Source organism: Rutidosis leptorrhynchoides, chromosome 4 (genome assembly GCF_046630445.1).
Source record: "Rutidosis leptorrhynchoides isolate AG116_Rl617_1_P2 chromosome 4, CSIRO_AGI_Rlap_v1, whole genome shotgun sequence".
NCBI classification, from domain to species: domain Eukaryota; kingdom Viridiplantae; phylum Streptophyta; class Magnoliopsida; order Asterales; family Asteraceae; genus Rutidosis; species Rutidosis leptorrhynchoides.
Window position 1 is genome coordinate 75,885,914 of NC_092336.1, and position 72,089 is coordinate 75,958,002.

The 72,089-nt window shown below is 33.1% G+C and overlaps 6 protein-coding genes across 9 annotated transcripts in view; all 6 read right to left on the minus strand.

Moving 5' to 3' along the window:
- Positions 1-680, minus strand: part of LOC139840731 (beta-D-glucosyl crocetin beta-1,6-glucosyltransferase-like) — a 2,190-nt gene extending 1,510 nt beyond the window's left edge. The window contains exon 1 of the mRNA XM_071830980.1: positions 82-680. Coding sequence (XP_071687081.1) covers positions 82-680 — 599 coding nt within the window. The remainder of the gene's footprint in view (positions 1-81) is intronic.
- A 9,705-nt stretch (positions 681-10,385) lies between these two features.
- On the minus strand, positions 10,386-12,320 carry LOC139840732 (putative pentatricopeptide repeat-containing protein At3g23330). The gene has a single exon (XM_071830981.1). The coding sequence runs from the start codon at positions 12,318-12,320 to the stop codon at positions 10,386-10,388; it is 1,935 nt and encodes a 644-aa protein (XP_071687082.1).
- Positions 12,321-16,044: 3,724 nt separating this feature from the next.
- Positions 16,045-17,660, minus strand: LOC139839785 (uncharacterized protein At4g14342-like). Its single transcript, XM_071829941.1, has 5 exons — positions 17,564-17,660; positions 17,158-17,209; positions 16,625-16,710; positions 16,396-16,519; positions 16,045-16,298 (listed from the first exon to the last, which is right to left on the minus strand). Exons 2-5 carry the CDS (start codon positions 17,161-17,163, stop codon positions 16,251-16,253), a joined length of 264 nt encoding a protein of 87 aa, XP_071686042.1. The 5' UTR covers positions 17,164-17,209; positions 17,564-17,660; the 3' UTR covers positions 16,045-16,250.
- A 717-nt stretch (positions 17,661-18,377) lies between these two features.
- On the minus strand, positions 18,378-23,701 carry LOC139839784 (uncharacterized). 3 transcript variants are annotated; one of them, XM_071829938.1, is made up of 14 exons: positions 23,560-23,701; positions 22,875-23,242; positions 22,545-22,719; positions 22,300-22,383; positions 21,956-22,197; positions 21,660-21,879; positions 21,091-21,170; positions 20,919-21,003; positions 20,712-20,843; positions 20,517-20,630; positions 20,346-20,393; positions 19,546-19,630; positions 19,236-19,292; positions 18,378-18,850 (listed from the first exon to the last, which is right to left on the minus strand). In XM_071829938.1, exons 2-14 carry the CDS (start codon positions 23,090-23,092, stop codon positions 18,753-18,755), a joined length of 1,638 nt encoding a protein of 545 aa, XP_071686039.1. In that variant the 5' UTR covers positions 23,093-23,242; positions 23,560-23,701; the 3' UTR covers positions 18,378-18,752. The 3 variants fall into 3 exon arrangements, with proteins under 3 accessions (XP_071686039.1, XP_071686040.1, XP_071686041.1); XM_071829939.1 differs by having other exon boundaries at positions 22,875-23,245; XM_071829940.1 differs by having other exon boundaries at positions 22,875-23,264.
- Positions 23,702-27,765: 4,064 nt separating this feature from the next.
- Positions 27,766-30,369, minus strand: LOC139840733 (NEDD8-conjugating enzyme Ubc12-like). The gene is made up of 7 exons (XM_071830982.1): positions 30,319-30,369; positions 30,228-30,231; positions 29,781-29,885; positions 29,380-29,488; positions 29,113-29,191; positions 28,500-28,616; positions 27,766-28,148 (listed from the first exon to the last, which is right to left on the minus strand). The coding sequence occupies exons 1-7, from the start codon at positions 30,367-30,369 to the stop codon at positions 28,059-28,061; spliced, it is 555 nt and encodes a 184-aa protein (XP_071687083.1). The 3' UTR covers positions 27,766-28,058.
- Positions 30,370-32,195: 1,826 nt separating this feature from the next.
- On the minus strand, positions 32,196-36,599 carry LOC139839786 (probable methyltransferase PMT3). Of its 2 annotated transcripts, none has more exons than XM_071829943.1 (8): positions 36,433-36,599; positions 35,049-35,516; positions 34,741-34,905; positions 34,445-34,627; positions 33,731-34,325; positions 33,112-33,224; positions 32,811-33,031; positions 32,196-32,591 (listed from the first exon to the last, which is right to left on the minus strand). In XM_071829943.1, exons 2-8 carry the CDS (start codon positions 35,304-35,306, stop codon positions 32,273-32,275), a joined length of 1,854 nt encoding a protein of 617 aa, XP_071686044.1. In that variant the 5' UTR covers positions 35,307-35,516; positions 36,433-36,599; the 3' UTR covers positions 32,196-32,272. The 2 variants fall into 2 exon arrangements, with proteins under 2 accessions (XP_071686044.1, XP_071686045.1); XM_071829944.1 differs by having other exon boundaries at positions 35,049-35,524.
- Positions 36,600-72,089: the final 35,490 nt, after the last annotated feature.

The following is a 72,089-nucleotide window of genomic DNA, read 5'->3' on the forward strand; positions in this document are numbered from 1 at the left end:
TTATTTGTCATTCAAAAGTTACCAACAAACGCAATTAATATTGAACGGATATTCATTGATGAATTATTTAATTAAACTAACCTTAAGTTGCAACTATCTGTTGGGTTAACTCTTTCGAAGTCATCAGCTGTAATACCATTTATCACAGGAAGAACCTTATCGTTCTCGAATTCATGAATATGAATCCTATCAAAAGGGAACTCGCCCAAGGGAGCTACCATTTCTTTCAAATAAAAGGATGTAAATGCGGCACTAAATGTTACAAAATCAATAGTTGGGATCCCAACTGACCAAGCAACCTCTCCTACCCACATGACCGCGCAATCATGAATAACAAAATCAGGTTTGAGGCTGCAATATATGTCTAATAACTCGGGCTTCGACATCTTAAAGGCTTCTTTGAGGGTGTCCATGAGATGGGGAGGGAGGCCATTGGTAGTGTGGTAATGAGGTGGGAGGTTAGGCAGCGTTGGGAGGTTGATTTCGACAAGTTTGATGGATTCGGTGTAAGGTGTGGACAGTTTTTTTGTGACGGATAACAAATTGATGGGTGTAGAACAAAGGTAAATGAAAGTATTTCTTTTACTAAGTTTCTTGGCTAGCTGTAAGAATGGTGAGATGTGACCATGGGCTAACCAAGGTAGCATCAACACTTTTAAAACTCTTTTTGGTTCACCCATGTTGTTTATGTCTTGATACAACACTTTTATTTTTGAGTTATGTCATGAGGATTGAACATCCATATATATATATGGTGTATATGTATATACATCTCATGCGACATCACACCCATACGTAGCAGATACAAAGTTGTACATGTCATAATGAAAATGAAATATCAGGGAGTAGGTGGACAGACGCACATTGATTGATTGAAACATTTAAATTGTATCCGATGTGTACAATCAATTTGTAGCTTCATAAAAAGATTTGCAGAAAATCACATAAATGATTCTCATGGTGTACACCACTAAAACTATTTTAGAGTCATAAAGTACAACATTAAAAAAATATACTGTATACAAATATACATAATATATAAAAACAGATCAAATGATTTAGTGCATATACAAATTATACAGATCCGACGATCAGAATGAGTAGACCTACCAAATGATTTACTTTTAACAATGATTGCATTAAACCGTCCTTTCAAGAGCAAAATTCTGGTATGCCATACCACATGCTACGAACGTGATGGCAAATTTGTCACTTAACCCCACCCACGACCCACTTAAACAGAAAAAGCCATACCACATGTCGATATTGTAGATAACCCGATCGCCGATTGATTCCCGATTAATCATATTTAGGAGCAATCCGTTCCGATTTTCAAAAATCCGTTTAATTAAACGGTCAACGTCAATTGATGGATCAAAATCGAATTTGATAATCAAAGTCAGAGTAAAAAATGGTTAACATTTTAACATGAATTTAAACTGAAATTTTATAGTTTTGAAGTAGAATGAACAATTTTAAACAATTATGTTAAAAATTATCTTTATATTTATGATTTTTTTTATAGTTACACATATAATTTTTAAAATTTAATATTTAAATGTATACAGTACAATCCGATGTATCTCCGATTAATCGCCGAATTGCCGATTAATCTTTCTAAAGTCTCGACCGATTAATTCCCGAATAGCGAATTTTGCAACCTTGCCACATGCTATGCCAATTTCCAAACCATAAGGATCATTTATGTAAGATTAAGAATTAAAAAAAACGACAAAGAGTGGAAAATGAAAGGTACTGAGTTTAACAATTTAATTTGGTTTTTGTTAGGGAGATACAAACTGGTTTTGTTGGGCAACTTCATAGTCAACGAAGTATCACAGTAAAAGTTCGAAAGGGGTGGACCGGGTACTCTTTTATATTGATAAGACGATTTTTCTAACGATGGTCTTTAAGATTATCATTAAGATGTATAAGTGTATTGTATATAGCGATTAGTATTGATTTTTTGGCGACAGTTATTCAAATATACAATATATTTATGCACTTCTTAATAAGTTGTTTAAATAAGTTATTCAATCATGTAAAATTGATACTCCGTACAATTTAAACAAGAAGTTGGAGTAAGATTCTAATTTCTAATACATGATACGGAGATTGGAACGAGACTCAAGTTCAATCCTAATACTTTACAGTTTTAGGTTTACATTTTATAAATCCTGGTATTTCTAACCCTCAAAACAAACGCATGATAGGATTTCAAATCATGAGATTGCAATTCCGTAGATTGCAAATCCAGGGATTTCAATTCCCTGAACTAAACGACACCGAAGTTTGAATATTCAAGTAGTTTATTTGACCACAAAAGTGAAAAGTGTGCCTTCTTTTGGAGAAAATATCTCACTCTTGGGATGAATTAATCTCCATATGAATACTTTCAGTTCATGAAACCATCAAATCTGTTGCCATATCTATGTGCTACAAACAATCTTTGGTACAACTTAGTTGCAAAGTCACAATCCTATCTATGTGTTACAAACAAACAATCTTTGGTACAACTTAGTTGCAAAGTCACAATCCTATGTATGTCTTACAAACAATCTTTGGTACAACTTAATTGACAATCCACTCTGCAACCTCAATGATTCTTAAGTAGCTACAATGACTTATTATGCTACAGTACTAAATCATCATTTAGTTACTAAATCATCATTTAGTAAATGAGTAGTGTAGTGTTATCACCAACAAATTCTTTTGTACAGATAAAATGGTAAACATATAAGATTTTCCTCATCCGGGTTAGGAGTATTTTTTTTTTTTTTTTTTTTTTGAAAAGCAAGATGAATTATATTCGCACATAAGAGTACAAGAGTACAATGGTTGTCAATTTGACAACATAATACAACTTGAGACTACCATCTATACAAACTACAAAATTGCACGAACACGAAACTAACGATCTAATCAACCAACTAAATTGCAAAGGAAGCAATTACACCACCAACGGCTTTGTAAACCAATTATGCCAATCACAACCCAAGTGTTTATGTCTTCGCGAGATCCAATCAAATGAGAGTGCTTGAATTTCCATAAATAACGAAGGAACCGTCGCGCTCTTATTCTTGAATACTTTTGCATTCCGACATTTCCAAATCAAGTAACACGTAATCCAACACACCGCTTGCCAAACCATATGCTTACTATCACTAGCTGTCGAACCAAATGTACCTAGAAAAATATCGTCGAAGCCAAAGATAGCCGAACCATAACCCCACCAATTGAGAACTTTGAGCCAAACGTCGTTCGCGAATTGACAAGAGAAGAGGATGTGTTCCACCGACTCGATCCCCCCATCACAAACCGGACACCTCAAACTATGTAAATCAATACCTCTTTTATCTAATTTGACCCTTACCGGAATTCGACCCCTTCTAGTTCGCCAAATAAAGATCTCAATTTTTTTAGGGACCAAGCGATTTCGAAGCGACTCAATGGAGTGATTCCCCCTAGATAAAAAGCTGCCATCGATCAGTTTAGACATCTTCTTAACCGAAAATACCTTGCTTGCGTCTAACACCCATTGCCACCCATCAGATTTGTCACGCTCCAATGCGATGAAATGCAGCAACCCTCGAAGCTCTCTGAATTCTGCATCCGTACGCCCCGAGGGTTCACGGACCCATGTCCAGCCAGCTCCTGACCCGTCACCAAAACCCAATTTATCTTTTACACTTGCATCTTTGTTAACCTCAAGCCTGTAGAGTCTTCCGAATTTATTTTTAAGGCATTGATTATCGATCCAAATGTCGTCCCAAAACAAAGTGTTAGCCCCATCCCCGATTATGCGAGAGAATGAACTAGAGAAAGGAATCCCTAGATCGTCCACCCATTTTCCTGCATCACAAATAGAAATCCAAAGACTAGTGAATGATGGACGAGCAAGCCCGCCCTCAAGCACAAGTCCCCCGTTAGAACCATAGATGCTTCGAATCACGGTATACCACAAAGTGTTGGTTTCGGTTTTAAACCTCCACCACCACTTACAAAGAAGTGCAATATTTTTACATTTAAGAGACATGATATTTAACCCTCCTTCTTCGTAAGGAAGAAGGATTGAATCCCAATTAACCCACGCCATTTTTGAATTAGATCCCGACCCGCCCCAAAAGAAATTTCGCCTCACACTCTCTAAATGTTTAAGCACACAAGGCGGGGCCCGAAAGAGCGAGAAATAGTAAAGAGGCAAACTAGAAAGAACCGATTTAACAAGAGTTAGACGACCACCGAATGACACCGATTTAGCCCTCCATTCCGCTAGCCTATTGTTGAACTTCTCAATAACCGGGGACCAATCACTCAACTTCTTCATCTTACTACCCACAGGGAGACCCAAATACATGAAAGGCAATTTACCCGCTTGACAAGAGCACCAAGAAGCCATATCTTCCACAATAGAGTTACTAATCCCAACCCCATAAAGAAGGCTTTTGTTATAGTTAACCTTTAAACCCGAGGCTCTTTCGAAACATTCCAACAAATACATAAGATTACGAGCATTACGCTTACTCCATTCACCGAAGAAAATCGTGTCGTCCGCATATTGCAAATGAGAGACCACCACCTTTTCTAAACCGACCTCCACACCCTTGTACAAACCTTTATCCACCGCGACCTTTGTTAAAATATTGAGTCCTTCCGCCGCTATGATAAATAAGAAAGGTGATAGTGGGTCACCTTGTCTCACCCCTCTTTGCAAACGAAATTCCCGAGACGGAGAGCCGTTGACTAAAATGGAGATTGAAGCCGACTCTAAACACGAAAGGATCCATTTTCGCCATTTAGTCCCGAAACCCATACAACCCATGACCTCCAAGAGATATTTCCAATTAAGAGAATCGAAAGCCTTTTCGAAGTCAACTTTAAAGATCAAACCATGATTTTTATTACGCTTAAGATCATCAACTACTTCGTTCGCAACAAGGGAACTATCTAGAATGTATCTACCCCCGAGGAATGCACTTTGTTCCGGTCCAATAAGGCGTGGGACCACCCGTCTAAGTCTAAGGGAAAGCATTTTCGCGATAATCTTATAATAGCTACCGATGAGACTAATCGGACGGTAGTCGCCAAAGGAGAGAGGATCGGATTTTTTGGGGATAAGAGATACAAACGACGCGTTACAACCTTTAGAAAACTCCCCATTAACCCAAAACCAATTGACTGCCGCAATTAAGTCGCCTTTCACGATATCCCAATATTTTTTTAAAAATCCCAAGTTAAAACCATCCGGCCCGGGGGCTTTCGAGCTGCCACAACAATTAACCGACTCCCTAACTTCGGCCTCGGAAAATGGTAACTCAAGGTCCGTTGCTTCCTGCTCAGAAATCGACATGTAAGACAAACCATCTAAGCTTGGACGTTCATTACATACCTCGCTGAATAGTGTTTCAAAATGAGAGGCTGCTGCCTCTTTGATCGTGACCGGATCCACACACCATGCACCATTTACCGAAACACCTCGAATGTTGGATTTGTTGTAGTTTCTACGCAGCGAATTATGAAAATACTTGGAGTTTTCATCACCTTCTATCATCCACCGCACCCGCGCCTTTTGTTTCAACATCCCAGATTTTATTTTTTCTTTGTCTAACCATATCTTCCTCGACTTCATCCAATTCTCATATTCAACCGAATCAAGACTCCCCAATTCTGCCTTAAGTTCGAGGTTCGCAGCTTCACGTTTTGCATTTTCGATTTCGACATCCAAGTTACCGAAGTGGGATTGGCTCCAATTTTTGAGAGCCTCTTTCAATCTTTTCAATTTATTACGAAAAACACAATCTTTCCGGTTTCCCTCTAACGGGGCCGACCAAGATTCGGCGATGACTTGATCGACACCTTCCACATGAAACCAATCGTCGAAGACTTTAAATGGTTTGGGACCGAAATTAACTTCCCCATCCGAAAGCATAATAGGACAATGATCCGACATCATTCTGTCTAGAGCAATCACTTTCAAACCCGACCACAAGTCAAGAAAATCCCCCGAAACAAGAAATCTGTCCAATTTGCTCATCTTGACCCCGTCGTCGCTAACCCTAGTAAATTTCCTCCCACCCATCGGAATGTCCACAAGCATGTTTTGATTAATAAAGTCATTAAACATCTTAGCTCGGTTCTCAATGAATTCACAGTTTAATCTTTCAGAACTATCCCTAACCTCGTTGAAGTCTCCACAAATCACCCACGAAACCCCATTAATACTTAAGATGCTGTTAAGCGAGTCCCACATCTTCCTTTTACTAACATCATCATGCGGCCCGTATACATTTACGATAATCGTTTCTTTACCCGAATCCTTCCAAGAACCCCGAATGGCCACAAAATAATCGCTTATCTGTTCTCCGCTAACAGCAAATGCATTTTTATCCCAAATAATCAATTGTCCTCCCGACTTGCCAATCATTTCCTTTTGGATGTACCCACAGTCTTTAGAGCCCCAGAGACCGAATACCCAATTATCTCCTACACTATGACATTTGGTTTCCTGAAGAACGAAAATGGTAGGTTTCTCCGAAATACATAGTTTTCTAACATCCCCGAATTTGCTGTCTTTCCCTGACCCGAATCCCCGAATATTTAACGAAATAATCTTCATTTAAAACCATAAAAACGAAACAGAAAGAACAGAAGCTTACTGAGCGTTCTTGGTCCATTTTAGACCAAGATTCGTGCCAAATTCCTCAATGCCAATGCTACTTTCCGAGATTAAATGTCTTAATTCTTCATTCCTACTATTACGAGAATAAGAAGAAGATTTACCTTTTGCAGATGATTTTGGAACAACAGACCCCTTCGTCTTTTTTTCCCCAATGCACCCATCGGGACAATTGGCTGCTCCTTTTTTCCTCCTGTATACTTTATTAGCGTGCAAAAGTTTCGAAGAGGCCTTCCAATTACCAGCCGAAATCCTACAGTAATTAGATGAATCTGAACAATACGCCTTTTCTTTTTTATTAACCCTCAAATTCGCACTTTGAATACTCGCAGGTTTATCCGGAACCCCTGCATCGTCCAATTTTGATCCAGGCACTTCTATAGGCCCAACGTCACATGGATCTCCCTTTGGAACATGCCCACTTAATGGGCTTGAGCCCACTTCCTCATCTGTAGAAATATCAGTCTCACCCAAGTCTTCTACCCTAACCACATCATTTGGGTCCATTGGGCCGCTGGCCGGAATAGGCCCATTAGAATCGAAGGGTGTACTTGGGCCTGACAAACCAGTAGCCTGCTTCGCCTGGCATTGAATAGGCGTGCTGCTGTTTTTCTGGTTACGAGACACATAATCAATTATCTCCACATTCCCCAAAGAATTGGACATCTCCATGTTGGCGGCTACTGTAGATGTCTTCACTTTAACCAACATATCATCAGCACGCCTGTCATCATTATCATTTTTAAATCCAAAAAGTTGTTTGATACCCATGCTTGAAGACCCATCATCTTCCACCGGAGTACGGGAACGGCGGCGGTGAAGAGCTGATCGGAATTCTCCATCTTCCAATTCATCATCACTATCATCAGAGAAGGAATTGGATATATCGTCCGATCCCGACATATCTTCCCAATCAGACACGTTATTAATCTCAAGATCCAATTCAACTCTATCGAATGATTCTATTATATTAACAAACTTGCACAATGATCCTGCAACTAACTTCACCACCCCAAAGATATGTTCATCTTCTTTCGTATGAATCAGGACCTTCCCAGAAATTAGATTTTGTTTTCCATGGATGATATTACAATTTTTGAACTCGATGGCCTGCCCCCACCAATTAGCAATTGAATCAAAGGTGGAGATATTCCAGTATCTGAATGGAACACCAATGATATCCACCCACACAAGTCTACCAGGATTGAAATACCCACCATCCCAAGCTTTTAGAGATTTAAAACAATTATTAAACGGCCTATCAGACCCCTCAATAATGTTTTTTGCAGTGCTTGCATTGTCACAAATAAGAAAACGTATAACCCACCGATATATTTGAGATGTAATCCAGCAAACCCATTGGCCTCTCCCAAAGTGGTGATAAGATTGAGTGAACCAATGCTCTTAAGTTCTCCCAGTAAAACACGATCCTCCATATTATTGAAGGATAGATTATTCTCGACATCAACGGTTCTTGCCTTTTCTACCTCCTTTAGTAATTTTCTTTCCCAACTCTTTTTCAGGAGTTTAACCCGTAAATCATCCTTAAAACTGTCATCACGATATCTACGATTTTGAACAGGAGCACCGAAGATGGTATTCCTTCGCCTTGACCCATATACTTCATTCAAATCCGGGAAGTCTTCCCCCAGTGGTGGTTGGAATACATTACCTGCAGAAGTTGATTTGGGCCTCCACACCTGACCAATCAGCACCTTATCCCCCCTGACCGAAGGTCTGCTATTAGCATGCACATTAGGGTTTCTACTTGTAGCTTTGAAAACCCTAATAGGTCTTGAATCGAACTTGATGCACTCTAGTCGACGTAGAAGGAGTTCTACGTCTACCACCCCATGAAATCTAGCGAAGGCAAATTTGGATCCACACCGCAACCTTTTGCCTGCTAGATATATATCTCTGAGATCACCAAAAGGCTTGAAGGTCCTCCATAGATCGGAGATGCTCCAATGGTCACCGAAGTTGAAGAACATAAAGGATGTTAAACGATACCCGAAAAACCTTGAAACCGAATCCCTAGTGTTGCCCTCGCCTGCTCTCAGCCCGTTCGAACCAACCTTGTGTGCAACTCTCGAAACATTTGGATTCTCTCTCCTCACCCTTTCTCTCTCCTCACTCATTAGGAGTATTTTTACTCTAATGTACGTGAACCAGATTATCCCGTTATCATTTCCGACCCTTTCTCTGGTCACCCAAAGATATGATTCGAGTAAGGTTTGAACCCGAGACTCCTTGTAAGATTTTGACTCACTATTGATTGGGAAATGCTCAAAGGTTCTTGTTCAAATGCCAAATCCCTTGTTGTGTCAAGGGATATTCCCAGGTAGACAGTTTCTATGGGTCATATATCAAGTCTCCAACCGCTAGACTATCTTGAGACGAATTTATGTGTCCAATTCTAGTCTAGCTATATTTGCCTTATTTATTATTATTATTATTATTATTAATTATTATTTTTGTGGGTAAGCGAGGAAACCCTCCTATAAACGAGCACATTGGCTCCCCCATAGAAGGTAAAACCTCGGTTAATCAAGCCCTCCGAGCGCGAAACCTAGTACCGGGTGAATTGCGCATTATGCACACCCTCTAGTCATACTCCCTTTTTGAACAATTTGGCATAGCCAGGAATTGAACCCATGTGGTGTGCTTTATTGGGCAACTCGGTGGCCACTCAGGCAAGCCTATGTGGTTTATATTTGCCTTCTTACTCTACATACTTCTCATATTCACTGCATCTTTAAAACTTCTAACATAAGAAAAGGCATTTAATAATAACACATATGCACCAATGTTCTCAATGAAACAATATAATTTAATTAAACTTGAATGATTTTTAAAATTAGATTAAATAAATACAATTAAAAAAAAAATAGAAAATAAATCTAAAGTTTCTATCAGTAAAATTATCTTTGTTACTTATATATAGACATATAGTCTTACATAGTTATCTTCATTATTATGCCAAACTTGTTGAATGTTTAGAACTTCATGTATATTTTTATAACTTCATGTTTGAGTTTATTCTGTTAACTTCAAGTGATAATATTTGAATCATGAACTGAGCTGTTTATGTTAATGTTTGTGCAATCTTTTTAATACTAAAAGTCTAAAACAACATTACACTGTTGTCTTAATCAGAACATTATCAAAAATTGAAACATACCTTGTTAAATATGATCAAGTTTGGATGTGAGTTGTAGGACAGTAGCTTATTTGTACACAAAATTCAGAAGTATACCGTCTTTTGCAAAGCAATCTCACTCGAGTGATGAACCAATCTCCATATGAAACCTCTTCTGTCGTTAAAACAATCAAACCTGTTGTCATATCTATCCATTACGACAATCTTTGGTACAAGCGTAGTTGCAGAATTACAGTCCACATAAATCTGCATACCAACAACCAGTGGCGTGGATTTGTGATTTTTAGTGCACAAATATTGGATTTTTCGATTTTGCCCCAAGTGGATTTTTTTTTTTGCCCAAAAGTCTCCATATTTTGCCCCAAAGCCTCCATATTTTGCCCAAAAGTCTCCATATTTTGCCCACTAACCTCCATGTTTTGCCCAAAAAAAGTTGCTACGCTTTTAAAAAAAGTTACGCCCCCGGTGAGTAAAAATTTCCTGCTTCCGCCACTGCCAACAACAGTCTTAATGATACCTAATTAACTGCAATTACCGCATTATGTTGCCCTAAAAGAACATTAAAAAATTCACTGTTGTATCCGCAACAAATTCCTCATTTTTCATCTGTTCAAAAAGTATATCTAATGCGTTAGTTATACTATCATAATATGGGTGAGATTCGTCTCCAGCAACAAAACCATGAATTGTATTGCCAATTCTGATCCAGCTACAAGCTGGTTCCTTTCTATTTGCTTTCTTAAACAACATACTTTTCATATTCGTTGCATCCTTATACCTTCCGACAGAAGAATACGTATTCGATAACAACGTATACGCGCCAATATTCTCACTATCAAATTCACGTATACGCGTGACAACCTTTTCAGCCAATTCCACGTTTTTATGGACCCTACAAGCAGCTAGCAACGGTAACCAAACGCTAGCGTTATTATTTTCAGGCATTCGGCATATGAACCCAAAAGCTTCATCTAATTTCCCAGCCCGACCCAAAAGATCCACCATACAAGCGTAGTGCTCGAATTCAGGAGTTATATCATAACATTTTACCATTTTCTTAAAAAAATTTAAACCTTTATTTACCATTCCTGCATGGCTACAAGCAGTTAAAACAGCCACAAAAGTAACAGAATTCGGTTTGAACCCTTCAATCTCCATCTTCTTATATAAGGAAATTGCATCATGCGCATGCCCATGTAATGCACAACCCATTATCATTGCAGTCCATGTCACCAAATCATGTTGCTTCATATGATCAAAAATCCGTTTAGCAACTTTAATGTTCCCACATTTAGCATACATGTTAACAAGTGAGCTAGCTATAAACATATTATCATCAAAATGACTCCTAATTATGTACCCATGAAGTTGTTGTCCTAATGGTAGTGTTGTTAAGTGTGCACAAGCAGGAATAATACTCGAAAACGAAATCGGGACAGGTTTAATATCAACACTTAACATTTGTCTAAACAATCTCAAACCCTCATCAAACAAACCATTTTGCACACATGCTGCAATGATAGAACACCATGAAACATAGTCCTTTTTAGGCAGTGTAGAAAATAAACGATACGAATCTTCCAACATGTTACAACTTGCGTACATATCGGTCAATCCACTTGCAATGAACTCATTTTTATCAAGCCCATGTCTAACTGCATACCCATGGATCTCTTTTCCCTTACAAACATCCATATATTCTGCAACGATAGGAAGAACATTTGATAAAGTAAACGCATCAGGCTTCACATTATCATTACTCATCTCCCTAATCATCATCATAGCTTCAGCATACATGTTCATTTGAGCATACCCTAAAACAAGCGTGTTATAAGAAACAACGTCTCGTGTTGGCATTGATTCAAAAACTTTTCTCACACTTTGATTACTCGTTAAATTGAAAAGACTCGGTTTGTTTAAGCCTTGATCAACTTTGTTCGATAAATTATTGTTTCCATTTAATATACTCTCATTTTGATCAACTGTCATTCTGTCAGGACTTTCATCGAACATCTGTAGTGCATTAAACTTCTGCAACTTAGAATACATACTCAACAGTGCATTCCCTGTAAAAACATCGAATTCAAGTCCAACTCGGATAACACAACCATGAACAGATTCCCCAAACTTGAAATACATCAAATGGGTACATGATTTTAACACTGAAGGAAACACATTATGATCTGGGTACACTCCAAAATCCCTCATTTTAACAAAACAATTCAATGATTCTAAAAAGTAGGAGTTGGAAGTGTAGCATTTGATCATTGATTTCCATGCAAGAATTGAGGGAGATGAGAGTTCGTTGAAGAGGATTACGGATTCTGGTAAAAGATTGAGTTTTGAGTAAATTGAAAGAAGCTCAGAAGTGAAATCAGGAAAGCATTTGATGATTTGACCATGAATCTGTTTGATTTGGGATTTTGAGTTGATTTGCGTTGGGTGTTTTAGTAAGGTTTTGATAACTGTTTGTACGGATTCCATTTTCTGGAGATGTGTTTCAGAAATAGTTTACTGTAACAAAACGTTATACTGTCAGGTTTCTCGCCAGATTAAACCTTTTGCCAAAAAATGTTACTACTATATATCTTCGTATCACATAAGAAACTAATTATTATTAATACTACTCAAATTACAAAGTAAATTCTATCAACAAAAAAAAAAAAAAAAATTGATGTTACCAACTTGAATGGAACTTTTTTTTTTCTCGGAAAAATGGATACTATAAAACGAGTCCTTTTCTCGAATAAGGAAAAAAATGAACAAAGATACAAGCAATAAGCAACTTGGCTCAAGAAATTCTTGACCGAACCTAAACAAACAAACAAAACCAAACCAACCAAACTAAAGCATGATCCAAGCCGCTAACTACCAATTCCAAAACACACCACAACAAAACGATAATGTAAAACGTAACTAGCAAACAAACATTGCGTTACTCCGCAACCGATTTACCCTTGGAGCCCGGTGAGGATGTCGAACCATCAACCATGTTGCCTATGTCCAGGTTGAAAGAGTACGTCAACACCTTCGCCGAAGGATCCGATGAGCGTGCCCGAAGGACGGATCAAACCCCGTCTCGCTAACTAAAAAAAAAACCGATGTTACCTTCACCACTAGGAAGATTGTCAAATTCCTTCTCACAAAAAAACTTTTGAATATATTCACCAACATCAACATATTCAACATTATCCCGCAATCAAAACGAAATGCCCTTACCTTTCTTACCCCTTTCATGAATTTAACTTGCATATGTATCAGTGTCAACTAGACGGCTAAAATTCAGTACTTAATTGGGTCTAAAAACAGCAAACAGCTTGTTTAAAAATAAAAAATTAAAGAGGATATTTGATTTAAAAATCCATACCAACCAAGATGCCAAAATGAACATTAAAAACATATAGAAATAATTGTGCCGTTAGTCCCTCAATTATACACCAAAAAGCTAACAGCGTCCCTCAAGTTTTTTTTTTTTTTTGCTAACAACATCCTTCCATTATCACCTTTTATGATGCCGAGTCCCTCCGTCTGAATGCCGTTAAATAAGTCCGTTAAATCTTGACATGTGCCTTGCATGTGAGGGTAAAATCGTCTTTCTAGCCTCTGTATCTAATTCCTTTTCTCTTTTAATTATTTTTTATTTCCATATCTTTTTTATTTAATGATGACTAGATAGTTGTGTATATCTCTCTATCATCAAAAACATCTTAATCTTCAACATGATATTAGATCGTTGTTCACCTTCATCAAATCAACGGATCATTATCAAGTTATCACCACATCATCATCCACAAGTTAGATTCATAGATCAACAAAAACATATCGTAGTTCGTTCACATTCAAGTTCGTTGATGAACTTCATCTCCTTAACCGCAAAGCTTAAACCGATTTAGGCGTTTTTAATTTGGTGGTTATATATTCAAACGGAGCTCGGATGCATAATCTAGAACCAAAAATGAACACTCGATGATCTTCAGTTACAATTAACAGTTACGAATTCATCGATTTCCAGATCGTGTTCATCACTAACCGAAACATCGTAAATCGTAGGTGCACGGAACAATTCGGAATATATTTGCAAAAACTAAAATTACAAAGTCATTTAAAATCATTATGTGAAAAACTTCAGATCATATCATCATGATTTGAGATCGAATTTGAAGGTCAAACTTTGGAGTTAAAAGTCAACCACATGTTCATGAATCCAATTCGAGCAATCCTTGATGTTTATGGTTAAAGTAATGATTGGCAAAGGTTATGTGAAGGATTTACAATATTTTTTTAAGGATTCATCATCAAATACAGATTCAACTGAGATTTAAATGTTGAAGTTCAATTTTCTGGAAGAACAAATGGCCACAATGCACCACTTCTTGGTTCTGAGGCATAATAGAAATCCGATGGGCTGAAAAGCCCAACACGATGTTAAGTTTGGCCCACTAGTTGATGTGAATTTCGCTTCAGTTTCTAATGATATTACGGTATATATTCGATGGAACCATCTGTTTACATATCATTTTCAGTTTAAGATCAAATGTTTTTATTACATTTGTTTTTGGTCAACGAATATGTATTACGTAGTACCAAATAGGCTAGGGAATGAATTTATGTGAATAATATTAGGGTTTATGATTTTCGATGGTGAAGATGAATAGGGAAGATGAAGATGAAGATGAATGGGGAAAAGCACCAACCCTTCTCACATGTAACATCTCAAATCAAGAGGGCAAAAAGACGATTTTACCCTCACATGTATTGCACATGTTAAGACTTAACGGACTTATTTAACGGCATTCAGACGGAGGGACTCGGCATCATAAAAGGTGATAATGGAAGGATGCTGTTAGCAAAAATAAAACTTGAGGGACGCTGTTAGCTTTTTGGTGTATAATGGAGGGACCAACAGCACAATTATTTCAAATATATAACATGCCAACCCAAAAAATAATGAAATGATTGTGCCGTTGGTCCCTCCATTTTACTCCAAAAAGCTAACAGCGTCCCTCAAGTTTTTTTTGGCTTTCAGCGTCCCTCTATTATCACATTTTTTGATTACGCGTCCCTCCGTCAACTTTCTGTTAAAAAAGTCCGTTAAGTCATGCCATGTGACTTGCATGTGAGGGTACATTCGTCTTTTTACTCTTTCCTCATCTGAATTTGAAGCTTGTTCTTCTCAAAAATTACAAACCCTAATTTTCATATCTTTTCCCCAAAATTAATAACACCTCAAAACCAAACCTAATTAACAAGAAGACTTCATTATCAATACCAAGTTAACAAGAAATTCAAATTATATGTACACAAATAATCCATTACCTACCTTTTTTTCGGCAAAGATAGATCAGATGCAATAATTTTTGTCAAAGGCTTTCTTGTAAATAAATCCTTTATGCCCATTTAGTTTTAGTTGACGAAAGCAATTTATGTTTGCTTCGATGTTTCATACTACTGCCCAAACATTAAATTTGATATAATATAATGGGCAATCAGGCCTTTTTTGTACAAACTTAGATTTGCATTTAAACAAAATCGTTGAACTAACAAAATTAGATTTACATCAGGTTCAATCTTTGTACAAAAATTAAAAATCAAAATAGGGCTCATTAAAAATTACTTGAAATCACCACCTGCTATTTGCCTTTGTAGTTTGTAGATCTGAAAATCAAATTTAATGCCTCTAAACCACCACTGAGTTCAAGCATAATTAATTGCAAGTCACCACCGCAGTGTTCCGACGAAGATGAAGATGATAATGACGACGACAATCCATTGTACGGTGAGATCTGAAACATTTTGTAATTCGATCTGGAAACAATTGCGCTCAAGTGTATATTATTTATGTTTTTTTAGATGAATGAGGAGTATCAATTTGTGTACGAGGACTATCAATTTGTGTATAAGGAGGAGTATCAATTTGTTAGTGATTTTTGGCTTTAGATTTCTATGAAATTAGGGTTTGTAATTTTGGGGAAGAACAAGATCAGCAAACCTTAAATTCAGATGAAGAATATGAGTAAAAAGACGAATTTACCCTCACATGCAAGGCACATGACATAACTTAACGGACTTTGTTAACAGAAAGTTGACGGAGAGACGCGTAATCAAAAAATGTGATAATAGAGTGACGCTGAAAGCAAAAAAAAAAAACTTGAGGGACGCTGTTAGCTTTTTGGGATAAAATGGAGGGACCAACGGCACAATTATTTCAAAAATAATAGAACAAACGATATTATTAGCGAAAACATTACAATAAACCTCACAATCAAAGAGTACTAACAACATACGAAGCCAGCATAAAATCATTTTTATCTCATCTTATCACAACAAGGTCAATACTACAGAAGTTTCACAGCAAGTTCATAAGCAAAATGACAATTACGACCCTGAACCTCTGCATAGTAACACTTCATGCGTTCATTCCTCTTCTCTTTCTGGTGGAAGTCCACAAGGCAACAACATTTTCTGCAAAATCAACAATTTTGTTTAAAAAAAGACCAATAAACACTACTCACTAAAATTATACTGTAGTCAATAAGAGATTCATAAGTCGAATGAATACCTGCATAAAGTTGTAGCGCTCTCTCCCAATTGATTCATTTTCGGCAATTGCAAAATAGCCAAGCATTGGATAATGGCCAACATATGACGCATAGCTGTCTCTCTGGATATTAACCGCCCATTCACTGCAACATTACAACCAAGTATCAGTATACATAATTTTACGTAAACGAAAATACAGCTTGTGTAATAATATTAACATATTACATATACAAAAAACAAGCACTTACAATCTGTTCATGTCTGCATGACCTGTTCCTACATACTTAGCTTGCAGATGCTCAAGCTGGGAGTTGATATTAAACCTGTCACTAGCCTGCAAAGCACTCGAATAAAAACAACATTAGTTGAATTAACATTTCAAACAAAACTAATGGACAGCAATTAACAAACTGAAGTAAGCGTAAAGTAAGCTTAAACACTTTAGATATTAGCGTTAAAAGTTCAAACAGAACCCGATAGAAATTTTGACCCAATCAAGTAACTGTAAAATACTAGATAGACATGATGAAAATTATTTGAACTTCGGGGGATTCAGCAAAGATATCAGACTCTTAGTTTCAATGATACTTCACAGATGAAGATGAACGTTTGGCATCAGTTATACAATAATTCACTCCTACAGGACTAAAGAATAATATTATCATTATCATCATGTTCTAATCATAAACTAAATTTGATAATACTTGAAAATAACATAAAACATGGAATTTATTGATCCCTTTGTTATAATAGGGTAAATAAAAATAAAGTCCATACATACCTGCATGTTGTCCCTGTTGGTATAAGTTCAGATTTTCAGATGATCAAATTAGCTGCAACAACAATTGTAAACAATCGATTAGTAATGCTATTAATTACTAATTTACTAAATAAATATAAAAGGAACGCAAATATAGTTATCTAGGGTTTTTGACTAATTGAACAAATGAACAGTTTAAGAAGAGTAACTAACTATCATCATTAAGAACTAGATAGCCGAAAAGAAATGATTTAAATTATATAATGTAGAAATCAATCCCTGAGATTTACTGTTATTCAAGTCAACTTCTAGGGTTTTGAATTTTATGAGATTAAAGCAGTTTACAAATCCCTATGTAGAAACATAATTATCATGCAAGCATTATAACAGAAGCATGGAAGATTAGAAATTGTAGAAAGAGAAGTACCTAATTATGCCGAACAAATTAGGGTTCCGATTGAATTATTTAGGTTTCTTTCTTCTGCAAGATAATATATACGGAGTACTATGTATGTATTTATATGTATGTGAGGGTATGTACGTATTTTATTGGAAGTTTTTCAAATGATGAACTGAACACGTAAGTTTTGTTTTTTTATATTTTGTGCACTTGATAAAATAATTTTGATTTTGTTTTATTACTAAAAATAACTAATTAACAAAAATAAAAAGTTAAGAGCTTAAAAGGTCTTTACGATTAAATAAATTTCGTATTAGAGTGCTATTTGACGTCAACAAAATTAATTGCAAGGTTAAAAAAGACGCGAAACGGGGTCGAGACGGTCGGGACCTTAAAACGTCGAGATGGGGTCTAGACGGACATTGACTTATATATATATACACACAAATATAGACATTTTTTAAAGCCCAAAACCTTCGTTGACCAGTTTGTACCTATAATCGTTGTTATCGTTAAAATATATTACAAGAAAATAACACTAAACTACGTCTATTTTGATCGATTTGATCGACTTTGACCAATTTTAACTGAATTTTGACTTTTGACGGACGTCGACCCGACCTTTCCCGCATAATTAGACCCGACCTTTCCTTCATTTGCATTTGACCCGGCTTTTGACCGTTGACCGACTTATTAGACGATAGGACGTGGTTGAAACGGGCTGGTCACCAAAACGTCACAACGGGCGTCGCAACAGACGTCGTTTTCAACACTGACAGTATATAGGGGGAAAAATGCAAGCACAAAATATCAAACACAAAATGTCAAACTACCTTCAACCATAAAACTGTAACTATCAAAGTACTTGCAAGTTACAAGTCCCATAAACGTTACCTTGACAACTGGATATGTTACACACCAACTACAAGTAATGCAAGAACAAATATACACAGTCCAATAATGATAATAAACAAATTTACAAGAGACTTGGAAACCCAGAAAAAATGAAAGCCACAAAATGGTCTATCATCCACAATATCATCAAACAAATCATTTTTCGTCTGCAAATTGAACAAACTGAAAATCCCTCTTTCATTCTGTATTTACCCACCCCCGTGTAACCGGAAGCTGTCGATCAGCAATTAAGAACATTGCATTGCTTTTAATTGATTTTTAACTATGAATATATGACCGTTATGAACAGAACAATACTGGTTCACGTAGACTCCTTTTGTTTCGAGACTTCAAACTGTCGAGGTAGGAGGTTGAGAAAACTTCCTTGATTTTGAGAGGATGTTGAGTCCGTTTCTTCTTCTGTAAAGGTAAAAAAGGGAATTCATGACGATAAGTAAATTTGTTGTGCAAGTACCCAAGTCATTTTTCCCCCTGTATTTTCTGGAGGTGGCGATTTCAACCTTTTTATATACACATGGGTTGAGTTCAATAATGTGTTATCTCTAAAGTGTCACATTGTTAAGCTAAAAGATTTATCAAAAAGGTCAGTGGATCAAAGTGGGGTTAAACTAGTTGAAAGTCATGCAAATGCATTCAGCTGCACAAAACTTAAAAATTTCTTTATTTCTATGTAAATTTAGATCTTCATTGTAACAATGACGTTTTATAATCACATATGTGACACCTCTGAGAGAGAGATAGAGAGAGAGAGAGAGAGAGAGAGAGAGAGAGAGAGAGATCTTACTAAAAAGGGACTTCACTGTAGGTCTCTTAGGCTTTGAACTCTTTTTCTTCAACTCAGCTATAAAAAAAAAAAAGTGAAATTGATTTTTAGATTTTGACCATGTTCGATGTTATCTCATATGAATCTCTTAACCAAAAGAGTTCAAAATCTGGTAGAAGATATATTTGTTACGTAACTTATTAAATATCATTCCCATAGTTCAATTGCTTTATAGTTGAGATACAGTTTCAAGGAATAAAAATCAACAAAATTAAACCACAAAAGTAATTGATATAAGTAGTTGCGCATGCAAGGAGAAAATCAAGAGTACCAATTCCTGGAACCTCATGTTCATTTACGATTTCGAAGTTCTTATATGTGTACCCCATGAAGTTGACATCTTTAGAAGATAGCATCTGCAGTTAAGCAAAAAATATATATAATTTAACTTTAAAAACCAAGAAGAAACGTATCATAATATCATATCATAAAGTTTAATAATACAATGAAAATGAACTTCAATCACACATGTATAGTTGGCATAATAGTAACTGAAACAACACAAATATGACAAAGAAAATGAAAATTGACACATGAAAAACTAATGATAACCAGCAAGTCTAGACATAAACATACACTTCATTCAAGATTTCGATTAAGTTATTATTTGGGTGAGAGGATTCTCTCAATCTTTCTCTACACATATGAGTATATGACATATTACAAGTGATTTTTTGGATTTAAGAAAGGCAGTAACTAAACGATATGTTGTAGTTGCATCTTTTGTTCTGTTTGGTCTATCCTGCTTAAACAATGATTGTATTTGTTTGCCTTCCTTTGTTTTAAGTGAGGCTTCTAATCCACTGCAGTACTTGTTTGCAATAGTCCTTAGTTAGCAACTAATTTTATCTTAAACTTTTTGCATCTATAAATCAAATTCACAAACAAAGTATGCTTCCGTTTACCTTAGCCTTATTCAGCTGAATGATAATGTTCTAAGAACAAACTAACAGATCGTATTCCCAAAATCTTGAACACAAAAAGCATATACAGTAATGATTTAAATACGTTTGTAAAGGCAAGATTTAGACTGTTAAGATTGCAATTGCTAAACCAAGATTTCTTACTAACCTTTCTCCAAGGGCCTGACTTTGTTGACGACGAAATTTGGTTGTCCCCCTGTCGTAATATTACATGAAGAATAACGAAAAGTTATAAAACCACCAAAAAAAAAAAAAAAAAAAAAAAAATGAACAAAATATGGAGGTATGGCTGTAACAGTGCACAAACTAATAAAACCACCTCTTCAAATTTCTCAAAATTTTGGGTATCAAGCTCGCCATTTACTTCAGGAATAAATGCAGCTTCAATTTGATACAATTTTTCCCATTCTATTCCTTTAAACCAAGGGTGTGCCTGTCAATAGCAAAAAATTAGATCAAAATTAACCTACAAAACCAGCAAATTAGTTAACTCGGGCTTTTAAAAGCGCAACACCTTTATTTCATATGCGCCTTTGGTTCCAAGCCTCTTTTCAACGTTGCAAAGAAGTTTACAGATAAGATCTTTTGCCTCGGGAGACAGTTTAGCCTCTTCGGGAAATTTTAAATGAGTTCTCCAATTAACAATCTGGCACAATTTATTTATAAACTTTATTAAACATACAATAAGAATTATGTAATAAGCTAGAGTGAACAAATTTACCTTTCTACAAGTAGCCATTGGCTCATCTGAATAGAAGGGTGGGTATCCAACAAGCATTTCATACATAATTGCCCCAAGAGACCACCTATGGCAAGAAATCAAAATATAATATTTTTATTATTATATTCCATTTTAAAGCAATAAATTCTTTTCAAGGGTTAAAGATACAAACCAATCACATTCCATTCCATATCCTTTCTTCAGCAAAACTTCTGGAGCAATATAATCAGGTGTTCCGACAGTGGAATATGCCTACATCATTAAAAAAAAATTGGAAACGCAAAACTAATGTGTTAGGAAACAAAAAGTTTAATGAACAACCCCCTCTAATCCAAAATGCAAAACAATCTTAAATAGAACTTCAAATGAGCCGATCCAGCTCAGTAGCTCAACGAGCCTTGATGCAAGCTCAATTTAGGCTCAAGACAGGATTAAGTTTGATTTGAAAGCTTGTGTAGCTTGAAAAAATTCATTATAAACCATATTCAATTCAATTAACTAGAATAATATTATATTGTAACTTAAAAACTAATAGGGCTTGAGAAGTTCTATAACAACTGGATCCAAGTCCATAAAATTTCGAACTTGGCTGTTATATATTTTAAACTCGTTTTTTTGTGCTCAAACTCAATAAAGATCAAATCTTTAAAGTTCCACTAGAGTTCGAGCTCAAATAAGTAAAGAACTCGTATAAGCTCAACTCGAATGACTTAAATCTCAAATTTATAAAAAGTAACTTACAAGCATCCTCCTATTCCTCTGCCAATGCTGAAGTTGCTCCTGTTGAGTACGTTTTGGCACAACAGGGCGCCCATCATTTTGAAGGGTCCCACTTAAATTATTCGCCCCAGAAAAATCCTTTTCTTGAAGATTGGTACAGTCTAATGGCTTACACAATCCAAAATCTGACAATTTCATGTGCCCAAATTTATCAAGCAGCAAGTTGTCCGGTTTAATATCCCTACAACAATTGAAAAAAGAATTATTCTTCTGATAAAAATTGTCAAAATGATGTAAAAATAGAAGTGTGTAGCAACCTATGAATATAATTATGTTTGTGAATAGACTCGATTGCCAAAACAGTTTCCCCAACATAAAACCTAGCTTCATCTTCAGTCAACGTATCCTTTCGCATCAGTAAAGTCATCATATCTCCCCCGGGTAGATATTCCATTATGAGGTATAAATATTCTTCATCTTGAAATGAACAATAAAGTTTAACAATGCAATTGCTATCAACCTCTGCAAGTAGGTTCCTTTCTGCTTTCACATGCTCAACCTAAAAATACTCCAATTAATATATATTATATATTATACATATATATTTATATATCAACAATAAATAAATAAAGGATAAAACCGACAAAAAATAAATTTCTACCTGGCCTCTACGGAGCATTTCGGATTTTTTTAATTTTTTCATTGCATAGACATTGCCAGTTGTCTTCTCCCTGCATATTCTAACCTGGAAGTATAATAATCTCACCAGTTAAAGAACTAGAAAAATTACTAAACACCAAACGGTGAAATCAGGTCAAACAAGGTCGGTTGATTTGACTCTCGTACGTAGTTGCGTGAATGTAATAGATTATAGACTATATATTCACAATTTGTAGATGTGAATACCTCCCCGAATGCACCCTTTCCTATCATTGTCAATGGCTCAAAATCATCAGCGCCCATTTTATGCCTCTGAAGTCGCATATATTCAGTTTCTTTCTTCTCCAAATGTTTAAGTAGATTGTTTTGTTCTTCTTCGGTTACCTCTGAATCAGCCAACTTCTTCTCAAGTACATGACGCCTACATAAATAAATATCAAGGCTTTGATTTAGTAGAAAGTGTGAAGATCAAAAGTATATTATTATATAATAATCCGTACAACTTAGGCTCAATAACTAGAAAATCGCATCGCATTCCTTATAATAATACTAGATATGTGATGCATAGATTCATACCGTTCCTTTCGCTCATTCAGATTCTTCATTTGCTCCTTGTAGTGTTTTTCAATATACTGTTTAGCAGCCTCAACCTTCTGTTTAGTGGCATTTGAGGGTGCTTCATCACTTGTTACTCTTAGACCATCTTTTCCATTACTTCTAACATCCTTTCTCGGTGAAGATTTAGGCTTCTCTTTCGGTCGTAACTTTTTACACCAACGCTTTGCAAAATCCATATGTTAAGTCAACCAACACTTTCTTCTAATCAATTTCACTACAATGAAAACCAATCCAGCAAAGTTCTAATCTTTCCACCTTGCTCAAATTTTCGATCAACAAAATCTATAGACACGTTACCGCCTTCGAAGCAGACGATCCTAAGTACTCTGCTACAATCAATATAACCTACTGTAAGTAGACATACATATCCAATCTAATATTAAAAAATAAATTAAGAATATTAATCATGTATGGAGAATATAATATAATATAATTCAGAGCTAAACAACACTTTGTAATATATATATCAAACCAAAGGTGCAATAAATTGGACATAAATAACAAACAAATGCAGCATTACATCACAGTGACATCAGCATAATTGAAAATACTACTCCGTAATAAAGTGCATAAACTGAGGCTGCGTTATTCGAAACCCTAAATTCGATTAAATTAGAGGATTAAACAAAAGTGAAGATAGTACCTAGAGTAATGATCGATGGTTGAATTGGATGAAATTGAAAACCCTAGAATGAGAATTGTGGAGTGATGAAGTGAGCGCAGATACGGCTAAATTGCAGTATCACCAATGAACACACAGTTTTTAGAGAGAGAAAGAGAAAAGCATTGAGCAGTTGAAATCTTTTAAAAATTGAAATCTTTGCTGCAGTTGGTTTGATTTTGTTGGTGGTGATTGTCTCGGGAGAATATGTTCTTCAATATCTCGTTCTCCCAAATTATCACGAAATATTATTATATACGATATGACTAGGGTGCCACGATAATTAAAATTCACTGTATATATAATCAAAATTCTAATGATAGTCATTAGAGTCATTATTTTGAGGGTATTTCAGTATTTGATTAGTTGTGGTGGTTCTCTTTTGATTTTTGTGATAATGTTTCAGATGTTTTTGGCTCCAATGCCGGAAGCAAGATTTTTTTTTTTTTTTTATCGGAGTCAAAAAAAATTTAAAAGGAAACAAAATTTTTTGGGCAAAATATGGAAGTTTTGGGAGAAAAATGGAGTTTTTTTGGCAAAAAGTGAAGGTTTTTGGACAAAATTTGAAGGTTTTAGGGCAAAATTTTAAGGTTTTAGGGCAAAAATGGAGGTTTTTAGGCAAACTATGAAGGTTTTTAGACAAAATTTGAAAGTTTTGGACAAATTTTGGAGAATTATAGGCAAAATTTGAAGATTTTGGGGCAAAATATATAGGTTTTGGGGCAAAACGAAAAATCCACTAGGAGTAAAGCCGAAAATTCCAAAAATTTTCCACTAACATTTTGAAATCGTCTGGGGGCGGGCACCCCCCTCTGTCCCAAAGTAACTTTGCCCCTACTTGGCTCTAGGTTTTTATGTGCGGTATTAGGTTCTTTTTGTTTCATGTAAGTTTAGTTTTGTGGGTGGTTTCGTTTTGTGATTTTTATATAGTTTAGGTCGTTTGTTCTTTGTATGGGTGTGGTGTTTGTGAGTTGTAATGTTTCGAGACTTCATCTTTTCGATGAATGTCCTCGAGTTTTAATATAAGTTCTAGTTTTTTGCCAAAAATTAAAAAATTAGAGCCATTATTTATGTGCATAAAAGATTTTGTAGTTTTAAATAATCTTCATGTGAAAATCACTATTATTAATATTAACAAATACGGCACATTAGTAGCTTAACGACAACCCTTAAAAAAAATCATATAAACAAATTCAAAATTTCTAAAGAAATGATCATTTAATTGTAAACTCCGGAATACTTTTGTGTTTAATAACAATAAAGGCAACGTTTAGTAAAATCAAAATTACCTGTGTTTAGCATCTTAATTTTTTATATCACGAATTTATGGACCTCTCAAATACACGTTGTTTAATGTATATCAAATCCGCTTAAAAACTCATTGGAATCATGTAAAAAGACATAAAACTAGTGCATTTTTTAATTAACATTGTTTATGTTTATATTATTATTTTTTTCAAATACAATACTTCATCCGTCTCAATATAAGTGTTCACTATTAATTTATAAAAGTTTTTGTTTTCAATTTTGATTAAAAATTATTTTGTTTGTGTTTTATAATACTTTATTAAAGTTATACGAAGTATCAATGAAAAAACATAATAAAATTTTAATCCATTCATATAACTTTTATCAAAGGGGGATGATTCTCACACACTGTTTTTTGATCCTCACACACCCTTTTACCTATTATTAGGGAGGAGTTCAAGTAAATTGGTGTGTGAGGATCAAAAAACAGTGTGTGAGAATCATCCCCCTTTATCAAATATAATTTAATATAAATAAAAAAATTAAAGTCAAAGATAAAAAAATATTTTGCAAAGTCAATAGCAGACGGATGACAGTTATAATAGAATGAAAGAATTACGTAATTATTACATTTTAAATATATTTTTGTGTTGAATTTGATATATATGAAATAACATACGAACCCATGTGGTCTTATAAAATTTTTTTTTAAACATATTTGACTAATCTTCTAATATAATCCTAAATAAATAATAAATATTAGGTTTACAGAATTACATGTGTACTAACTTCATAACTTATACTCCGTATATTACCAGGATTAGTAAATAGGAAATATGAGCATATTTACAAGGTCAGGTGCAAAGACGTTAGAACTTGCGGGGCATAACCCAATGATTTCCCACATGTCCTTTGAGTCATGGGATATGAGAGGTTATGTGTTCGATTTTAGGAATGACATGATTTTCTTTAAACAAATTGAAAACCAATAATGGTGGTATATATTGACCCTATAAGGAGGTTTTACCAGATTCGATGTCAAAAAATTCCCATTAAAAAAAAATAAAAATAAAAAAAAAGGTGCAAAGAATTCTTTCAATTTAATTACCATTTCGAAGAGTGAAAGTACGATTAATGATTCCTTGCATTCTTTCCATAGCATAAGCAACCTTTTATCAGTTGCAACTTTTCAACTTTGTGTCATTTCAACATTTATTATTTATATTATAAAAAGAAATAGAACCCTCTAATTTCAATTTTGCATAGCGGATGATACAGAAACTTGAAACGATTTCTACAATTCTAGATGTTTAGTGATAAACTATTGGAACGAGGTTATAAGATCACTCACTAATTATCATGCTAGGGGGATTGATATTTCTAACTATAACTTCCACCTCTATGTCACATAAATACAATAATTGTAGATTATTCAAAGGCTGTAGTCACTTAAAAAGCTACAATAGAAAACAATACAAGTAATATAACCCCACATCGTGTTTTATCATTATGACAATCATCAAAAACAAAAGCTTCATGTTCTTTTTCTTTCTAAACTGTAGGTCATGCCAGAATTTTACCAAACAAACAAATTACCAACCTAAACATTGAATGATACAAAATCGCTACTTTATATAACGTATGCATAATTGGGATTATTTAATTCAAATCCAACTAACATAATACACAAATAAATATAAAAAACTGTTTGTAGATGCAAATGTATATTATAACAAATAATCAACTAAATTATAAGGAGAAACTAAACTCACAATCATACTACAAAACAGAACCATTTCCCTTCTGTAATACTGTACTTTTTTTTTTTTAAATCACAGTGGAAGTATTTAAAACACATAACATTTCTATATTACAATACAACTGGTGTTACTTTTCAAAATAGTTATGTATAGTTATATTAAACATTAGAGTTCTTCAGTGTGTCAAACATAACCCAAGCACGACTATCTTCTCCCGTCCCTAGCATATAATATTCAATGAATACTATAAATACACTATCTAATAGTCATCAAAGACGCTTGAGTTTTTAGGCCTTTCTTTGTCGTCGTTGTTGTTATTTTTATGTTTAGATGAATCTTAATCTTCTGGTTTACCGTTAGATTGAATGTCATCTCTTTGTTCTTTATTTCTAGTCGTGTCCTTGTGCTTGTCGAGCCTCTTAGTTTTTCGGTTGTGTGAGCTTTGTGTAGGTTTGTTTAGTTCTGCTCGGGTTACATGGTTGTATGTTTGAAGGAGGATTCATTTTTCTGATGATCCTTTTTTGTTTAATACTTTAATATATAAGTTTCCTTTTTTTTCCGCTGAGAAAAAAGGTCAAAATAACTCCATACTTCGAGTACTTTTGAGTTGATGATTAAAAACATTTGATAAGGTTTCATGTTAACTATTTAACTTCAGTATTTAGTATATCACAATCATAAAGTTTAGCAAATATCAACACTACCGTTCAGACCTTTTTATTTTTTTTATACTTGTGATAAAAAGATGTACAAAAATAACTCCATACTTCGAGTACTTTTGAATTAATGATTAAAAACATTTGATAAGGTTTCATGTTAAACTATAAAATGTTGTGATTTTCTCTGAGATTGATTTGTTCTCCACTATCTCTACTACTCTGCAATAGTGCTGACCTTCAAAGGGCACAAAAATGCAAAACGACTGATATTCTTGATAATGCTACCGATGAGTTGAAGGTTCTATAGTCGCACCACCCCATGAATGGCTTACAAGATTCAGGGTCACCAGTTAGCTCTAAAATTTTTTTAACAATTTTACCATCAATGCTTGAGCTTAATATTTTAAGCTTAGATAGAAACCAAACAAGTTAAACTTGAGCTTAAGATATTAAAGCACGAAACAAGTCAACATTGAGCCCAATCTCTTTTGTTTATAAACAAGCCGAGTGGAACTCTGTGTCATTTACACCCCTACTAAAAACCAATTCAAGACTACCAAAGAATCAGTAGACCCGAAATGAAACAATTAGAACCATACAAAAGTTGCAACATTTTTAACAACAATTTATCCATACACATTTAGCCAAGTCTGTAATAACCATCATCTTCCCTCGGAGGTTAAATTCATACGAGACCAATTAGTTTTACTTACACGGTAACAACCAAATGCATCATCTATTAAGTTCATATTTTTTTATTTTTTTATTTTTTCGTCACCGCACAAATCATGTATGTTTGTTGAATGCTGGCCCATCAGTAAGTCATGGGTGGCGGGTGAAATCGGGATTTAAACAACCTACGTCTCTTTGGCAACGCTTTTACGAAATCCTCACGATTTGGTTCCTACACAAGAAATCAAGCTATTCAAATCAACAACACAAATAAATAAAATTAAAAAAAAAAAAAAATATTGGTGTTTTGTATGTTCCGTGTTCAGATTATTGCACCATAAAAACGTGATGATTAAGCATTATTTAGTGTCAAGAGAACAGTACAGTACAATCTGCAATAAAACTGATTATTTAACAGCAGAATAAAATTACCTATTTACCCTTTCTTGTTGAAAAAGTTTGAGAGTCAGTAAACTTTTATTACACGACTAATTATCTGATGATTCTAGATAGATATGTGATATCACTTTCAAAAAGCCAATCTAAACACAACAGCCCAAAAGAAGATAAGAAAATTAATTACCACCAACAGATGATCCAATACACAGATGATAGTGTTAATGTTTAAAACTGGTTTCCAGTCTTCTCGAAGGATTTTGAGGCAAACATTTCCATTCGAGTCCATGTTAGGGTGGTCCACCTACGTACAGATAACAACACAACACACAGTTATGATTCAGCTCTTACCAGGAACATTACAATTAAATATAAAGGATTGGGTTACAGGTCAAAATGAGTGAGTGATTGTGTAGTACTGTTCAGATAACCGGGTGGGTTAACCCATAATGAACACATTCCTGCCCACTTAGGAAAAAAGCACAAATAACTAAAGCGTTAATTATAATCTTAAAAGGTAGTATGAACTAAAAAATAGATTATGTATTCATGGATGCTTTTCTAACATAATAGTTAAAAAAAAAAGTAAAACATAGATGACTTTCAGCCTGTTTGACCCATTTTAGACTTATTATTTGAGATAAAACTTGACCCAAAATCAAAACATTCATAAGTAAAAGAGTTGAATTTGTCACCCTGATCCTCACATAACACAACAACATTTACACAAGTAGAAAAGAAACTGCCAAATGAGGAGGATCTTGAACACACTAATAACTACTATAACTATGTGTACGTACCTTTTTGTTGCATCTGACCTTCGGTGCCTCATGGGGATAGATTGGGGAAATCTCGAACATAAACGTAAATGAGCCACCTCTGATAACATATTTCCCAACAGTTGACATCATCATATCATTATTCATATTCTAAATAATGAAACACTTTTAAAAAAATTAGCAACAACAAAAACTTCAATATCATACTACATGTGGGAATCTATTAGCTAAACGGTATATTTAGTTGGAAACAAAGGAAGAAAAGAAAAGGAATAATGATACACTTACAAGTAGTTACCCTCATCTGGCCGAATGGTTACTTCAAAGTGCATTAGATCATCTTTTCCATTTGGGAACCATATGCTACATGTATTGGGTAGGTTTAACTCACTAATATCTGCACACAATACGACAAACAAATAACATACTATAACAAAAAGTGATTGGCTATCAGAAAGTAGGAATCTTTAGTAAAATTATCACCAAGAACTGAGAACCCTCATATCCTCACAAGATGTCACAACAGGTTCAAACCTGTTGTGGTGGCCACGCGAAACAGTCACGGGATAACCCGGTTAGGCTGCGTGGATCGGAGTAAAAATCAGAGAAAGCCTTATATATATTTACCCGGGAACCTATAAACACTAATACTGAGTTCACTCGTTGTTAATTAGTAATGCAGTGTGTACCTTTGTGAAGACGCAACTCCCCCGCACTTTTCTTTTTGCTTGATGGCTTCCCTTTGGAACTTTCAGAAAGCTCCCATTGCTTCTCCTTCAATTTGGGCATATTCACTATACAAACAAACAAACAAACTCTTCAATACTGCAATCAAATCTTATCTGTAAAAATATGACATATTTCCCTAAAAACAAAGGAATAACATGTTTTCCATATTATCCGAATGCTAACAACAATCTAATCAATCTCAACAACACCAAGCAGATCCCAATTATCATAAAAATTATTCCCATTAGAAGTTGACTTAGAACTTAAAAGTTACTACATACTCCTTTCAATAGTATACAATAGTAGTTGAAGATATGATTTACAAACAACATGAAAAAAAAAAAATTGGAGCAGTAGAAAGTATGCTTAGTGAGAATAGAACATATAACAATCATGTTAATATATACTTCCCTGAAGAAAAAAAAAACACATGGTTTATACAGCCATAAACTAACAATGGATGCTAAAATTAAACGTCTAAATGTCAAATATCTATGCCTCATTCCATTTGTTGATATTCTCTATTGTCACAGAGTCACACTGCACCATGTAATGTTGTAGATTGTTGATACCACCCACTATTCAAGAGTTTGCCATAATAAAACATCAAAAGGTGTTAAAAAAACGTTGAGATACTTGAGATGAACTACATCTTTGTTCGAGTTTGGGTTCCTTTTCGTATATGAATATTTCGTAATCTTAGCAAAACACCAAATATAGGGCCATCTAAATATCAAATTCACAGAAAAGAAAAAAAAAATTTGTAATAGTCATTTAATATCAAACAGACACATGATATACCCGATTCAACAAATAAACAAAACAACCAAAAGGGAAAAGAAAAAAAAAAAAATCTAGAAAACTTAGAAATTTCGAGAGCAAAACCCTAAACATGTTAACATAAAAAGTACCCATACATATTATTATTCCAAACAAAATCTATCACTTATACGGTTTAATTACCAAGCATGTTAACAGAATTACGTACAATTGTTCAATAAGCATGTGTGTATATAAACATTAAGGACATAACTGGATCCACAACGAAAAAAAGATGAAAAAGGAAGGTCGATCGTATGCAAAACTAACAGCCCCTTGGTATGAATTCGTTGTTCATAAATACAGCATTGTCGAATCAAAGAATGTATTAAAATTGTGCAGGGATTGGGACTATTGAGAACTAACCTGATTCAATCGACAGATACGAGACACTCGGTTAGGGTTTTGTGGGAGAGTATGAGTAATCTAGGGCAAATAAATGGGTACAGACCTTTTTATGTTCAATCATCCAAATTAGGTGGCGATATGGTTTTTAATTCTAGAGAACCGTCCAATCAATATGTGCAATTTAAAAGACGAAAAATGAGTTTAGTTTTCGGTTTATTCGGTGTAATCGGTTCGGTATATTCACTTTTAAAAATTTTTAGGCCAAAATTGAAACAAAAATCGAATTAAAAACTGAAACAAAGGAGTAAATTGATTCAAGGTGAAGAACTGGAGGCTTTTGGCGACTTATTAAAGACGCTTAAGTGTTTTGATCATGTGAAGGCGGTTATTCTCCTGGTTTTTAGATGAGTCTAAATCTTCCGGTGGTCATCTAGAATGGATTCCATCTTTTTTATTTTAGTTCTTTCATGTTAATACCATTATTAGGCCTTGTATCTTTATAGTTTGTTTTGCGAGCGTAGCTTTTGGTTTTATTAGTACTCGGGTGCTTGGTTTGTAAGTTTGAAAGATGTTTCATTTTTTGATGATTGTTCTTTTGTTATAAAATTCTATTTGTTTTTTCGTAAAAGAAAATAACAAAAAATAATACTACGGGGTAAACCACGCAATCAACGATAACTTGTAACTTGACCTATGAATTCAAATCAAATTGTCAAATTATACATGAACAAAAAAGAACATATATAATGACAACTCTAATGGTTGTCATTAAAAAATTATTACATGTTTCAATTGTTTGTACATTTAATTGAAGTAGTCAAAACACAACTTCTCATAACCAACTCAATGTACTAGTGTTTAATGCTTAATTTTATTCTTAATGACCAGAGCTGTAAATGAGACGAACTACTCGTGAGCTATTCGAATTCGACTCGCAAAAAGCTCAATTTGAGCCAAGTCTAAACGAAAAGCTGCATTGTTTTTTTCTTTCTATACTGGAGGTCATGCCAGAATTTTAACAAACAAACAAACTACCAAACTAAACGTTGAATGATACAAAATCGCTACTTTATATAACGTATGCATATTTGGGATTATTTAATTTAAATCCAACTAAAATAATACACAAATAAATATAAAAACTGTTTGTAGATGCAATTGTATATTATAACAAATAAATCAACTAAATTATAAGAGGAAACTAAACTCGCAATCATACTACAAAACAGAACCATTTTCCTTCTTTTAATACCATTTTCTAAAAATGGTAATCAGGTTCAAAAACTTAGTCTGTTTCCCTTAAGCCTTCACTTGTGAGCCAAAGTTTCTTTTGAACTATCAGCACAACGTCTTCTCCATCTGATTCTGATGATGAATCTGCCACTGCAACTGTTTCCCAGTGTATTGCGCTTAGATATTTCTTTACGAAGTCAATGACGGGTTTTTTGTCTCGAACAATTAGGAAACCTGTTGGCCTTAGAATACGGTCTATCTCGATTAAAAGATCTACACCACTGCAACCCTTCTTCTCGATGATGTCTGAGAACACGTTGCTGGCATGGAGAAGATCGTATGTTCGAGGGTAGGTTGAGTATGCTTCACACCTGAATATACAAGTATCATTGAAAAAGTTAAAATAGATATTAGTGTGGCAAATTCGACATATACATGTAAGAATGGGTCGTATTATGGTTATGTTTATCTCTCACACGTTAAAAGGTCTAAAGAAGCATAAAACTATATTCAACGAATACAACCTAACAACCTTGCTTACTCATTTTCTGAAGCTATAACATAATATATATAAAAAGGGAAACCCATACCAGTTATGAATTGAGCCGATTAAGCCTCTATCATAAATAATCTTCAATGTATTTGGTCCATCTTCAGGGACAACATTCATTACCCAAACATCTTTGGTCTTCAAAGCAGCTCCAAATGAACCCAAATTTGCCTTCATGTCCATCACATTCCTTATAGTGTTTGTCGATATTTTTGGGCTCAATAGATCCCAGTAGTTCTCAACCCTCCGACGCCACAACTCCTGTAGACGTACAGAAAATTTTGTAAATTGACAAGCACAAATTAGATAATTATATACAAGATAGAAAGCTGTATATTTACCGTGTCCTTCTCATACATATCACTTGAATAGCCAAAGTCAGCAAGACGAGGAGGGGGAGCAGTTAGCCTGCGAGGCCATGGAGCCAATCCACTTCCTTTACCTGCATGATCATCTGAATGAAAAATGTAAATAAGTTAAGTGAAGTTCAAACTTATAAAAACATCAATACCTACTTTAAGCAAACGTAGAACTTATAAAAATTCAGTACCTACTTTAAGCAAACGTAGAACTTATAAATTAATCAATACCTGCTCAACGTAGATCTTATAAAAAAATCAATACCTACTTTAACATAACTGTCTAAACATATAAACAAAATCGTTCATTTGTTCAAAAAATCTAAAGCTATAGTTTAAATTCATGTTAAAATGTTGACCGATTTTGACTGACCAACTTTGTCCAACAAATCCGATTTTGACCCATTAACCTACTTTGACCGATTAATTAAACAGATTTTTGAAAATCGGATCGGTATGTTTTTATAAAAGGAGTAATCGGGGTTTTTTACAACAGTGTAATACATGGAGAAGAATTTGAGTTGTTCAACGAACCCATTTCACACTAAACTCAAGTTTGAAGTTATGGTACTGAAAAATTGAAATGATATAAGAAACTTACGATCCGAGTAAGGTGTGATGCAAGCTTCCATGTTAACGCCATACACCGCATCTGGATCGTCATTTGATCGGCACAAAGGAGGTTGAGTGCCAGGAGCTCTCTCCATATAACAATCATTAGTCAAAGGTTTAACCCAAATAACAGTTTGGTTCCTTTTTGCAGCTATTTTCCAGCACATTCGTTCAACAAGTGCACTCATTTCTTTCCATATTCTAAGGTCTTCTTCATCTTGTGCATAAGCTTCTGGTGATGAGTAGGCAAAATAGCCACCTGGTCTAAGCAACCTATCTAACTCAAGAAGTAGTATACCATCCCTTTGAAGCCAATCGATTCTACAACGAGAACAATGAGCAAGTTCAAAAGATCTGCTGGGATAAGGAAGTCTTTTTGTGCCAAGAACACCAAGATATGCGGGAATGCCTCTTTCTAAAGCGAATTGGATCTGATTTTGATGCACGTCATTAGGTGCTAAAGACATTGTGATGATGTCGGATGCAAGAAGATAACCCCCAAAACTTGCAACACCACAACCAACATCAAGAACGGTTCTTAATTTTCCTTCATTGTTCATGATATCATTAGGGAAGTTGAGCATCTGTCAATTCAATTGTCTATCAAATGCAATGAGCAAAAATAAATATGTTTTATTTTTGTAATAATAATAATAATAGATAATAGATAATAGATAGATAATAGACGTGTGGAAATATTTACATTTGCAAGTGATTTGATGTATCTATCAGCTCCTTTGTGGAAATGAGTTCCTCCACCAGGGAATATGATCTTATCACCTTTAACAACCATCCAGTTCTGGTCAGACTTTTCATGTGCAAGGTGGGTGTGTGGTATGTTTGCTTTCCATGCTTCATCTCTACTCTTTGGCCATTTGATCGGGACCTGCAAGAACAAGAGACAACAGGAAGAAAGAATAATAAGATCAGTTAAACTAAACTCAAGCTATTAACATATAGTACCAACTAATTTCATGCGTTGGTCGATTATAATCACACCTTGTACCCTGTTGGGGGAGGAATCAAGCAGTTGAAACGCCTTTCAGGGAGAGGGCAGTGTCTTTCATAGTGCTCCATTAAAGACAAATCCAACTTTAATCTCATCTGGTAGATAAGGTTCCGGTCTAGGCAGGGAATCAACTCAGAGTATCGATCATCACAAACCTTCAGGAAAGAATAATAAGAGATTAAAGTCTATAAAAACTAAGAGTGAGAAAAACCTAACAATTTTAAAAAGCAAAACGTTAGCTACAACGGACTATAGCAAGAGGAGTAAGCTATAATCCTACTGTTTGTTAACAACTTACAGGAAAGCTTTTTGGAACAATGCCATCTTCATCATCTAAGCCAAATTTAAAATCATCTTTCACGCCAAGATCGGATTCTTCATCCCCACCTAAGTAGGATGATCCAAGTTTCCGTAGAGACCGGCTGCCATACTCTAGAGCTGATTCACCTTTACTCTGGGAACCATAATACAAATACAGGAAAAGAAGGAAGACTGCTACAAGAACAAAAGTCGTGAGCAAACGTTTCTTCTGCGATCCATCTGTCCGTCCTCTCATTACTAACGTTACGTTGGATACTCCACAACGCTAACTGGCCACTTAAATGCAAACTTTATAGATCACAAGTATGATCTCATAGTTTTTCCAATAGATAACAGTTGAAGAATCTGGTATTTATTAATGCTCGATATTATGTGCTCTCCCCAGTTTCCGTAGAGAATGAAAGATGGTGGACTATTCCAGATACCAGTTATATTCCTTATCCACCTGTAATGCTAAAAGAAACGTTATTAGTATGATTTGCAGAGCACTCGTAGCATGCTAGTCTTAATCATCAACTCTATTAAAACTTCACTGAATTTTTAACCTTGATGGTAAATGAAAGCGTAAATATTTTCAAGTCCGTACTAAAGATCTCTATAATATCAAAATACACAAACACAATTATAATACCAAAAAATTAACAAACTAGTTTATAATGATAACAGCTCAGTATTCATTCTACATTTCTACCATTTACACTCAGAACTTTCATGCTTTGATACGCCATCAACAAGTGATCCCTAACTCGAGTGATTAAACATACTGATCATAAATAGCATTAATGAGGATCATAACTTTCAGATCTGATCAAGCTGAATCTTGATCACATTACTTATCAAAATAAATAAATCAAAAGGTAAGTTTGCTTTACAGTTATATCAACTCACTCATTGAACGTAACAATTACTTATCATTACTCTATGATTATTTAACTTTCTCCAAATCATATAATGTTACACATCCAGTAAATCGCACATTCTACTAGACATTAACAACATTGATATACACCTTACAAAAGTTAAGATACACTTACTCACATTGATCCGAGCACATATTGAATTACAAAAAACTTTTAACACCAACACAAAATCATTATATTTATAATGCTTGAGCTCGATTGAATAAGTACAACGTTCAAACTCACATTACATCAAACAAAATTTAAGTCAGTATGATATATTCATCAAATGCAACTATACAAATCAATCAAATGCACTACGCATCTGATCTACAGATATAAGCAATATCATCGTCATAAACAATCACACAGCACAAATTCACGGATAGGAACTGAAAATTTAACAATTCAAAATCAGATCTAATATCTTAAACAACTGGATAACAGAAAAAGTGAACTTACAGGAGTCCCGATTACAGATCTAGATTCTGAATTTCCAATCGAAGTGTAAGCGATTGTAGACTGTGAAATTTGATGTATATGTAGGATATGTATAGATATAGAAGAATATTTTATATATGAACAGAATAAGTTGGGGTAGATCTGAAAGCATGAGCGTATGACAGTGAAAAACAAAAGAAAAAAAAATAGTGTACGGTTGAACGCGGTGGATATTAGTTTATTATTTTCAATGGTTTAGAGCTTAGACCCCTTGATTTATGGATTTGTTACACCTTCAGTCCTTTTAACATTTCAACATTTTATAACAAGAAGGTCCAATACAGGACAGAGTGTCGGTGAGTAAAGTGGAGGGTAAATTGCATGAATAGGTTCCCATGTGAGTTATTTAAAGAGGAACCCCACTACTTCTAATTATTTGCAAGTGTATCCTAAATAGGAGTATTTGCATGAGTGTAGGATAGAGACATTTAATATTGTGTTTGTTATAATTCAGTAGGCTTATAACTACCTTTAGTGGTTTGATTCTTGATGTTATAATTCAGTAGGCTTATAACTACCTTTAGTGGTTTGATTCTTGATGTTATAATTCAGTAGGCTTATAACTACCTTTAGTGATTTGATTCTTGATTTAGAATACTAATAATGAAGTGTAAGAACAAAGATGATAATGGAGAGAAAGAAAGAAACACTTTGTAAGTGTGAGAAATGGTGCAAGTTTAATGCTTGCATTCATGAGTATTTATAGCCTAAAATCTCAATATAAAAATACATACTTTGTGTACCAAAATTGACTATATGTATACACCAAAATTGACTATCCATATCTATATTATTATTATTATTATAACACTCCCCCTTGGATAGCAATTTTATTTTGTTGAAGATCAACTATAAATTAGTGCCTCGTTAAAAACCTTGCTAAAGAAAACCCAGTGGGAAAAAACTTTAGCTAAGGGAAAAAGAGTGCAGCATGGAGTTGACTCCCCCTCAAGTAGACATCGCTTCAGCTGTTACATCTTTTGAACATGTCTCATGCCAATGTTATGAACGTGTGTTCTGAAAATAGCAGTTGGAAGTGCTTTCGTGAAAAGATCAGCAGAGTTTTTGCTAGATTGCACATATCTCATTTCAATCTGGTTGTCCTTAATGAGATTTTGAGTGTATGAGAAGAATCTAGGTGGTATGTGTTTTGTTCGGTCACTTTTGATATACCCTTCTTTCATCTGTGCTATGCAAGCTGCATTATCTTCATAGATAGTTGTTGGACTTTTATCGCGTTCTAGTCCACAAGAATCAGTAATGAGTTGTGTCATTGATCTCAACCAAAAACATTCTCGAGTAGCTTCATGTAATGCAATCACTTCGGCATGATTTGACGATGTAGCAACAAGTGTTTGTTTTTGAGAACGCCATGATATTGCAGTACCTCCATTTAGGAATACATATCCAGTTTGAGATTTAGCTTTATGTGGATCAGATAAATAACCTGCATCTGCATAACCAACCAAATCTTGTTTTGATTCGTTAGAATAAAATAATCCTAAATCAGTAGTTCCTCGAAGGTATCGAAATATGTGTTTGATCCCATTCCAGTGTCTTTTGGTAGGAGCAGAGCTGAACCTTGCCAACAAATTAACTGCAAAAGAAATGTCAGGTCTTGTACAATTTGTAAGATACATAAGAGCTCCAATTGCACTAAGATATGGTACTTCTGGTCCAAGAATGTCTTCTTGATCTTCACATGGACGAAATGGATCAGCTTCAACATTGAGTGATCTAACAACCATAGGAGTACTTAATGGTTTTACCTTGTCCATATTGAAACGTTTCAAAATCTTTTCAGTATATGTTGTTTGATGTACAAGTAAACCATTAGGCATATGCTCAATTTGTAAACCAAGACAATACTTGGTTTTTCCGAGATCTTTCATTTCAAATTCTTTCTTTAGAAGTTGAATGGCTTCATGGATCTCTTTATTTGTACCTATGATGTTAAGATCATCAACATAAACAGCTATGATCACATATCCGGATGTTGTTTTCTTAATGAAAACACAAGGGCAAGTAAGATTATTTGTATACCCTTTGCTTATCAAGTAATCACTTAATCGGTTATACCACATACGTCCCGATTGTTTTAACCCATATAAAGATCTTTGTAATTTAATCGAATACATTTCTTTGGGTTTTGCATTTGATGCTTCTGGTACCTTAAATCCTTCAGGTATCTTCATATATATATCACTATCAAGTGATCCATATAGATAAGCAGTCACAACATCCATGAGATGCATTTCTAAATTTTTAGAAACTGCCAGACTGATTAAGTACCTAAAAGTAATTGCATCCATAACAGGAGAATAAGTTTCTTCATAATCAATTCCCGGTCTTTGAGAAAAACCTTGAGCTACAAGTCTAGCTTTATACCTTGTAACTTCATTTTTCTCATTTCTTTTTCGGACAAAAATCCATCTGTATCCTACAGGTTTCACATCTTTAGGAGTGAGAATGATGGATCCGAAAACTTTTCTTTTATTGAGTGATTCTAATTCAGCTCGTATTGCTTCTTTCCATTGAGCCCAATCATGTCTATTTTGACATTCAACCATAGATGTTGGTTCTGGATCATCATCATTATTCATGATGTCATATGCAACATTAAATGAAAATTTCTCATCAAGATTTTTCATTTCATTTCGGTTCCATAATATTTTTGAATATGCATAATTGATTGCAATTTCTGTATTGACATCATCAATCTCCTCTGCAGTAGGAGTACTGATTTGTGGTTCTTCTTGAACACTTTCTTTTACTTCATTATCAGCTGATTTTCTTTTTCGAGGATTTTTATCCTTTGAACCGATTGGTCTTCCACGTTTCTGACGTGGCAAAGATTCATGAGTGACGTTATTGCCAGCTTTTGGAATTTCAATTCGAGCTGGAGTATTTACTGCTGGTATATATGATTTTGTCACCGTTTTTGTATCTGTAAATGCATCAGGCAATTGATTTGCAAGTTCTTGTATATGCATTATCTTTTGAACTTCTGTCTCGCATTCTTTTGTGCGAGGATCAAGATACTTTAATTGAGGTTCACACCATGAAACATCATTTTCTTTATTTTTCATTTCTCCCCCTAATCTAGGGAACAATGTTTCATTAAAATGACAATCAGCAAAACGTGCTGTAAAAACGTCACCTGTCATAGGTTCAATATACCTTAATATTGAAGATGTTTCATATCCAACATATATTCCCAACCTCCTTTGAGGACCCATTTTTGTACGTTGTGGTGTCGCAATTGGAACATACACTGCACAACCAAATGTTCTAAGATGGGAAATATTTGGCTCTTGACCAAAAGCAAGTTGTAGGGGGGAATATTTATGACTTGCACTTGGTCTGATGCGAATCAATGCAGCAGCATGTAAAATTGCATGACCCCATATAGATACAGGGAGTTTTGTTCTCATTATCAATGGTCTAGCGATTAACTGTAAACGTTTAATCAATGACTCGGCTAAACCATTTTGTGTATGCACATGAGCAACAGAATGTTCAACAACAATTCCTATAGACATGCAATAGTCATTAAATGCTTGAGATGTAAATTCACCAGCATTATCAAGTCTCACCCTTTTAATGGTGTAATCAGGAAAATGAGCTCTCAATTTAATAATTTGGGCAAGAAATTTTGCAAATGCCACATTACGGCTTGATAACAGACAAACATGAGACCATCTGCTAGATGCGTCTATTAGAACCATGAAATATCTAAATGGTCCACATGGTGGATGAATTGGTCCACATATATCACCTTGAATTCTTTCAAGAAACATTGGTGATTCTTTCTCAACCTTAAGTGGTGAGGGTCTAGTTATCAATTTTCCAAGAGAGCAAGATGTACATGGAACCATTGTATCATGATGGATTTTTCTATCCTTTAGTGGATGTCCATGAGTACATTCAATAATCCTTTTCATCATTGTTGATCCTGGATGGCCTAATCTGTTATGCCATAAACTGAATACACCAGGATCAATATATTTTTCGTTAACTACCATATGTATTTCTGGTACATTTATATGTGTATAATGTAATCAAGAACTAAGTCTTGGCAGTTTTTCAACCACATGACTCTTGTCAGTGATACTTAAATATTTCTCATTTTCTGTTGTCACTGACTGATAATCATACCCGTTAAGGTATATGTCGGAGAAACTCAATAAATTTCTGCTTGACTTGGGAGAAAATAAGGCATCATTTATTAAAAATTTTGTACCATTTGGTAGTATGAAATTTGCCTTTCCTATCCCTTTTATCAAGTTAGCAGGTCCTGATATTGTATGTATAGTTCCTTCCGTTGGTTTTAGATCAATAAAATATTTCTCGGATTTAAGTATAGTGTGTGTAGTTCCACTGTCTGCTATACAGAGATCTCCACCACTTGATTGATGTTGTATTCCAGCAAAATTCATATTGAACTTCATATATAAGAAATAAATAGTGAGTACATTAATATTACACAATATTTTAAACGCAAATAGATAGTACTGAAACATTTAGCAAACATAATGACAAAGACAGACGATATTAAATCGTTTATTTTTCAAAAGACACACAACTTAAACATTCAAGAAATCTTCATATAAATCAGATGGTTTCTCAGTGACTGTTGGATCAATATTATCCACAAAATTTACTTCCTTTTCTTTACCTTTCAGCGAATCCTGATACATCTTAACAAGATGTTTAGATGTTCGGCAAGTATTAGCCCAGTGGCCCATTCTACCACATCTGTAGCAAGATTCTTCAGAATTTTTAGAAGAATTTTCTTCAACATCTTGTTTAATGGACTTGTTTTGTGGTTGATATTTATATTTTCGTGGATTACTATTTCTTTGACCACCACGGCCACGACCACGACCACGTCCACGCCCATTACCATTACCATAAGGATGGTTTCTACCATAGTTATGGCTTTTGGCATGATGATGGTGATGGTTATTATAACCACGACCTTGCCCGCGTCCTTGTCCCTGTTTATAATTATTTGCAGTATTTGCTTCAGGGATTGCAAGTGTACCAGTAGGACGGGATTGCTGATTTTTCATTAATAGCTCATCATTTTGCTCTGCAACTAAGAGATATGAATTAAGTTCAGGATATGTTTTGAACTTTAGCATTCTCAAATTTCTTTGCACTGTGATGTTTGCAGCATTCATTGTGGAGAAAGTTTTCTCCATCATGTCTGCATCACTAATTTCATGTCCACAGAATTTAAGTTGTGAACATGTATTATACAGAGCTGAGCTGTATTCATTTACTTTCTTAAAGTCTTGGAACCTTAATGTTCTCCATTGTTCCATTGCAGCTGGAAGTAAAATTTCTCTTTGATTATTGAATCTGCTTTTGAGACCTTCCCATAAAACATGGGGATCTTCTACAGTCACATAATTATTTTGTAAGCATTCATCAATATGTTGATGAATAAAGCAACATGCCGTAGCTTGTTCTTTTTCAGAACAAGTGTTGTTTTCATTTATGGTTTCAAGAATGCCCATTGATTTAAGATGCATTTTTACTTTTATAACCCATGGCATGTAGTTGTTTCCAGTTGATTCTAAAGGAGTAAATTTAAGCTTTTCCAGATTCGACATTTTCTATTATCAAAAATTAAAACAAACATCATGATAAATTAGAGTCAATTTATATTCATAAGTATATAAACATTAAACATAAATTTAATATAACATAAATGATAAGTAGGTGACAGTGTCGACCATGTGTAAGCAATCATAAATAAATGTTATATAACAAAAATATAAATATTAGTAAACATAAATGAAAATTTGGCGACAGTGTCGACCATATATTTTTTCAGGTGGTATAACCGACCTATATCATTCTGGTGGTATAACCGACCATATATCATTTTGGTGGTATAACCGACCATATATCATTTTGGTGGCAGAGCCAACCATATTTAGTATTAAGATTATCGTGCTGATAACGTGTTATAATTCAGTAGGCTTATAACTACCTTTAGTGGTTTGATTCTTGATGTTATAATTCAGTAGGCTTATAACTACCTTTAGTGGTTTGATTCTTGATGTTATAATTCAGTAGGCTTATAACTACCTTTAGTGATTTGATTCTTGATTTAGAATACTAATAATGAAGTGTAAGAACAAAGATGATAATGGAGAGAAAGAAAGAAACACTTTGTAAGTGTGAGAAATGGTGCAAGTTTAATGCTTGCATTCATGAGTATTTATAGCCTAAAATCTCAATATAAAAATACATACTTTGTGTACCAAAATTGACTATATGTATACACCAAAATTGACTATCCATATCTATATTATTATTATTATTATAACAGTGTTTTCTATAAAACTCATAAAATTTATCCCGTAAAAATCGGACGTTTATAAAAATATCTTCAACGAATAATCCCCATGTAAGATAAGAACGAGAGAAGCGTTAATAAAATTGTCGTTCTAAAAAAAAGATAAGAACGAGATTTAATTCTAGACAAAAGGATTTAAATCTTAGTGTATTGGAGAATTCTTTGTGTTCTGTATTTCGTGAACGGAAGCAAATATGTCAAAAATGGATATATGAATTTGGCGGTAAATTGAAAGAATGCAACATTTCAATTTGGCGGGAAAACTGTTAACTAACAGTCACATCTTTTGACAGGAAAACCGGTTGGAAGGCTTCATTACAAAGTATCTAGCCAACTCTTACGGGCGTACACTCCGCACTCTTCAAAAGCTCACTCTTGCTTTCAAATAAATAACAATAAGCCAAATGACACTAAAATTATTAACAAAATGTGCAAATTATTGACAGAAATGAAGCTCGAAATCGCTTTCACATTTGTAAAAAATTCCCACATGAACGACGTCGACTTATAAGATAACATATACCATTCACACCAAAGTATGTTTGTGTGTATCCTAACAAGCAATTGGTCCACCGCGCGATGTTGCGGTAAACTTAAGAATTTAGAAAAGTCACAGGTTATCGCAAAAAGTTGCTGGTTGTTACATATAAAAGGTTATTACCTGAGTTTGCATACATTACATAATCACATGCTCTTTTTGATCTTGGAATGTCTTTCCTGCACTTGTATTTAGCGAAAGTTGAAAGAACCTGTCATAATCCATCTGGACGAATACATTACATTTGGTTACATCGCGAGGTACTTGACCTCTATATGATACATTTTACAAACATTGCATTCGATTTTAAAAAGACAAACTTTCATTTCATCAAAAGTTGACTGCATGCATAACATTTCATAATATATCCAACTATAATTAACTTAATAATAATCTTGATGAACTCGAGACTCGAATGCAACGTCTTTTGAAATATGTCATGAATGACTCCAAGTAATGTCTCTACAATGAGCAAATGCACAGCGGAAGATTTCTTTATACCTGAGAATAAACATGCTTTCAAGTGTCAACCAAAAGGTTGGTGAGTTCATTAGTTTATCATAATCGATCATTTTCATCATTTTAATAGACCACAAGATTTTCATTTTCATTTCTCATAAATATACGTCCCATGCATAGAGACAAAAATATCATTCATATGGATTGAACACCTGGTAACCGACATTAACAAGATGCATATAAGAATATCCCCTATCATTCCGGGACATCCATCGGACATGATAAAAACAAATTCGAAGTACTAAAGCATCCGGTACTTTGGATGGGGTTTGTTAGGCCCAATAGATCTATCTTTAGGATTCGCGTCAATTAGGGGTGCACTAATTCTCAAAATTAGTGATGTTCCCTAATTCTTAGGCTACCAAGCAAAAAGGGGCATATTCGGCTTCGATCATTCAACCATATAATGTAGTTTCGATTACTTGTGTCTATTTCGTAAAATATTTATAAAAGCAGCGCATGTATTCTCAGTCCCAAAAATATATATTGCAAAAGCATTTAAAAAGGGGGCAAATGAAACTCACAATCCAATATTTTGTAGTAAAAATATTCATACGACGAAACTGAACAATGCAGAGTTGGCCTCGGATTCACGAACCTATATCATTTATATATATATATATATATATATATATATATATATATATATATATATATATATATATATATATATATATATATATATATATATATATATATATATATATATTAACATATATAATTATCATGTAATAATAATCAAACCAGTTTATATATATATTAATTATATAATACATTACTTATTTAAAATAGTAATGTATTTATTATTTCAACTATTATATATATATATATATATATATATATATATATATATATATATATATATATATCTATATATGTTATTTTTTATATTAGAATAGTATATTAGATATACTTATGATATATATATAATAACTATATTTTTATATAAATATCTTTTGTTTGTTAAGATAATTATGATAACACTAAAATAATAATAGTAATAATAGTAATAATAAATATAATAATAATAATAATAATAATAATAATAATAATAATAATAATAATAATAATAATAATAATAATAATAATAATAATGATGTTAAAAATAGTAATAATAATAAAAGTAATACTTATAATAATAGTAATATGATATATGATAATAATAATAATAATTTTGATAAAATGATAATCTTAATAATCATGTTACTTTAAATAAAAATAATAACTTTTCTAGTAATGATAATAATAATGATAATAATAATAATAATAATAATAATAATAATAATAATAATAATAATAATAATAATAATAATAATAATAATAAAATGAAAATATAAAAGTGTATACCCTTTTTATAAGCTTTTCTAAAAAAAATTAGCCCACGCCAGGGCTCGAACCCAAGACCTCTCGTTCCCCTAACACGCACCTAAACCATCTGAGCTATCATGTTATTCTGAAATTAACCCGGATTAAAAACTATATAACCCTTATCAACCATCATCATTCATCTCATACATCTTTATTATTTATCACAACATCATCATCATATTATTATTATCGGTTCTTAATTTTCATATCATCATTAACATAATACTCATATCATCATCAGAGAGCATCATAATCATCATCATATATCTTCACAGAACATTATCATTATGCATCACCATCGTCACTTTCATCTTCAAAACATCATCATAATCCTACGATTGTCATCATCTTCATGAACAAACTCGTAAGTCTTTATTATCATGTTATTCGAATATCATCATGCCTTTATCATTATCACCGTCGCCATTAACTTCACATTTGTAGGTTTACGAAAACAGAAACACTAATTTAATCTCGGCCCAAATTCCTTTCGGCCCACCATCAGTTTCTAAGCCCAATTTGGTAATTCAATTAACAAATCCCAACTACGGAATCATTGGGTCACGGCCCAGTAAAAAAAAATATAGTCCACTTCATAAAATAAGCCTAGTCGCAGATTAAGAAGGAAAGGAGAAACAAAATGTCGGTGGGGTTTATCTTATTAAAATAACAAAGTGATCGTTCCCCCCAAACATGAACTTGTCGGCCATAAATGTTAGAAAGATCACATCATAGCAGAAAGTCTTTGTGTGTAGTTCGAACAGGTATACACACATTAACGTACATCAATAGCTTCTCTTCATCATGTTAACGTTCAACTCTTTCCTCCTCTTCTTTGTTCTTAAACGTAACCTTTATTATTTCCTTCATGATTTTAATAGAACAGGAGCAGAATAACGGAGACAGGAGCAGCAGTTAGCGGGATCGCTTTTGTGGGTTTCATTAGACAGAAAAAATTATGTTGGTGAAGTTTTGTGGTATTGTGTATTCACGATAATCAAATAGAAATAAACATAAAACGCAGTAATAATGGAATGGTTTTGATATATGTTGTTGGTTGTCATGGGTGTTCTGGTGGTTTGATTTGTTCATCAGAGAGAGTAAACGGCAAAACGTAGCAGCATTGAAACAAACAAAAATATTGATGGTGACGATGGGTTTGTTCATGGTGATGAGCCATGGTGATGGAGAAGAGTGGGTTGTGGTTGTGATGGTGGCCGAGTGGTAGCCGGCTGTGGTGGTGTTTTCGGCCGACGGTGGTATGAAGGTGAGCCAAAGGTGGTTGTCAACAAAGAAGAGTGATAGTTGGGTTTGTTTTAATAGTGGTTCTCGGTTGTAGTTGGTAGTGGCGATGATGGTAACTTGGTTCTTGAACCGAAACAAAACATAATTTGCATCATGGGTGTGATCGATTGAAGCCATAAACATGTAAATATATAGCAAGAGATGATGAAGGTGATGGTTGACGGTTTAGTTGTCTTACTGTGGTGGTGTCAACAAGGTAATCGATGGTGAAGGCTCGGTTGTTAAGTATGCAATCTAGAAATATATGCTATGTATAAATATGAAGAAGTATAGATAGAAATGAATTATATTAACATCGATTTAAATCATTGATTGTGCAAAAACAGTAATCGAATAAGATGATCTGTGAATTATTTTCATATGCAAGTATCATATGTCTAATCCCATAATATAAGCAAGTTGGTAGAATAAAATAAGATAAATGAGTAAACGTGTTAGTGCTATAGTTTAGCAGCCACAATAATTTGATTACTTTGTCGACATAAGGTGTTATTTCGTGCCCTGTTATTAAATTAATGGCGGATAAAAGTGTTCAGAAAAAATCCATATTTTTAAATTAAGTATATTTATTTATTTTGGTCATTATGGTGTAAAATTCGAGCATTAACTTGTTAAATAAAAATTACATCAACTGTCCCTTTCATTTATGGGTGAAATATAAAAAGTTCCAAAATTTAATAAACAGCTCATAAGTACATTTTTAATAAGTCTATAATTTATAAAACTCATTTTCGGATCACCGTTTATTTTAAAATCATATAAGTTTGGATTAAACTTTTCTAAATAATAATCAAAACGTCCAACGATTATTACAATCATTAAATAATTATATTTAATATACTTTATACATATATTTATATTTATTTTTATATGTATACACATTTATTAACAAATAATGGTTCGTGAATCGTCGAGACTGGTCGAAGGTCAATTGAATATATGAAACAGTTCAAAAAATTTTAAGACTTCAACATTACAGACTTTGCTTATCGTGTCGGAAACATATAAAGATTAAGTTTAAATTTGGTCGAAAATTTATAGGTTGTCACAGTACCTACCCGTTAAAGAAATTTCGTCCCGAAATTTGATCGAGGTTGTCATAGCTAATAATAAAAATGTTTTCATGACGCATATGAGTTGATAAATAGAGTTTTTATCATCATTGAATAATATGAATAAAACAATTCGATTACGCGAAAAGTATAAGTGAAGCTATCACAAAAGAGTGAAATGAATAAATGAGATATGTCTTAACCGGTGACGTAGTCACGGTTGATTTCTGGAATTCAAGGAATTTAGAGAAAATCTTCGTAATAAGATTTGGTTCTTCAGTAATTAGGATCCTCTTTGATTAAATGCGATAATCTGTTTCGATTGCTCTGTCGAATATTTCACTATAAATCCTCCCTCTTCATTTCCTTTATATTTTGAAGTTCCATCCTTTTGTTTTCTCTTCCCGACTTTTAGTCAAGTGAATAATGGTCCAAAATTTGTAGATACGAATTTCGGAATGAACAGAGTTAATGTTCTAAGAAAGAAATTGTAATAGCACGATTCTTGATTGGTTAAATTACCAGAATTCAAGAGAAAATATAGGACTATCAAGAAAATATATTCTTGATATGTTTATAGATTAGATAGAATGTAAGAGTCATGTAACATGGCACATGATGACGTTATGGTCTGTGAATCATCACATTTCATTAGCAACTCAGCATGACTTACTGTAATATAATCACGTTGATCAAGTGTCATTATATTATACTAACTCATGCTTCAGTTCCCAACACTACTTCAAAAAAACATTCATATTTTAAATTCGAAGGTTTACAGAATATAGAAACTAAAATAGTTTCCTTTTATGATATAACACAGATAGCGCGGAGAGATAATTAATATCGGATGAGAATATTTATGAAGGTATCTTCAGAAATATTAAGGATATTTACAATGAAAGATACGATAATATCTTAGAATTTTAGAATCAAAGTGTGACGAAGAAATTCATTCACAATGAGTTAGAATGATTAAGGAGCAAGGTAATCGCCAAATATTTCATCAGAAACATAATCATCAAGATTCTTTATGTACAAGTTTAGTCCTTGTGATTTATTCAGAGTCTCCTTCATAGTTTGCTCAATTATTTATTATCAAACTTTTGACTGTTAAGGCAGTCTCCAGTTTTCACTGCTTCACCAGCTTTTTCAAAACTCAGAAAACTGATTCATAGGCTAAAGCGCTTTTCGAAAATTCAGAATTGAAGTTCGTAAATCCAGGAGATAGAAGTTATATATATATATATATATATATATATATATATATATATATATATATATATATATATATATATATATATATATATATATATATATATAATTGTTGTCGTAGAATTGCTGAGAAATTCGAGTTTATCGATTGATGCCTCCCGGTATTTGGTATGGTAATTATCGTTACAAGATGTCGATGAGTTCATGATAAGACTTCAATAGATAAATATAGTGATTTATCGAAGAGATTTAAGCCAAGGAGCAACGTGGTTGCTGGTACATTTGCTGATAATATGATGGAATATAAAAGGTTCCCCGGTAACAATAAAAGAGCACGCATATATATCAAGGTTATAATAAGGTTGTTTCGAACGAAAAGTCGAAGTTGACTTGCTAGAGCTGTGACAAAATTGGCTAATTTGGAAAGAGATTGCAAAGTTATTTTCGGTAATAACAACGCTAAAGGAATTTGCACAGCAACTTGTTAAACGTTTACTCAGTTTCCGAGAGTTTTTTAGGTGCAATACTATATGCATAAATCTTTCCTTCCGTAGATGAAGTGCGGGTGGTTCATCCTCTCGATTGAGGTGTTTTCAAGAATCATGAAAGGTTTGAACGCGGATTGTAATCGTCAAGATACCAATGAGGTTTAAGATGAAATCAAGTGGCAAACTTGAAGAATTGTTTAGTTTCATATGTTATAATCAATATTTTAATTCATTTTAATTGTCCAATGTTGGTAGTCCACAGTTAGCAATCCACAGTTACTAATTCAATAATTCATGTATAGTTTATAATATTTGAATTAATTAATACGTATCGTGACCCGTGTACATGTCTCAGACTCGATCACAACTCAAAGTATATATATTATTATAGAATTAACCTCAACCCTGTATAGCGAACTCTAGCATTACAGCATATAGAGTGTCTATGGTGATTCCAAATAATATATATAGATGCGTCGATATGATATATCAAAACCTTGTATACGTGTCCCGATATTTAAAGTGCGTAAAATAAATAACAGATATTAAATGACGATAAATAAAATTGCGATAGATAAATGTAATCAGTTAGCTAGGAACAGTTAGCTAAGATTTTGTTAGCGTGGATTCTGATAAGTCAAAATCCAAATATATATAGATGCGTCGATATGATATATCATAGTTAATTGGTTTGTTTCTAACAAATTTTATTTTGTCCAATGTTTTCTTCATTATGCCACTTGTTGGATTCTGATAAGTCAAAATCCAAATATGAAATTGAATGAAAATGGTTATTCTGTGGTGAACGAATACGTATATCGGTGGATGTAAGTAGGATAGTAAATGACTGTTGAATCAGATTCGAAAAATGTACAGTGTAACTTATTAATGTGAAATCTAAATATTCCTCAGGCATTACCTACCCGTTAAAATATTTTCACCATTAACAGTTTGTACAAAAGAATTTTTAATTACAATCCTTACGAAAACATATATACATGTATATTTTCTTCAGATGTAATCATGGATTTATGAGTTAATATGATATTAATCTCATTTGCTTTTTGGTTTGAGCTAAAATAAATAATCTCTAAGACTTTAGAGATTACATAATCGCCGCCTAATAGTTCTCCAATGAAGTTATGAATCAATGCTTCATCGTTGATTCTTATTAGTACTCCATGGTATTTATGGTAAGTACGATGTTGATGCTCGAGGTACAGATTGTGATGTCGAGGTGTGAGATGCGGATGTTGCTGTTGGTGGTGGTGATGGTGGTACTGTTGCTGCCGGTGTTGCCGCTGGTGCTTGTAATCTTTGCACCATATTCTCCAAAGTCACTACCCGAGCGCGAAGCTCGTTGACTTCTTCTATTACACCGGGATGATTGTCGGTTCGGAACGAGCGGATGAATAAGGTCTAGAATTCGAGATAGTATATAATCGTGGCGAGATATTCGAAAAATGAGTGTGAAAAAGGTGTTTCGAATGGGTTCGCCGGTAAGTGCTTCAGGTTCTTCGCCAAGAGTGCAGGTTGGTGGGTGGAAAGGATTGCCTTTTTCTCGTCTCCATCGGTTAAGTCGACTACGAACCCATCAGATGAATTGAAGATGACTAGTTGGTTGATTCATTTCATTTACACTGCTTTTGGAGCTTAGGTGAATATCCATGTCAGAATAGCTGTCGGAATAACTATCGGAATAGCTATCGAAATCTGAGGGCCTCAAACTGGTTGAGGGATTCATCTCGTACGATCAGATGAAGGATTTTCTATAAGAAATAGATTATAGGATGTAGATTAGTACCCTGTAATACATAATTTACATATGCATATATAATACTAAAATCTCATAAGTTATGGAGGAATCTACGGAAGCTGTCAGGCAAATGTAACAATAATAGATACGCTAAGATATGAATTTATCTATACACTGTCTATGCAATAGAGGAAGTAAGACGTGTCTAGACTTTAAGGATGATAAGTAAATAATTTTCGACACTAAATGATAAGCAAAACTATTGACATTCATACACGGTCGAAGTCCAGACCCACTAATGCATCTAAACAATATCAGTTAGACACACTAATGCAAGACCTGGTTCGCTAAGACCACCGCTCTGATACCAACTGAAAGGACCCGTCCTAATCCATCTGGACGAATACATTACATTTGGTTACATCGCGAGGTACTTGACCTCTGTATGATACATTTTACAAACATTGCATTCGATTTTAAAAAGATAAACTTTCATTTCATCAAAAGTTGACGGCATGTGTGACAACCCAGAAATTTTTGACCAAATTTAAACTTAGTCTTTATATGTTTCCGACACGATAAGCAAAGTCTGTAATATTGATTCTCAAACTTTTTGAACTAATGTTATATATTCAGTTAACCTTTGACTATTGACCGACGATTCACGAACATCTATTTGTAAATATATATATATATATATATATATATATATATATATATATATATACATACATATATATATACATATATATACATATATAAATACATATATATATACATATATAAATACATATATATACATATATAAATATATATATATATATTTACATACAATAAGTTGAAATATTAATTATTCATAAATAACTTGCAATGTTGTAACAACCCGTCCTTATCCACCTGGACGAAGTCATCAACATTTGGTCCCATTGCGATGATCTACTCCAAGTAATGTCCTTAAAATGAGCTAATGCACAGCGGAAGGTTTCTTTCATACCTGAGAATAAACATGCTTAAAAGTGTCAACCAAAAGGTTGGTGAGTTCATAAGTTTATCATAACAATCATTTCAATATTTTAATAGACCACAAGATTTCATATACATAAATGTTTTAATAAAGATATTCTAAGTGATTGAGCACTTGGTAACCATACTTAACATTTAATCAACGTCGCATATTCCCTTTATTATGAAATCTCACTACACCGGACCAAGTGTAGTCACCAAAATGAAGTACTGTGCAACCGTTGAATACTGGTCGTCCAGCCCGGTTGGGGTTGTCAGGCCCGATAGATCTATCAACAGGATTCGTGTTTACAATACCGCATGTAAATAGTAGTTACCAAGCTACAGGGAAGTATGCCAGTGGTACAACTCAACGTAGAATATATTTTAAGTACTTGTGTCTATCTCGTAAAGCATTCATAAAAGCAGCGCATGTATTCTCAGCCCAAAAATATATATTGCAAAAGCAATTAAAAAGGGAGCAAATGAAACTCACCATACTGTATTTTGTAGTAAAAATACATATGACGTCATTTAACAAGTGTAGGATTGACCTCGGATTCACGAATCTATATCATGTATATATATATATATATATATATATATATATATATATATTAATACACATATTTGTAATCAACAAATTTATATATATAATTATTTATTAGTTATATCATTTTTATATTAATAACCTATATGTTTCAAATATTTATTTTATATATTTAAAATAAATAAAATATTAATTTTGTTATGAAAATAATAATAATGATAATAATAATAATGATAATTTCAATCATAATGATAATATTAATAATAACCTTAATGATAATACTAATAATATTAAAAATAATAATAATAATAATAAAACTACCTTTCAAGTAACAAGCTTTTCTTTAAGAAAATACGTCAGTGCCCGGGCTCGAACCCACGATCTCACGCTAAACCCCAACAACTCAAACCATCTAATCTGTTCTTCCTTTTTCAGATATAGTTAGGATTCTAATTTATTTTACTACTATTACTTTCTGTTTTTTTTTTTTACAATTCATCATCAATCTAAAACATCCTTAATCATCATCATCCAATCTAAACATCATCATCATATCATTAACGACATCATAACTCTCGATCACCCTCATGTACATAACATTATCTCACGATCATCATGATTATATATAAAAACATATATCTCGCCTTATCCTCCTTTCCATCTCCCATCGTATACATCACAATCCAAGAACACAAACCGATTTTTGGCCCAACAAAAAAAATGATCTCGACCCACAACATAAATTACAAGCCCAAGTAAGGTTTCAGTTTGTAAAAAAAAAGAAAAAAGAAACGAAATAGAAGTTGGAGACAAGATTATAGCAACCGTAATATTTAATTAACATGTTGCACAAGTGATCATCTCTTTTGGGTAATTTGTCGGCCAAGATGAAAAAGAGAAAAAATATAAGAACGAATCTTATCATTGTGTGTTCGTGTATCATCACTATTATTTTCTAAACCGGAAGAAACAGGTGTAACCGTATTTTTCGTGGGTTTTATTGGGTGTTGGGTGTTAGCAGCCGTTATCAAAATAATATAACGATGGTGTGTGATGGTGTTTGATGATTGTGGTTTATGGTGGTTTATGGTGTTGTTGGGTGGCAATTTCGTGGTGAAACATAAGCAAATTGCAGCAGTTTAATGTTGGCTATGATGGTTGTTATATCGAAAACAGAAGTATAGCTGTTGTAGTAGCAGTATGTGGAGGTTTCGTGGTCTTCAAACTTAACAGAAACAAGTCGAGCGGTTTAGTTACTATTGAGTTCGATGGGTGTGGTGGTGATGATGAACGAAATAGGAAGGTGTAGGTTTTCAAGGTGATCTTGTTCGTCAGCTGGACAGATTACAAGATGGCAATAGTAGTAGCAATGATCGTGATACAGTGAGGGTTGGGTGGCTTTTGGTTCGGAGACAGAAACATATGTATATAGTAACCAAAACCGAAGAAATATAGTGACAGTTGTAGGTTTTTGTTTAAAGAATCAAAAGTGGGTTTCGTTGTTCATGGTGATTGCTTGTGGGTTTCGCGATAGTTTGCGAAGGTGATCAGAAAAGAAACAAAAATAATAATGAAGAAGGGTGTTAGTTTGGTAAAGAAAGTGATGGAGTTTAATTATCGTTAAAACACAAAGGTAATCGAGTAAGTGGTGACGATTTGATTAATGGTGGCGGGTTGATCATAAAAGGGTTATTGTGAGGTTGAGATGATAGTGGTTTTAAATTAAATAGAAGTAGGAATACTCGTATAGCAACAACAACAAATTGTGGTAGCAAGGTGGTGCAAAGTGTGGTGATCATAGTCGAGGGTGAGTTTGGCGTTAGGGTATTCGGTTGGTTCAAGGTGGTCGAGGAAGAAGGTGGTTTCTTGATGGCTCTCGTATATGTCGAACAAAAAAAATAGAAGTAGAAAGTCAAGTGGTTTGTGTGGTTTTTCCCAAGTTTCTAACACAACTATGTACACATATATATTACATAGATATTTAATAATTTACAAATGAAACACAAGAATCAATCAATTAAAACATTATTAGATAGAAAGTAATAATAATATATTCATAATAATTAAAACGTGTAGTACATTTAATAATAAAGAATATATTAGCAGCCACACTCTTGGCTTATATACCACCGACGATTTTAACACGAAAATTATATCGTGCTCCGTTGATAATTAATGGCGGATAAAAGTCTTCGAGAAGAAATCCCAGATTTTTAAATTAAATTTCTTTATTTATTTTGGTCATTATGATATCAAATTCGATCATTAATTATTAAACAAAATTTTTACTCACTGTCCACTCCCGCTCCTGGGTAAAATATAAAAAAAATATTGAAATTTATTAATTAGCTCCTAAATATATTTTTAATAAGCCTAAAATTTATCTAGCTCATTTTTGGATCACCGTTTATTTTATAATCACATAAGTTTGATTTTAACTTGCTTAATATCAATCGGAACATCAAACGAGTATTACAATTACCTAATATTTATTTTTAATATACTTATATATATATATATATATATATATATATATATATATATATATATATATATATATTTTTAAATAATAATTATTATAATATCATATCTCATAACAACAACATTAAAGGTTTCAAATTATACTTCCAACTATTATTTATATATAAACACACATATCTATTTATAAATAGTTGTTCGTGAATCGTCGGGAATGATCGAAGGTCAAATGAATATATGAAAACAGTTCAAAATTTTTGAGACTCAACCTAACATACTTTGCTTATCGTGTTAAAGATATTAAATCGTATCGAGAGTTTGGTTCAAAATTAGTCAAAATTTTCTGGGTCGTGACAGTACCTACCCGTTAAAGAAATTTCGTCCCGAAATTTGATCGAGGTCGTCATGGCTAACACTAAAAATGTTTTCATGACGAATATGAGTTGATAATAGAGTTTTATCATCAGTGGGTAATATGGATTAAACAATTTGATTACTCGAAGAGTACGAGTGAAGATATCACAAAAGAGTAAAATGTGAAGGATAAAGATTCGTCTTACTTTTGACGTTGTCTAGATTGAATTCCGGAATTCAAGGGATTTAAAAGAAAATCTTGGAAATCTATAGGATTTGATTCTTCGAGATTTATGGAAAATTAGAATCCTCTTTAATTTAATGCGATTATCAGTCTCGATTGCTTTGTCTGGTATCTTCACTATAAATAAACTTCTTTCGTTCCATTATTTTCACCACTCCAATTCTTTCTTTCTCGATCCATACTTTCAAACGATTGTGAAAATGCTTAATCCAGTTCTGATCCTTGTCCTTATCCTTACTATCGCAACATTCATTCTCCTGTTCTAACTTCCACCAGAGGAATCTACTTTCTTCTACTTCGCCTTTGGGGTTATAGTGTTTTTAATTCTCCCGTGTCTTTATGTTGCGATAAACACTGACATACACGGTTTGTAATTTATGCGTTGTTATCGGCTTTATATTCTCCCTTATATTTCGAAGCTCTATGCTTTTGTTTTCTCTTCCCGACTTCAAGTCAAGCGAATAATGGTCCAGAATTCGTAGATATAGAATTTAGAATGATTATAATGTTTTAAGCAGGAAGGAACGTGATAGCACGATTTGATTTTCAAATTTATCAAAATTACTGAAGATAGAACTATCAAGAATATATTCTTCTTGATATGTTCGGAGGTTATGTAGAATGAAAGAGTTATGTAACATGACACATGATGATGGTATAATCTACTGTGAACCATCATCACATTTCATTAGAAACTTCAGCATGACTTACTGTAATATAATCACGTTGGCCAAGCGCATTATATTATACTAACTCATGCTTCAATTCCCAACACTTCTCCACAATTCATTCATAATTTATACTTAGATTTTACAAAAGTATCCAATATAATGGAATACTGAAAACACGAAGAGGTAGATAATTCGGACAAGAATATTTATGAAAATATCCTCAGAAATGTCGAAGATATTTATGATGATATTTTGGAATTTCTAAGTTCGAAGGTTGATGAAGAAAGATTTTCCGCAAGATTTTAACATGTCTTCGGAACAAGATATTCTCTAAAGATTTCAGTGGATCCAGAATTACCTGGATTCTTTTGAAAATAGGGTTTGGTACTTGTATTTGTCCTTGGTCTCCTTCATGGTTAGCTCAATCCGTTTTTCAATACCAAATTTTCTATCGAGCGTTCCCAACACTCTATTATTTATCATCAAACTCTTGGCCATTTAGATCATCTACAATTTTTCCGTTTCCTCTGCATTTAATGCAGCCATATCTGAATCGTCGGTTATCATTCCGAGGTGTTTTCAGGAGAATTGTGTTTTTAGATGATTAAACGCTGATGGTAATATGATGGAATATAAAAGGTTCTCTGGTAACAATAAATGAGCACGCATATATATCAATGTTATAATAAGATTGTTTTGAATGAAAAGTCGAAGTTGTCTTGCTGGAGCTGTGACAAAATTTGCTAATTTGAACAGGGATTGCAAAGCTATTTTTGGTAATAAAAACGCCAAAAGAGCTAGCACAGATACATGTTAAACATTTACTCAGGTTCCGAGAATTTTTCAGGTGCATATCTATATGCATAAATCTTTCCTTCCGTAGATGAAGTGCGGTTGGTTCATCCTCTCGATTGAGGTGTTTTCAAGAATCATGAAAGGTTTGAACGCAGATTGTAATCGTTAAGATAAAATTGAGGTTTAAGATGAAATCAAGTGGCAAACTTGAAGAATTGTTTAGTTTCATATGTTATAATCAATATTTTAAATTCATTTTTAATTGTCCAATGTTGATAGTCCAATAATCGATTTATATATATATATATAATCTTAATTATCCCACGACGTATTGTATACGTATTGTCTTTGCATCAACCCAGAGACGTATTGTAGACGTATTGTCTTAGAATTTACTAAGACGTATTGTGTACGTATTGTCTTAGGATTTATCAAAACGTATTGTATACTTATTGTGTTAGGATGTACCAAATATTCGAATTAATAAATACGTATCATGACCCATTGTACATCTTATTGTCTCAGAATTAATCCGACGTATTGTATACATGTGTCCCGATTTATCCGACGATATGTAAAGTGCGTAAAATAAATAACAGCAGTTAAATGACAATAAATAAAATTGCGAGAATATAAATTGCGTTAATTAAATTGCAATAATTAAATTGCGATAAATAAAATGTAACCAGTTAGCTAGGAACAGTTAGCGTGGATTCTTAACAAAAATTTTCTCGTAGTTAATGTGTTTGTTTCTAACAAATTTTATTTTGTCCAATATTTTCTTCATTATGCCACTTGTTGAATTTTGATAGGCCAGAATCCAAATATGAAATTGAATGAAAATGGTTATTCTGTGGTGAACGGATTCGTATATAAGTAGGATAGTAAATGACTGTTGAATCAGATTCGCAGAATGTACCGTGTAACTGATTAATGTGAAATCTAAATATTCCTCGGGTATTACCTACCCGTTAAAATATTTTCACCATTAACAGTTTGTACAAAAAATTTTTTAATTACAATCTTTATGAAAACATATATACATATATATATTTTCTTCAGATATAATTATGGATTTAATGAGTTAATATGATATTAAACTCATTTGATTTACCGTTAGAACTAGAATACATAATCTCTAAAACATTAGAGATTACATAATCGTCATGTAGAACAAAGGTAATTGATATAGAACGATATGTAGAACAAAGATAGTCGGTGTGGAACGATACGTAGAACGAAAATTATGCTCGAGGTACAGAATGAGATGTTGAGGCTTGTGTTGTTGATGGTATAGCTGTTGATACTGGTGGTACTGTTGGCGCTGGTGATGCTGCTGAAGCTGGTAAGTTTTGCACCATATTCTCCAAAGCTACTACTCGAGCACGAAGTTCGTTGACTTCTTCTACTAACCCTGGCTGGTTATCAGTGTGAGGTGGAGGTTGGATATCTTCTCTAGTTCCGTTAATGGTAGCCTCAAGACGAAAAATTCTCGCAAAGAGGGTATAAACAGTGTTGCAAACAGGTTTGCCGGTGAGCGGGTCGAGTACTCCGACATTAGGCGGTAGATTCGGCTCATGATATGGAGTACCTTCTTCCCTTCTCCATAGGGTGAGTATGTCATGAACCCACCCCCATTTTCTCCATTAATCACGGTAGTTGATCGGGTGGTGCGCTCCAGTCACGCTGTCTTCGGTGCTGGAGGAACTTGGTCTATTCGAAGAGGCCATCTTACGCGATCGCAGAAAGTTATGAAATGATTCTTGATATGAATTAAGGGCTGAATATTGGATGATATCCTAATTACATAGACTATCTGTATATAGTACATAAGATTTCGTAGATTACAGAGGGAATTAAGGAAACGTGTCAGACAAGATTTAATGTGATGGGATATGAATTTGTCTGTACATCATCTATGCAATAATTGCAATAAGACGTGTCGAGACTGACAATGATAAGTAGATATTTTTTGACAAATGGTGTTAAGTAAAAACTTTTAACATGCAGACTAGGTTCAAGTCCAGACTTACTAATATAACCTAACAACTACTAGGTCGAAGTCCAGACTCACTAATGCATCCTAAAAACTACTAGTTAGACACACTAATGCAAGACCTGGTTCGCTACGACCACCGCTCTGATACCACCTGTAACAACCCGTCCTTATCCACCTGGACGAAGTCATCAACATTTGGTCCCATTGCGATGATCGACTCCAAGTAATGTCCTTAAAATGAGCTAATGCACAGCGGAAGGTTTCTTTCATACCTGAGAATAAACATGCTTAAAAGTGTCAACCAAAAGGTTGGTGAGTTCATAGGTTTATCATAACAATCATTTCAATATTTTAATAGACCACAAGATTTCATATACATAAACGTTTTAATAAAGATATTCTAAGTGGTTGAGCACTTGGTAACCATACTTAACATTTAATCAACGTCGCATATTCCCTTTATTATGAAATCTCACTACACCGTACCAAGTGTAGTCACCAAAATGAAGTACTGTGCAACCGTTGAATACTGGTCGTCCAGCCCGGTTGGGGTTGTCAGGCCCGATAGATCTATCAACAGGATTCGCGTTTACAATACCGCATGTAAATAGTAGTTACCAAGCTACAGGGAAGTATGCCAGTGGTACAACTCAACGTAGAATATATTTTAAGTACTTGTGTCTATCTCGTAAAGCATTCATAAAAGCAGCGCATGTATTCTCAGCCCAAAAACATATATTGCAAAAGCAATTATAAAGGGAGCAAATGAAACTCACCATACTGTATTTTGTAGTAAAAATACATATGACGTCATTTAACAAGTGTAGGATTGACCTCGGATTCACGAATCTATATCATGTATATATATATTAATGCACATATTTGTAATCAACAAATTTATATATATAATTATTTATTAGTTATATCATTTTTATATTAATAACCTATATGTTTCAAATATTTATTTTATATATTTAAAATAAATAAAATATTAATTTTGTTATGAAAATAATAATAATGATAATAATAATAATGATAATTTCAATCATAATGATAATATTAATAATAACCTTAATGATAATACTAATAATATTAAAAATAATAATAATAATAATAATAAAACTACCTTTCAAGTAACAAGCTTTTCTTTAAGAAAATACGTCAGTGCCGGGGCTCGAACCCACGATCTCACGCTAAACCCCAACAACTCAAACCATCTAATCTGTTCTTCCTTTTTCAGATATAGTTAGGATTCTAATTTATTTTACTACTATTACTTTCTGTTTTTTTTTTTTTACAATTCATCATCAATCTAAAACATCCTTAATCATCATCATCCAATTTAAACATCATCATCATATCATTAACGACATCATAACTCTCGATCACCCTCATGCACATAACATTATCTCACGATCATCATGATTATATATAAAAACATATATCTCGCCTTATCCTCCTTTCCATCTCCCATCGTATACATCACAATCCAAGAACACAAACAGATTTTTGGCCCAACAAAAAAAATGATCTCGGCCCACAACATAAATTACAAGCCCAAGTAAGGTTTTAGTTTGTAAAAAAAAAAGAAACGAAATAGAAGTTGGAGACAAGATTATAGCAGCCGTAATATTTAATTAACATGTTGCACAAGTAGCCATCTCTTTTGGGTAATTTGTCGGCCAAGATGAAAAAGAGAAAAAATATAAGAACGAATCTTATCATTATGTGTTCGTGTATCATCACTATTATTTTCTAAACCGGAAGAAACAGGTGTAACAGTATTTTTCGTGGGTTCTATTGGGTGTTGGGTGTTAGCAGCCGTTATCAAAATAATATAATGATGGTGTGTGATGATGTTTGATGATTGTGGTTTATGGTGGTTTATGGTGTTGTTGGGTGGCAATTTCGTGGTGAAACAGAAGCAAATTGTAGCAGTTTAATGTTGGCTATGATGGTTGTTATATCGAAAACAGAAGTATAGCTGTTGTGGTAGCAGTATGTGGAGGTTTCGTGGTCTTTAAACTTAACAGAAACAAGTCGAGCGGTTTAGTTACTATTGAGTTCGATGGGTGTGGTGGTGATGATGAACGAAATAGGAAGGTGTAGGTTTTCAAGGTGATCTTGTTCATCAGCTGGACAGACTACAAGATGGCAATAGTAGTAGCAATGATCGTGATACAGTGAGGGTTGGGTGGCTTTTGGTTGCGAGACAGAAACATATGTATATAGTAACCAAAACCGAAGAAATATAGTGACAGTTGTAGGTTTTTGTTTAAAGAATCAAAAGTGGGTTTCGTTGTTCATGGTGATTGCTTGTGGGTTTCGCGATAGTTTGCGAAGGTGATCAGAAAAGAAACAAAAATAATAACGAAGAAGGGTGTTAGTTTGGTGAAGAAAGTGATGGAGTTTAATTATCGTTAAAACACAAAGGTAATCGAGTAAGTGGTGACGATTTGATTAATGGTGGTGGGTTGATCATAAAAGGGTTGTTGTGAGGTTGAGATGATAGTGGTTTCAAATTAAACAGAAGTAGGAATACTCGTATAGCAACAACAACAAATTGTGGTAGCAAGGTGGTGCAAAGTGTGGTGATCATAGTCGAGGGTGAGTTTGTCGTTAGGGTATTTGATTGGTTCAAGGTGGTCGAGGAAGAAGGTGGTTTCTTGATGGCTCTCGTATGTGTCGAACAAAAAAAAAATAGAAGTAGAAAGTCAAGTGGTTTGTGTGGTTTTTCCCAAGTTTCTAACACAACTATGTACACATATATATTACATAGATATTTAATAATTTACAAATGAAACACAAGAATCAATCAATTAAAACAGTATTAGATAGAAAGTAATAACAATATATTCATAATAATTAAAACGTGTAGTACATTTAATAATAAAGAATATATTAGCAGCCACACTCTTGGCTTATATACCACCGACGATTTTAACACGAAAATTATATCGTGCTCCGTTGATAATTAATGGCGGATAAAAGTCTTCGAGAAGAAATCCCAGATTTTTAACTTAAATGTCTTTATTTATTTTGGTCATTATGATATCAAATTCGATCATTAATTATTAAATAAAATTTTTACTCACTGTCCACTCCCGCTCCTGGGTAAAATATAAAAAAATGTTGAAATTTATTAATTAGCTCCTAAATATATTTTTAATAAGCCTAAAATTTATCTAACTCATTTTCAGATCACCGTTTATTTTATAATCACATAAGTTTGATTTTAACTTGCTTAATATCAATCGGAACATCAAACGAGTATTACAATTACCTAATATTTATTTTTAATATACTTTTATATATATATATATATATATATATATATATATATATATATATATATATATATATATATATATATATATATGTTTTTAAATAATAATTATTATAATATCATATCTCATAACAACAACATTAAAGGTTTCAAATTATACTTCCAACTATTATTTATATATAAACACACATATCTATTTACAAATAGTTGTTCGTGAATCGTCGGGAATGATCGAAGGTCAAATGAATATATGAAAACAGTTCAAAATTTTTGAGACTCAACCTAACATACTTTGCTTATCGTGTTAAAGATATTAAATCGTATCGAGAGTTTGGTTCAAAATTAGTCAAAATTTTCCGGGTCGTGACAAATGTGTATTTAAAAACTGATTTATGTATATTAAATAAAGATATATACATATATATAATTTCAAGTTATTTAGTAAACGATAGTAACATTCGTTTATTGATTCGATTGATATTTAGATAAGTTAACTAAAACGTTTAAGATGAACAAGTTAAACACTAATTTACTACAGTATTTTCTAATTGCTACCGTACCCGAAAAGCTACAGTGTTTTCAAAAATCACTATTTGCTACAGTAAAAATCATTTTGCTACAGTGTTTTTTCGAAAATCACTATTTACTACAGTGAAAATGACTTTGCTACAGTAAAACAATATTTGCTACAGTAAAAACGACTTTGCTAGAGTAAATACTATTTGCTACAGTAAACACTATTTGCTACAGTGAACCTATGTCGACAAACAAGAAAACAAAACATATTGGGTGCGTACCAACTGGCCATGCGATCGCATGGCAAATGGGCATGAAACCCATGCGATCGCATGGGGATCAATCTCAGCAAACATCTATAAAGCTCGCACATTTATGCTTCGACACACACACACACACATAAATTACTTACTCTGTATTATATTTATATTTATATTATTATTATTATTAAGATTAATATTATTATTAATCTTATTATTATTGTCAGTAGTATTAATATTATTATTATTAGTATTATACATAAAATACTACGATGAAGTACTGCTCAAATGATTTCAAACCGAGTTTTCAAATGAGTCAAAGCTAAGGAAACTATGGGTTATAGCTATGGAGGTTATGGGTAATGTTCATGGGTATTGTTCGCAAGTCAAACCTAGTGTTTATCATCTACGTTGCGTCTACGTACTTTCCTACAATATTGAATCGCAATATTGATACGTGAGCATTCATATCTTATCTTTTATATATTAATATTGTATCCATGTCTAGTGCTCGAGTATATATGTTTATGCATGCTTGTATGCTTTAATTTTGTCGTTAGATAGTTTATGATGAATCACGAATTTGATACATATGCTACTGATATAAAGTATATGATATGCATGTTTTTGGAAAGCTGGCGAAAAATTATTAACTTTTCATTTAGAAATCGCGTGATTTCGATGAACGGATTAAAAGATATGGTCAACTGAATTATGGTTAACGTTAATTGAAATTATGTTTGAAACTGTAAATTAATATTTAAACAACATGTCTATGAGATTGATAAATTGGATTTTTAGATATTACAAATCGAGTAAATGAATTTCTATATAAGGCACATTTTGTTTTGTTGATCAATTATCAAAGTTGACTATATTATCATGTTTTAAAAGCTTTATAAACACTATAATCTAATTTTACAAGTATTGGAAAAACTATGTGAAATAATAAAATATGTTCGATTGTCATGATAATTCAAATATAATATAGCTCCTGAAATAAATATCTAAACGTGTATTGACAAAATTCATATCTTAGCGTATCTGTTACTTTAAACTTTTCCTGACATCTTCCGAAAATTTCTCCTTAATTTATGGGATTTTGGTATTATATATATACATATGTAAATTATGTATTGAAGAATACCAAATCTAAGTCCTATAATCTATTTCACATCAAAAATCATTTCCCTGATTACACAAAATGGATCCTGTATCTAGTTCAAATTCCTTAAACTCCGACAGCTATTTCGATATGGATATTCACCTGAACTCCGAAGACAGTGTAACCGGAATGGATCAACCAATTAGCCATCACCTATTCTGGATGAATTAGGGATGGGTTCGTAGCCTACTTAGTCATTGGAGACAAGAAGAAGGTGATCCCTTCCATCCACCACATTCCCCTCTTAGCGAAGAACCTGAAGCACTTACCGGCGAACCTGTTCGTAATACCATTTTCTCTCTCATCTCCAGAGTATCTCGTTATGATTATATACTATCTCAAATTCTGGATCTTATTCATCCGCTCTTCCGAACCGCTAATCATCTCGGTATAGTAGAAGAAGTCAACGAGCTTCACGCTAGGGTAGTGACTTTGGAGAATACGGTGGAAAGATTACAAGCACCAACCGCATCACCGGCATCAATAGTACCACCATCATCAACACCAACAGTATCATTACCACTACCAACAACAACATCCACATCCCACACATCAACATCACAATCTGTACCTCGAACATCAACGTCATACGCACCATAGATACTAAGGAATACCAACAACAACAAACTATGAAGTATTGATTCATAACTTCATCGAAGAAATATTCTGCAGAGAATATGTAATTTCTAAAAGTTTTAGAGATTACTTATTCTAGTTCTAATTGTAAACCAAATGATTGAGCGAATAGAAATGATGAAATAAAATCCTGATCGGAATGGTGCACGATTTACAAGCTAGATCTGTTTTACTAGCAGCATCAACAGTACCGTCAGCATCACCAGCACCGTCAGTACCGTCAGCATCATCAGCATCAGCAGCATATACAACATCACAAGCACCGCCAGATCCATCATCACCGCAAACATCATCACTAATCAACAACCCGTATATCGTATCAACGAGTTATGAAGTATTAACTCATTCCCTCTGAAGAAATTATATGTATATTTTATATATATATGAATTTTGAGATCAAAATAAATCTTTTCGTACTAAGCTATTACGTGTGAATCTTAACTAGTAGGTACTACTCGGTTAATTCATATTACTAATATGCTATGATGTACATCCTTCATTAACGACTTAACCATCGTTAACTACAATCTCTGTTTCAACTCAATGAATTCCATTTCATAATAAACTTAGTGTCTTAATCAACTACATGTTTGATTTTACACTTTTATCTTCGATGTACTCGAAACTTTCTAGAAAACATCATTTATCTTATGAAGTTCATAAGAATTCCACAAGCACTAATATCATTCACCGAGAAAATATCAATAAAAATGAATAACGAAGTATTGATTCATAATTTCATTTACGTTGAAGAGATAATCCACGAAGATTACGAAATTTCTAAAGTTTTAGAGATTATTCATTTCTAATTCCAGCTGAATATCAAATGAGCTTAATATAATATTAACTCATTAAATCTGTATTACATTTGAAGAAAATATACATACTAATATTTTCATAAAAATTGTAATAAAATTCTCTTGTACAAAATATTATTTGTGAAACTTTTAACAGGTAGGTAATACCCAAAAGATATATAAATTCACAAATAATATGTTACATTCTTCAATTCTGATTCAACAAATCATCAAATATACTCACTACTTTTACAACGATATACATTCTTTCCTAGAAATCAAAACAACCATTCGCATTTAAATTTGATTACATATTCTAATTTTAAAAAATCAGAATCCAAGCCAAGATTTAACAGAAAACATCACTCTTAGATTCATATATCTTTCAAAGCTATACTTTGACTTCAAACTGTGCTAGAACATCACTTCTACTCATAAACCCAGAAAAAAAATATATTTGTATCATTCAAAATTCTAGAACATCATATATATCTTGACAATTACAATCTTCATGCAAACCCTTCAAACTATTGAAAACACCTCGGATTGATAACTGACGATTCGGTTATGATAACTTTGAATGCTGATGAAGCAGCAAAAACTGTAAACGACTTTATCAGCCAAAAGTTTGACGATAAAGAATAGTGTGTTGGCAAAGCTCAGAAAAAGAGAAGGTTTGTAACTGGAAAACGGATTGAGCAAACCATGAAGGAGGCTGTGGATAAATCACAAAGACTAAACCTGCCTTCAAAGAATCCAAATGATTCAGTATCTGTTGAAGTCATTAACAAATACCTTACTCTTGACTCTAAACCTTTATGGACAAATCTTCTTTATCATCTTTCGATATTAGAAATTCTAAGATATCATCATATCTTTCATTATAAATATCCTCGATATTTCTGGAGATATCCTAATAACTATTCTGAAATCATTTATCTCCTCGCGTTATCCGTATTACATCACAAAGGAAACTGTTTAGTTTCTATATTCTGTAAACCTTCGAGTTCAAATTATGAATGTTTTTGAAGAAGTGTTGGGAATTGAAGCATGAGTTAGTATAATATAACGACACTTGATCAACGTGGTTATATTACAGTAAGTCATGCTAAGTTTCTAAATGGAACGTGATGATTCACAGATCATAACGTCATCATGTGTCATGTTACACGACTCTTGTATTCTACTTAAACTCTAAACATATCAAGAAAATATTTTTCTTGATGATTCGGCCTTTTCTGAGGTATTCTAGTAATTTGACAAATCAAGACCGTGCCATTACAATTTTCTTCTTAGAACATTAACTATGTTCATTCCGAAATTCATATCTGCAAATTATGGACCATTACATGCGGTGCTTAATGGATAGAAGAGAAAACAGAGCATGAAGCTCCGAAATAGAAATGGGGGTATAAATCGCAACAAAAAGGAGAGAGCATTAACTGTGGATGTCGATGATTATAGAAAGACAGAAGTAGGGACTCTGAAAAATAAGGAAAGATATAAAGTCCGACGACAACACATAAATTACAAACCGTATATATCAATAAGTATTGCAACGTAAAGACACGGGAGAACTAAAAACATTATAAAGCCAAGAGTATAGTAAAAGTGAATAGATTCCTCCGGCGGCAGATGAAAAAGTAGAATGATAGATATGAAAGTTAGGAGTATATCAAGAACCAGAACTGGATGGAGCATATTAACGAATACTTTAAAGTATGAGTTGAGGGAGGAAGAATAGAAGGTGAGATGTGGAAATAAAGAAACGAAGGGAGTGGATTTATAGTGAAAAATCTGACAGAGCAATCGTGACAGGTTATCGCATTTAATCAAAGAAGATCCTAATTTTCTTAATTATCGAAGAATCAAATCTTATTACGAAGATTTTCTCTAAATCCCTTGAAATCCGGAAATCAATCCTATCTACGTCAAAAGATATGACGAATCTACATTTATTCATTTCACTCTTTTGTGATAACTTCACTCGTACTCTTCACAAAATCGAATTGTTTTATCTATATTACTCAATGATGATAAAACTCTAATTTTCAGCTCGTATGCGTCATAAAAACATACTTATTGTCAGCCATGACCATCCCAATCAATTTTCGGGACAAAATTTCTTTAACGAATAGGTACTGTGACAACCCGGAAATTTTTGACCAAATTTAAACTTAATCTTTATATGTTTCCGACACGATAAGCAAAGTCTGTAATATTGATTCTCAAACTTTTTGAAATAATGTTATATATTCAGTTAACCTTTGACTATTGACCGACGATTCACGAACATCTATTTGTAAATAGATATATATATATATATATATATATATATATATATATATATATATATATATATATATATATATATATATATATATATATATATATATATATATATATATATATATAAATATATATACAATAAGTTGAAATATTAATTATTCATAAATAACTTGCAATGTGTATTTAAAAACTGATTTATGTATATTAAATAAAGATATATACATATATATAATTTCACGTTATTTAGTAAACGATAGTACCATTCGTTTATTGATTCGATTAATATTTAGATAAGTTAACTAAAACGTTTAAGATGAACAAGTAAAACACTAATTTACTACAGAATTTTCGAATTGCGACAGTACCCGAAAAGTACAGTGTTTTCGAAAATCACTATTTACTACAGTAAAAGTCATTTTGCTACATTGTTTTTTTGAAAATCACTATTTGCTACAGTGAAAACGACTTTGCTACAGTAAAACAATATTTGCTACAGTAAAAATGACTTTGCTACAGTAAACACTATTTGCTACAGTGAAAAATATGTCGACAAACAAGAAAACAAAACATATTGGGTGCGTACCAGCTGGCCATGCGATCGCATGGCAAATGGGCATGAAACCCATGCGATCGCATGGGGATCAATCTCAGCAAACAACTATAAAGCTCGCACATTTCTGCTTCGACACACACACACACATAAATTACTTACTCTGTATTATATTTATATTTATATTATTATTATTATTATTATTATTATTATTATTATTATTATTATTATTATTATTATTATTATTATTATTATTAAGATTAATATTATTATTAATCTTATTATTATTATCAGTAGTATTAATATTATTATTATTAGTATTATACATAAAATACTACGATGAACTACTGCTCAAATGATTTCAAACCGAGTTTTCAAATGAGTCAAAGCTAAGGAAACTATGGGTTATAGCTATGGAGGTTATGGGTAATGTTCATGGGTATTGTTCGCAAGTCAAACCTAGTGTTTATCATCTCCGTTGCGTCTACGTACTTTCCTACAATATTGAATCACAATATTGATACGTGAGCATTCATATCTTATCTTTTATATATTAATAGTGTATCCATGTCTAGTGCTCGAGTATATATGTTTATGCATGCTTGTATGCTTTAATTTTGTCGTTAGATAGTTTATGATGAATCACGAATTTGATACATATGCTACTAATATAAAGTATATGATATGCATGTTTTTGGAAAGCTGGCGAAAAATTATTAACTTTTCATTTAGAAATCGCGTGATTTCGATGAACGGATTAAAAGATATGGTCAACTGAATTATGGTTAACGTTAATTGAAATTGTGTTTGAAACTGTAAATTAATATTTAAACAACATGTCTATGAGATTGATAAATTGGATTTTTAGATATTACAAATCGAGTAAATAAATTTCTATATAAGGCACATTTTGTTTTGTTGATCAATTGTCAAAGTTGACTGTATTATCATGTTTTAAAAGCTTTATAAACACAATAATCTAATTTTACAAGTATTGGAAAAACTATGTGAAATAATAAAATATGTTCGATTGTCATGATAATTCAAATATAATATAGCTCCTGAAATAAATAATATTTTGAGTTTGATAAACTATAAATTCGTTCAATTATCAAGACTTATATTATGTTAATAAACATGTATAGATTTAAAGATCATATTGGGTCAGGTTGACTTTTGAGATGACTTTTGTTAACTTTTGCATATCGGTCTCGAGCATTAGGATTGTGATACACTATGACCTGACCTAGCTTGTTAGACATGTATTGACCAACATATGTTCTCTAGGTTGAGATCTACAGTTATTTTGCATTCCGAGTTTCGGTCACATTTCGGTGAATGACCTTATGTGCTGCTAAGGTGAGTTTCATTTGCTCCCTTTTTAATTGCTTTTGCAATATATATTTTTGGGCTGAGAATACATGCACTTTATTTTAAACGCAATGGATACAAGTACATACTAAATTCTACACCGAGTTTGAACCGAAAATCCCTTAGCTTTGGTAACTAGTAACTGCCGGTTATAAGAACTGGTGGGCGCGAGTAGTTATAATATGGATCCATAGGGCTTGACATCCCCGTCTGCTCCAGGTATAGAAACCCTAGCCTGAACTATAAAACAGACGTATGCTATTTGAGTTTAGTACACGTTGGATTGCGTGTATTGTACATGTTGGTTGCATGTATGTTAAAACAGGGTTACTTATTATAACGTTAAAGCTTAGTTACCAGGGTGCTCAATCTTGTAGAATATTTTGATAAATATTTCTGGATGAAACAACTGAAATCTTGTGATCCACCTTTATGTACAGATTATGCGCAACATTAAAACTATGAACTCACCAACCTTTGTGTTGACACTTTTAAGCATGTTTATTCTCAGGTTCCTAGAAGTCTTCCGCTGTTTGCTTATATGTGATACGTCATACATGCTTTATTTGAGAAAACATTGCATTCACAAAATCATCACCATGTATCTTATTTTGACTGCATTATCAACGGATGTAGTATTGTAAACTATTATTTACGGTGATTGTCTATATGTAGAAATCATCAAACGTCAAAAACCTTGGAATTTGATATTCAATTATGGTGTGCCTTTTCAAAAGAATGCTATGTTTACAAAACGTATCATGTAGAGGTCAGTACCTCACCGTGAAATCGATGAATGATCTATTCGTCCAAAAGGGATTTTATCTGATCATTACAACATGCATACCATTTCATAATATATCCAACTATAATTGACTTAATAGATCTATCTTTAGGATGGGGTTTGTTAGGCCCAATAGATCTATCTTTAGGATTCGCGTCAATTAGGGGTGCACTAATTCTCAAAATTAGTGATGTTCCCTAATTCTTAGGCTACCAAGCAAAAAGGGGCATATTCGGCTTCAATCATTCAACCATATAATGTAGTTTCGATTACTTGTGTCTATTTCGTAAAACATTTATAAAAGCAGCGCATGTATTCTCAGTCCCAAAAATATATATTGCAACAGCATTTAAAAAGGGAGCAAATGAAACTTACAATCCAATATTTTGTAGTAAAAATATTCATACGACGAAACTGAACAATGCAGGGTTGGCCTCGGATTCACAAACCTATATCTTTTATATATATATTAACACATATAATTATCATGTAATAATAATCAAACCAGTTTATATATATTAATTATATAATATATTACTTATTTAAAATAGTAATGTATTTATTATTTCAACTATTATATATATATATATATATATATATATATATATATATATATATATATATATATATATATATATATGTTATTTTTTATATTAGAATAGTATATTAGATATACTTATGATATATATAATAACTTTATTTTTATATAAATATCTTTTGTTTGTTAAGATAATTATGATAACACTAAAATAATAATAGTAATAATAATAATAATAAATGTAATAATAATAATAATAATAATAATAATAATAATAATAATAAAATAATAATGTTAAAAATAGTAATAATAATAAAAATAATACTTATAATAATAGTAATATGATATATGATAATAATAATAATAATAATTTTGATAAAATGATAATCTTAATAATCATGTTACTTTAAATAAAAATAATAACTTTTCTAGTAATGATAATAATAATGATATTAATAATAATAATAATAATAATAATAATAATAATAATAATAATAATAATAATAATAATAATAATAATAAAATGAAAATATAAGAGTGTATACCCTTTTTATAAGCTTTTCTAAAAAAAATTAGCCCACGCCAGGGCTCGAACCCAAGACCTCCCGTTCCCCTAACACGCACCTAAACCATCTGAGCTATCATGTTATTCTGAAATTAACCCGGATTAAAAACTATATAACCCTTATCAACCATCATCTAAACCATCATCATTCATC

Coding starts and splice junctions, on each gene's coding strand:
- LOC139839786 (XM_071829943.1), bottom strand. CDS start 35,306: ATGAGAGGACGGACAGATGGATCGCAGAAGAAACGTTTGCTCACGACT. Junction 34,628..34,740: donor CTCCCCCAACAGGGTACAAG/GTGTGATTATAA, acceptor TTGTTCTTGCAG/GTCCCGATCAAATGGCCAAA. Junction 32,592..32,810: donor ATCGGCTCAATTCATAACTG/GTATGGGTTTCC, acceptor TTGTATATTCAG/GTGTGAAGCATACTCAACCT.
- LOC139840732 (XM_071830981.1), bottom strand. CDS start 12,320: ATGGAATCCGTACAAACAGTTATCAAAACCTTACTAAAACACCCAACG.
- LOC139839784 (XM_071829938.1), bottom strand. CDS start 23,092: ATGGATTTTGCAAAGCGTTGGTGTAAAAAGTTACGACCGAAAGAGAAG. Junction 21,880..21,955: donor AAACATAATTATATTCATAG/GTTGCTACACAC, acceptor CAATTGTTGTAG/GGATATTAAACCGGACAACT. Junction 20,844..20,918: donor CAATGGCTACTTGTAGAAAG/GTAAATTTGTTC, acceptor AAATTGTGCCAG/ATTGTTAATTGGAGAACTCA.
- LOC139840733 (XM_071830982.1), bottom strand. CDS start 30,369: ATGGTGCAGTGTGACTCTGTGACAATAGAGAATATCAACAAATGGAAT. Junction 29,489..29,780: donor GGAGTTGCGTCTTCACAAAG/GTACACACTGCA, acceptor TATTGTGTGCAG/ATATTAGTGAGTTAAACCTA. Junction 28,149..28,499: donor TATTGGATCATCTGTTGGTG/GTAATTAATTTT, acceptor TTTCTTGTGTAG/GAACCAAATCGTGAGGATTT.
- LOC139839785 (XM_071829941.1), bottom strand. Junction 16,520..16,624: donor CATGCAGACATGAACAGATT/GTAAGTGCTTGT, acceptor GTAATGTTGCAG/TGAATGGGCGGTTAATATCC. Junction 16,299..16,395: donor AGCGCTACAACTTTATGCAG/GTATTCATTCGA, acceptor TTGATTTTGCAG/AAAATGTTGTTGCCTTGTGG.